This window comes from Argentina anserina, chromosome 2, assembly GCF_933775445.1.
Source record: "Argentina anserina chromosome 2, drPotAnse1.1, whole genome shotgun sequence".
Lineage (NCBI taxonomy): Eukaryota > Viridiplantae > Streptophyta > Magnoliopsida > Rosales > Rosaceae > Argentina > Argentina anserina.
The window spans coordinates 14,746,784-14,807,731 of record NC_065873.1 but is presented as its reverse complement, the minus strand read 5'-3'; the positions used below and the strand labels follow the sequence as shown (position 1 = coordinate 14,807,731).

General features: G+C 38.4%; 8 protein-coding genes across 14 annotated transcripts; 4 read left to right on the top strand and 4 right to left on the bottom strand.

Annotated features, from left to right (window-relative positions):
* Positions 1-10,325: 10,325 nt before the first annotated feature.
* On the top strand, positions 10,326-13,809 carry LOC126782379 (probable 26S proteasome non-ATPase regulatory subunit 3). The gene is made up of 8 exons (XM_050507611.1): positions 10,326-10,459; positions 10,594-10,784; positions 10,889-11,026; positions 11,125-11,261; positions 11,406-11,460; positions 11,542-11,652; positions 12,441-12,680; positions 13,076-13,809. Exons 1-8 carry the CDS (start codon positions 10,381-10,383, stop codon positions 13,586-13,588), a joined length of 1,464 nt encoding a protein of 487 aa, XP_050363568.1. The 5' UTR covers positions 10,326-10,380; the 3' UTR covers positions 13,589-13,809.
* Positions 13,810-14,138: 329 nt separating this feature from the next.
* On the bottom strand, positions 14,139-16,134 carry LOC126783718 (uncharacterized). Its single transcript, XM_050509234.1, has 4 exons — positions 15,965-16,134; positions 15,668-15,746; positions 15,500-15,581; positions 14,139-14,512 (listed from the first exon to the last, which is right to left on the bottom strand). Exons 1-4 carry the CDS (start codon positions 16,092-16,094, stop codon positions 14,372-14,374), a joined length of 432 nt encoding a protein of 143 aa, XP_050365191.1. The 5' UTR covers positions 16,095-16,134; the 3' UTR covers positions 14,139-14,371.
* A 1,642-nt stretch (positions 16,135-17,776) lies between these two features.
* Positions 17,777-24,070, top strand: LOC126782126 (probable ubiquitin-conjugating enzyme E2 23). The gene is made up of 8 exons (XM_050507298.1): positions 17,777-17,906; positions 18,492-20,450; positions 20,898-21,041; positions 21,239-21,709; positions 22,123-22,192; positions 22,276-22,415; positions 22,577-22,888; positions 23,422-24,070. The coding sequence occupies exons 2-8, from the start codon at positions 18,501-18,503 to the stop codon at positions 23,671-23,673; spliced, it is 3,339 nt and encodes a 1,112-aa protein (XP_050363255.1). The 5' UTR covers positions 17,777-17,906; positions 18,492-18,500; the 3' UTR covers positions 23,674-24,070.
* Positions 24,071-24,484: 414 nt separating this feature from the next.
* On the bottom strand, positions 24,485-25,655 carry LOC126782129 (uncharacterized). 2 transcript variants are annotated; one of them, XM_050507302.1, is made up of 2 exons: positions 25,221-25,655; positions 24,485-24,788 (listed from the first exon to the last, which is right to left on the bottom strand). In XM_050507302.1, exon 1 carries the CDS (start codon positions 25,607-25,609, stop codon positions 25,229-25,231), a length of 381 nt encoding a protein of 126 aa, XP_050363259.1. In that variant the 5' UTR covers positions 25,610-25,655; the 3' UTR covers positions 24,485-24,788; positions 25,221-25,228. The 2 variants fall into 2 exon arrangements, with proteins under 2 accessions (XP_050363259.1, XP_050363261.1); XM_050507304.1 differs by having other exon boundaries at positions 25,225-25,655.
* Positions 25,656-25,915: 260 nt separating this feature from the next.
* Positions 25,916-28,262, top strand: LOC126782128 (uncharacterized). 3 transcript variants are annotated; one of them, XM_050507299.1, is made up of 4 exons: positions 25,916-26,005; positions 26,902-27,110; positions 27,531-27,630; positions 27,890-28,262. In XM_050507299.1, exons 2-4 carry the CDS (start codon positions 26,952-26,954, stop codon positions 28,138-28,140), a joined length of 510 nt encoding a protein of 169 aa, XP_050363256.1. In that variant the 5' UTR covers positions 25,916-26,005; positions 26,902-26,951; the 3' UTR covers positions 28,141-28,262. The 3 variants fall into 3 exon arrangements, with proteins under 3 accessions (XP_050363256.1, XP_050363257.1, XP_050363258.1); XM_050507300.1 differs by having other exon boundaries at positions 25,934-25,997; XM_050507301.1 differs by having other exon boundaries at positions 25,940-26,001.
* A 644-nt stretch (positions 28,263-28,906) lies between these two features.
* Positions 28,907-32,021, bottom strand: LOC126784697 (transcription factor ABORTED MICROSPORES-like). Its single transcript, XM_050510181.1, is given in 9 exon segments — positions 28,907-29,122; positions 29,214-29,390; positions 29,512-29,841; positions 29,998-30,708; positions 30,927-31,026; positions 31,126-31,179; positions 31,413-31,601; positions 31,695-31,803; positions 31,883-32,021. Coding segments are annotated over 9 exon segments (2,025 nt in total).
* Positions 32,022-36,541: 4,520 nt separating this feature from the next.
* LOC126784739 (transcription factor ABORTED MICROSPORES-like) lies at positions 36,542-39,058 on the bottom strand. The gene is given in 9 exon segments (XM_050510232.1): positions 36,542-36,754; positions 36,843-37,019; positions 37,137-37,409; positions 37,635-38,024; positions 38,026-38,190; positions 38,298-38,369; positions 38,471-38,552; positions 38,689-38,868; positions 38,961-39,058. Coding segments are annotated over 9 exon segments (1,650 nt in total).
* A 14,243-nt stretch (positions 39,059-53,301) lies between these two features.
* On the top strand, positions 53,302-57,488 carry LOC126782375 (uncharacterized). 4 transcript variants are annotated; one of them, XM_050507604.1, is made up of 7 exons: positions 53,302-53,497; positions 53,955-54,109; positions 54,651-54,809; positions 55,411-55,563; positions 55,696-55,830; positions 55,909-56,061; positions 56,188-57,488. In XM_050507604.1, the coding sequence occupies exons 2-7, from the start codon at positions 53,986-53,988 to the stop codon at positions 57,105-57,107; spliced, it is 1,644 nt and encodes a 547-aa protein (XP_050363561.1). In that variant the 5' UTR covers positions 53,302-53,497; positions 53,955-53,985; the 3' UTR covers positions 57,108-57,488. The 4 variants fall into 4 exon arrangements, with proteins under 4 accessions (XP_050363561.1, XP_050363560.1, XP_050363563.1 ...); XM_050507603.1 differs by having other exon boundaries at positions 55,408-55,563; XM_050507606.1 differs by lacking the exon at positions 54,651-54,809.
* Positions 57,489-60,948: the final 3,460 nt, after the last annotated feature.

Below are 60,948 nucleotides of genomic sequence, written 5' to 3'. Positions count from 1 at the left end.
GACGACACTTATCTATCGTATGATGTACATTCAGACGACTTTTATTTGTCGTCTGATTTGTAATCAAACAACATATATATGTTTATATACTTTATCACTTAGATTAGGTTCTTTAAGGGTACTATCATATTATTTTGTAGAAATTCGTAATATTTCGTAGTGTTTCGTAACATTTCGTAGTATTTTGTATAATTTCGTAATATTTCGTAGTGGTTTGTAACATTTCGTAGTATTTTGTAGTGTTTCATAAGATTATGCAAGAATTGTTGTATTTTATAAACTAAGACTAACTTTACAATTTTGTACACTTTCTCATTTAGATTAGGTTCTTTATGGATACTATCATATTATTTTGTAGAAATTCGTAATATTTCGTTGTGTTTTTAACATTTCGTAGCATTTTGTAGAATTTCGTAATATTTTGCAGCGTTTCGTAAGATTATGCAAAAATTATTGTAGTTTGTAAATAAAGACTAAGTTTAGACTTTTATACACTTTCTCACTAAAATCATGTTATTTATGTGTACTATTGTATCATTTTTATAAATTCCTAGTATTTCATAACATTTTGTAGTATTTCGTAATATTCCGTTGTATTTCGTAACATCTCGTAGCATTTTGTAGTGTTTCGTAAGGTTACTAAAAAATTATTGTATTTTTGTAATATTTATAATAGGTTAAATATAAATGTGTCACATTATGAACTGATTATATGGAGGTGCCGTCTAGACATCAATCGCATCGTTCGATGTTTTTAGTATATTTATTTTAGAACCCTGTTAAAATTTCATTCAATTTGAACTTCATATGACCGTCAGCATGTCGAAAAAACAAAAACAAAAATAAAAACAACACTAATATGCCCCAAGACTGGGCATATTCCCATGATGAAATTTTGTAGAAATAATCTTGAATAACATACCTAAATATTGAATCGCTTATGGTGAAAACATTTGATCGAAAAGTGTGCCAAAATTTGAACTTCATTGTGTAATTTCAGAGTGAAGATTTACTCTGAATAGTGTTGGGACAGTAATGGAACAATTAGTGAAAATGGGAAATACTAGTCTACCTTGGCTTCATCCGATACCTTCCCGAGCTTGCTTAGCATATATTGCTCCAACTCAGATGAGTTGTTTACATTGAGGAATCAAGGTACTTTAAGCTGGTGCATCTTTTAGATGGAACTATCCATCCGAAAGATATCAGATGAAGTAAGGGCTGTTGTGAAAAACACCGATTTGGATGCATTTAGATCCTCTACAGTGACATATAGGTATCCTTGGGAAGTTCTTTGGGGAAATATTAGCAAAGGTAATGTATGTGTAGCTGGAGACGCGCTCCACCCCATGACCCCAGATATTGGTCAAGGTGGTTGTACGTGCTGCAATAGAAGACGGTGTTGTATTAGCAAGGTGTTATAACCTTAGAGCCTGATAGGCTGGGTGTCACGGGCCGACTTTGCAAAGCACAAGTAGGACCGTGCGGCACTTGTTAATCGTTGAATGAGAAGCAAGTTAGCCAAATGAGTACCTTGCAAGGGACAATGAAACCACACGATATTAATATAGTGCTAGCAACAAGCGAGAACACAATTTATATAGTTGTAAGGGACAATCTCATGAACAAGTGAATTATCGAGTAGGCAACAAGAAATGATCTCACGAGGCACATACGATTGAATAATTCCTCTCTTTATTGATGGTAAGACTGTAAGGGAGGTAAAAGTACATGTGCTTACCTATACTAGTTCCGTAGTCCAACTGTCGCCGACTAGGAACCACTCCCTATAATAGCATATTTTGAAAAACTATACTTGGCAGGGGGAAACATTGAACCTTCCCACCATGAACCTTCTAAAGAAAATAAATTACAGAAATTATAAATTACAATACTGCCACTAGCATGCAAGCAACCGGCCATAGGCATGACTCATGACCTTGGACAAGGTTGCTTGCCGCCTTACAAGAGTTTGCCCCTAACACTGGGCATGGCATGAGCCTTGGGTCGTGCCTCAACGAGGCTCACGCATGTAAGGAAATGCATGCAAAAGTAAGGTAGATCAGTAGCGGAGGTATTAGCCTCGCTAGCAGAGTGGTTGGTTGAGTATTAGCCTCACTAGTAGAAGCCTTACAAGCATCGAGTCAGGTGCCAAGGAATGCAAAGGATGCGGAGTTATTAGCCTCGACAGATGCAGACATATTAGCCTCGCTAGCATGCAAGGCAGATGCGGAGACAAGTGCAAGGGCTGGGCTGAAGATTAGCCTCGCTAGCAGATGCGGGCAGATTAGCTTTGCTAGCAGACCTGTAGGCTGGATATCAGCCTCGACAGTAAGGAAGTTGGCAGATCTGACACGGCAGGGAGATTAGCCTAGCCAGCAGACCTCGATAAGCACTAGGCTGGCAGCTGGCTGGATATTAGCCTCGCTAGCACGGAGCAAGCAGACGATAGGCTAGAGATTAGCCTCGCTAGTACTGATCACAAGCGTGGATGCAAGACAGAAGCACGCATGGGAGGGTACGGTGGCAGGCAAGCACAAGCAGCAAGCATGCGTGCGCGCATTGTGCATGCAGGGGCATGCATGACTCATACATGGCAGTTACTTGGTAGTTCACAAGTAGTGGACAATTACCAAACATGTAATGGGAGGTTATCAAGCATGCAAGGAAGTTACCAAGTAGTGGGCAGTTATCCGAGGCAGTTACCAAAGCAGTGGGAAGTTATCCAAGTTAGTGGGTGGTTACTCATGCAAGGTGGCTACTCATGTTTGAAGATAGGACCAACACTTACTCATGTATGGTAGGGAGGTTAGTGGGTTGTGTCATGGAAGTTATTATGCTTGGCACATCACCCTAGGGCGGTTGGGGGTGTCAACCGCCATGCAGAATTGTAGTGCAAGATAACCTAGGCCAATGGGGTTGTCATTGGTAATGAGAGGTGTCATCACAATCACAATCGAGACTGTGAGTACACAAGCAAGGAGAGAACAATTGTAAGGGTGAGGGAAACACAATAGAGAGCTAGGCAGATAGGGCATGTCGGAATTGCAAAGGTTGTAAGCCTCATTGTACCCTTTGGTTGAGTGATTAGTGTAGGTACACTAAGTGAGTGGCTAGGCAAATTGGGTTTGGGTAGATTAAGGCTAAAAGCACTTTTTGTACTCGTTGTAATCTTCTTGATCCTTTAAATGAGTTAAAGGTTGGGAGAAGACTCCCAAAACACTTGTGTTGTGTGTGCACTTGTGGTTTGTATGCTCATTGTCGCTTATTAGATAGTTTCCGCTGTGGAATAGACAATTGAGTGAGAGAAGTTGGTAGGTTAGCTAGGTAGTGTAGGCTTCTTAGCGTCATCACATAGGGAAAAACGTTTTGGTATCGACTGTGCCCGTGTGACAATTTGGTATCAGAGCCAAGTTGACAAAACTTATGCTCTATACTCTCCACAATGGTCAGAGGAAATACCTTGACGGAACGTGTGGTGAAACTCGAAGATCTCGTTGGTGACTCACAAGTAGAAGGTGCAGCGTCCTTGTGGGAGCGATGCACAAATATGGAACAGACCATGCAAAAGATGGATGCGGATTTCAAGCGGTTCATCATAGAGGTGGACGGTAAGCTATCTTCTCTTTTGGAAGACATAGCAAACCTTACGGATGGAGTGAAGGATGTGACAGAGTTACAAAATGAAATTGTAGTCCTTAAGAAGGCCCTCAGCAATGATAGCCTTAATGTCTCGAAGGTGAAGGTGTCGAAACCGAAAGCTTTCCATGGAGTTCGTAATGCTAGAGAGTTGGAGAACTTTCTATGGGACATGGAGCAGTACTTTGTCGCTGCCCATATCCCCATCCATGAGGAGTTTCCATTACTAGCATGTATCTTGTCGGAGATGCCAAACTATGGTGGAGGACTCGAACGCAAGATGATATGAATGTGGGCAGACCAATAATCGAAGAGTGGGATACCATGAAGAAGGAGTTGAAGGTTCAGTTCCTTCCTTGCAATGCCGGATTGAATGCAAGAGAATCTCTCAAGAAGCTAAGACACACAAACTCGGTTCGTGAGTATGTCAAGGAGTTCAGTTCCTTGATGTTGGACATCTCCAACATGTCGGAAGAAGACAAGCTATTCAATTTCACATCGGGATTGCAACCTTAGGTGCAAATGGAGTTGTGAAGACAAGGGGTAAGAGACTTACCAAGTGCAATGGCAGCGGCAGACAGCTTGGTGGATCTAGACTATCCTGCAACAAACAATGGCAAAGATGCCACTTTGAAAGGATCGAAGAAGTTTGAAGCGAAGGATAAGGGTAAAGCTAATAGTTCAAAGAATCAGTCCCAAGACAGAAACAAGTGGAGTTCGGGTTGCTTTATATGTGCCGGTCCTCATTTAGCATGACATTTTCCTAAGAAGGAGCAGTTGAATGCATTGGTTGCCGAAGAAACAAGCGGCGATGCAGTGGAGGAAGCTCTCCTTAGTCCTATACAATTGTTAAATGCTTTGACAATTATGGAGTTTGAGAAGGAATCAATGTACATGCCAATCAAGGTTGATGGTAAAGAGGTGCTAGGAAAGTTGGACAGCGGAGCGACAACTAACTTTGTCGATGTCGAAGTAGCTAGAGAGCTGGGATTAGAGATGATTCAGAACTCAAGCATGGTAAACGCTGTGAACTCGGAGGCCAAATCAATAGAAGGTACCACGAAGGTATGCATGAAGATTGCAGTTTGGGAGGGCAAGTACAGTTTGCTTGCAGCAGCTTTAGATGATTATGATTTGATCCTTGATATGGAGTTCTTTCGAATGGCAAAAGTAGGGATGGTTCCTAACTTGGGTGAGATTTTCTTTGTGAATGAGAAATTCCCATGCTTTGTAAAAGCAAAAGATGCGGATCAACTGCTGGACCGCATGGAAAATAAACTTGTTCATGATGCTCGTCAGTCAAAAGCAAGAGTGAAGAAATGGGAAACAAGGCCGGATGCAACCTTGATGGAGATCAAGCCGGAGAAGATTCTTAGAGTACCCGAGAATGTGGTGCTCCCTCTTAGCTATGTGAAAGAGCACAAGATGAAGTTGGGAGCTAGTGCAAGAAGACCTCATGCATAAGCACTTCATGGAGCGGTGCCATTGGAGAAAGCGAAGCAGCGGAGACACTACAGTGTGTTGCAAGAAGCAGGTCCGAGGAGACTTTTCAAAGTTCGCTATGGCGCTGAGTTGTTGCAAAGGAAGCAACAAATTTTGAGTGATCATGACAATTGGTCATCGTCGAAGATGATACTTAAGATGTTCTCGAAAGATAGAGAGCATAGGCTCCTTGAAGGAATCAAAGAGGATACCAACATTGAAGATCTCATCACTTATGACAAGCAGTTCGTTGGAGATGGCATAGTGAAAAGATATTGGCAAGATGACTGGTTGCATGGAGCAAAGGGCAGCAAGTTGTACATTCCTAAGGATATGGGATGTTTAGAAGGAAAAGATTATCCGTCATTGGCGGAGCATCGTATAGCAAAGCGAGTGTTAGCCAAGGATGCAAGTTCGAGCAAAGGACTTAGCATTGATTAAGAGCCGCAGTTCTTGAAGCTAGAGGCAGATTTGTTGCAATCTTTGCCTAGTATGGAGAAAGAATTTGGTGGCATAGAGTCATCGATTGAAAGCTATGTTGTGTGTAGAGGCTTGGTTCTACAAGATAAGAGTTTGGGGGAGGTCAAAACAGATTTCTTGAAGGAGCACAAGGGAAGCAACAAAGCAAAGGTCGGAAGGTTGATAGACAAGCACTTAGAGGTCCTACCGACGATGAGGACGTCGTCAAGCTTGGGTGGGGAGGTTTGTTACAACCTTAAAGCCTGATAGGCTGGGCATGGCATGAGCCTTGGGCCGTGCCTCAGCGAGGCTCAGACATGTAAAGAAATGCATGTAAAAACAAGACAGATCAGTAGCGGAGGTATTAGCCTCGCTAGCAAAGTGGTTGGCTGAGTATTAACCTCACTAGCAGGAGCATACCAAGCATGGAGTCAAGTGCCAAGCAATGCAAAGGATGCGGAGTTATTAGCCTCGACAGATGCAGGCATATTAGCCTCGCTAGCATGCAAGGCAGATGCGGATACAAGTGCAAGGGTTGGGCTGGAGATTAGCCTCGCTAGCATATGCGGGCAGATTAGCCTCGCTAGCAGACCTGTAGGCTGTATATTAGCCTCACCAGCAAGGAAGTGGGCAGATCTAACACGACAGGGAGATTAGCCTCGCCAGCAGATCTCGGCAAGCACTAGGCAAGCAGTTGGTTGGATATTAGCCTCGCTAGCACAGAGCAGGCAGACCGATAGGCTAGAGATTAGCCTCGCTAGCACTAATCACAAGTATGGATGCAAGATAGTAGCACGCATGGGAGGGTACGGTGGCATGCAAGCACAGGCAGCAAGCAAGCAAGCATGCGTGCGCGCAGCATGCATGCAGGTCGACGGCAGTGGCTGCGACACTTGGCGTGCAGGGGCATGCATGACTCATACACGACAGTTATTAGGCAGTTCACAAGTAGTGGACAGTTACCAAGCATGTAATGGGCGGTTATCAAGTATGCAAGGAAGTTACCAAGTAGTGGGCAGTTATCAAAGCAGTGAACAATTATCCAAGTTAGTGGGTGGTTACTCATGCAAGGTGGCTACTCATGCTTGAAGATATGACCAGCACTTACTCATGCAAGATAGGAAGGTTAGTGGGCTATGTCATGGAAGTTATTATGCTTGCTTGGCAAGTATGCAAGCTACCACATCACCCTAGGGTGATTGGGGGTGTCAACCGCCATGCAGAATTGTAGTGAAACATAACTTAGGCCAATGGGGTTGTCATTGGTAACGAGAGGTGTCATCAAAATCACAATCGAGACTGTGAGAACACAAGCAAGGAGAGAACAATTGTAAGGGTGAGGGAAACACAATAGAGAGCTAGGCAGATAGGGCATGTCAGAATTGCGAAGGCTGTAAGCCTCATTGTACCCTTAGGTTGAGTGATTAGTGTAGGCGCACTAAGTGAGTAGCTAGGCAGATTGGATTTGGGTAGATCAAGGTTGAAAGCACTTTTTATACTCGTTGTAATCTTCTTGATCCTTTAAATGAGTTAAAGGTTGGGAGCAGATTCTCGTAAACACTTGTGTTGTGTGTGTGCGTGTGGCTTGTATGCTCATTGTCGATTATTAGATAGTTTCCGCTGTGCAATAGACAATTGAGTAAGAGAAGTGGGTAGGCTGGCTAGGTAGTGTAGGCTGCTTAGTGCCATCACATAGGGAAAAAGTTTTGGTATCGGCTGTGCCCGTGTGACACAAGGTGTCTCGGTGAGGTGCTGTAATGACCCGATTTTTCGGGATCAAATAATACGAATTCTTAGAAATTATTAAATTTTCGTAAAATTATTAAATCGCATTTTCTTTCACTTCACTACTTTGTCGATTTGAAAATGAAACCGTGTTCGGAAATCGTTCTTTTCATTAAATGCCTATTTGGTTAAAGTTGTTTATGTGCCTCTATTGTAGTTATCTCAATGGGTCTACTTGAAACGATTAAGTATTCTGGTTCGTTATTATTTATGAATCACCAACCCTTGTCCGCTATTTCCAATCTACAACCGTTGATCTCTATCTTGCGATATTAGCAGACGGTCACTTCGATGAGACATACTTCCCGTCGTTAGGGGGAGATATGGAATGCTCCCATTCCGGTTTTAACGCCAGGAATTGACGTGGTGTGGCACTATGTCTCATTAAGATCCCGCACTACTCAAAGTGAGTAAATGTGCAACGCATTATCTACCTCCAGAAAGTCAAATATTTGATGCTCAATGACTTTACCGATATTGCGAAAGTGACGAGATCGCACATAAATACTGTGATGTGTCGGTAAGGTTGGAACTCTCAGAATATGAGAGAATTTCATATGACCTGGTCCTAGCACCGTTGGCACCATCCCTGACAGTGGGAAGGAAGCCGGCGATGACACCATCGTACGCTGTGGTGTTATCGGCGCCCGTGGTATTGCACCACAAAACAAGGGCGGCAAACGCAAAGATGAACTAGTAAGGGTCATAGCTTCGGTCTTGGCTCATGCCTAGATGAGGGGGAGACCATTATTCTCTGGAACCAAAACCATAAATAAGCGAGGTGCGTAGGCACAAGTATTTCGCCCATCATCAAGAGATATTCTCTAAACATGTGTATCAACTAAGTTTTTGTGGGACGCTACAAACTCCTTTTGTTGATGTTAGAGAAGAATAGAATTCTCACCAAATTGATCGTATACAGCGCGCGCGTGTGTTTAATGGATTGATCTCCCATGATTGATGATGTATTCGCTTATGTTCTTATTCCGTTGTAAAGCATCAACGATGAGCAACTTGACCGAAGTGGAAAGAATCAATACAGGCTGAACTAGACTTGTTATGTTGATCGTTGTTCGTAATTGTAATGAGAAAGATGAAGTCATGCGATATATGCAGGACTTATGGCGCAAACATTGTCTCATTATCCTAGTATTGACTACGATGAGTTATATTCTCTCGTTATGAACATAATTGCTTTCCGCTACTTGATCAGTAGTAGTGTCCATGAAAGCTGATTTGCAGCATATGATAGTGGTCATAGAATATCTGTAAAGGGATCTTGACGCATATATGAGAGTGCCCGAGGGACTTTAAATGCCTCCAGACCACGGAGAGCTTATGTAATCAGATTGTGACGTTCAAGAGAACGTAGTACAATCGGTTACAAGAACTCATACCCATATGTGTTCATATGAAAGCTAATTCTTGATTCTCTATTCCGTCTAAGTAAAGATGATGAAGAGATTCAATGAGCTATAGATTCATATATGTAAGTGTTGTTGGGATACTATTGCTTTCATTATGACGTGATTACCTATGCGCCTATGCATCGTCATTGGACTTGCATTCCTTCTTTGACATGGGTTTAGTTCTACACTTAGTGAACCAACATAAATCATATCCACACCAACGCCGCTAGCAGCTCCAGCAACATCAACGTACGCCTTGGTGTAGTAGTCGACACTGGTAGCGTAGAGGATGCGTACAGTTCCGTCTCGAACTAAAATCAGTCATTCATTGGTCCATTCCCCCATTCTTTTGGGAAAGACACATTGAATGTGACAAATCAAAATCTGTCCAATTTCGTAAGTCAACTTCAACGAGACCTACAAGACATCTCGCTCTATGAAATATGGTGAAATTTATACTGTTGGAAAGACCTATGTGTCTATTTTCCAGGGACACCAACCATTTGTTCATAGCTATCATATTGAGTGAGTTATGGCCGTTTTAGCAAAATAGGACAGTCTTGTCCGGAAATTTGCAAGTCAGTCAACTTCGACAGAGCACTGTGAACTGCTCCGATCGGATTAGGTTGTGAACCTTATGTCACTGGAAAGCCACGGGTGTCTACTTTTCAGAACTTTTTACGGTTCGCTGATACCTATTTTAACGAAGAGGTTATGGCCGTTTAAGTGAGTGAATGTCATTCTACCCGAGAATCTGATTTTCATTGCAAACTCTTGTTTTGAGTTGTTATGCAATCTTGTTTCCTAAGATCTAAGTTTGGCTAAGTATAGCATGAATGATCTAAGGATGTGTGGCTAGATTAATGATTAATCATTAGCCCAAGACTACGTTTGAGAAGCATGTAATAAACGTTGTGTACGTTGTTCTTTGTACTCCATGATTACGACACTAATCAGGGGGAGTTGTTTCGTAGACTTCAGGGGGAGTGTAGCTCACATGATGCTATCAAATGTAGACGGTGCGTTGTGCTCTTTTTCCCTTCGATCAAGCTTTTGTTTTTACCCAAGAGGTTTTTATTTTACTTGATAAGGTTTTTACCGAGGCAACGATGTGTGCACCATGCAACCTAGACATGCGACACAAGGGGGAGTGTTCCGGGAGAATTACTATTCTACTCTTGTGTGTGTCTTAGCCTAATAGGTTTCTTGTTAGGAGATAGATTACCATCTCCGTAATAGATTAGGACTTCGAATCCTACGAGATTGTGGTTTTGTAATGCCTATATATAAGTCCCCATATCATTCAATAATACACAATTATTTCATCCGGAAACATATCTCAAAATATCACGAGAATGATAAAATTTTAGAATTTTAAATTTAAATAATAATGATTATGATATGATAATTTCACCCGTTTGCAGTATATCACTGTAAAAGGTTACTGGGCAGTAAACCGTAACATCCCTACATTTTTTTTCTTCGTGTTAAGAAAGAAAAGGTGTGTGTATAATTAGGCATCACATTTCGTCTCAGTCACTCTCCCTCGTCTTCTTCTTCTTCTCTTCCTCTCCTCGACATACAGAGAAGGCTACAAACCAACAGGATGACTCAAGACGTCGAGATGAAGGAGGTCCCGGCCCCGTCGAATTCCGTCTCCTCCGCCACCCCCACGACTCTCCACCGTAAGTTCTCTCTCCCAATTACCAAAACCCTAATTTCTCCGCGTTGGGCTTTATGAATCGGGCGTTTCAATTTTTGGTCCAGATTCGGTGCATTTCAGTTTCGATTTTTGAATTCGTGGTGTCGATTTTGCTAGATTTGAAGGATATTGCTTCGCTCCTCGAAACCGCCGCATACACCAAGGAGGTCCGGCGAGTCGTCCGCGCCGTCAGGCTGACCATGGCAAAGAGGCGCAAGCTCAGTGTCTCTGTGCTCTCGGCGTTTCTGAGCTTTGCGTTTTCGCCGGGATCTGAGTCTCACACTCGGTTGTCCTCCTATCTTCCCAAGGTGAATTTTCTGTTAGTTGTCGATTTTCGGGTTCGAAAAGTTGGAAGTTTAGTGTTTGGTTTATGGTTTGGAGGTCTGTGATTGTGTGACATTTGGTTATGCAGGACGATGAGCACGATATGGATGTGGATACTGCAACTTCGGCAGCTCCAGTTGCGAAGAAGCACGCCTCGCCTGAGCTGGAGATTTACTGCTACTTGCTGGTGCTGATTTTTCTGATTGATCAGAAGAAGTACAGTGAGGTGAGCGAATGTTGTCGTTGTTGCATTCGGGGTTGTGTGTAGTTTGTAAAGAAATGGGGAACGTTTGTGGTAATAACCTGTGGGTTGTGGTATTGTAGGCCAAAGCTTGTGCAACAGCTGGCATTGCTCGGCTGAAGAATATGAATAGGAGAACTATTGATGTTCTGGCTTCAAGGCTCTACTTTTATTACTCTCTCAGCTATGAATTCACCGGTGATCTCGCAGAGATTAGAGGGTGAGTTGTATTTTAGGAATGTTTTGATGTACATATGTCTATGTACTAAAACAAGGGTTAATTCTCCTTAATTAAATGTTTGATTCAATGTTTTATTTTAGTTAACTTATGCATTTGATGACAATCTTCACTCTTACACTGCAGAAATCTTCTCAATCTTCACCGCATTGCTACTTTGCGCCGTGATGAGCTGGGTCAGGTATATCTGAGACCAGATTATTCTACAATTAGTGGTAAATATATGCGTTATGGTTTCTCATATGTACAATGTGTGTTGCAGGAGACACTTCTGAACCTTTTGCTTCGCAATTACCTGGCATATAACCTATATGATCAGGCAGAGAAACTGAGGTCTAAGGCTCCACGATTTGAGGCTCACTCAAACCAGCAGGTTCTACTTTCGACCTTTTTACTGTCATCCCAGTACATATAGCCATCACGGCATATGAATATGGATATATTTGGTGCCGTTTTTGTATGTTTCTATCTGTATATAACAAAGTCTAAACTCTGTTGTCTAACGAGTGAGATGATATAGCATAGGTATGTTAAGATGTTTTCTAGTGACATGCCCGTTACATGAATGTCTGCTCTGTTGATATTGGAACCTCGTATAGTTAATGTAATGTCTTCATGTTTTTACACACATGCACACATATTGATAGTTGTATTGTGATGACAGCATTCTAAAGTTTCAACACATACACAAATGCAGACTCACTCATATGCATATATGAAGACGTGTTGTTCTTTGTGTTTTGTTTTACTGTCAATCTCATGCTTACATTAATCAAAATTCATCTCTACTCAATTCTTAGCCATAAAATAGTTATTCTCTTTGTAATTTATCACACTGTAGGGTGTTTGAGTCTACACTTTACATTTTTTTTTCAAAGAAAGTATAAGCAAGTGAAATAGTACTGTTTTATGCTTGGTCCTTCTCTTTCTTATAAATTCTAAAACATACATCACTGGTTGAAACTGGATGATCTCTCTGTAAGTAATTGGAGTTACCACCAGGCTGTTCCTGACAAAATCATATGAGTTTGATTATAAAAACGTGCGGGTAGAAAATCTTAAGGATGACACAAAAAAATCCTTTTCTAAGTGGTTTTACTATGAAGATGCATGGGCCAACTTGTAAGATTGACGAGCTGATGCCTAGTCATGCTCTTGCAGTTTTGTCGTTATCTGTTTTATCTCGGAAAGATCAGAACCATTCAGTTGGAGTATACTGATGCAAAGGAGTCCCTCCTTCAGGCTGCTAGGAAAGCCCCTGTAGCAGCCCTTGGCTTTCGAATTCAATGTAACAAGTGGGCAGTCATTGTGCGCCTGTTGCTTGGAGAAATTCCTGAGAGGACTGTGTTTATGCAAAAAGGAATGGAGAGGGCGTTGAGGCCATACTTCGAACTTACAAATGTGAGTCTTCAGTTTTCAAACTGTGCATCTCTACTTACTGGCCTAGTATGAAGTAAGCCATGTTCAACAATTGATGATTTTTAATACCAGTTTCTGTTATGAAAGCAAAACGTCAGTCACTTAAGCATTTGGTTTTATTCTTGTCTCTCTGGGAATCATTCTGGTAGTTTTTTTACTGAAGGAGTCGATATAGTAATCTGGCATAGAATACATAGACATCAGTAGTTTTTTTACTGAAGGAGTCGATTCAGATCTAATCCTGTATGCCTGAAATTTGGCCTCTTAGGTTTCATCAAGTAGCCGTCCTGGTAAATCTATTTAGAGTATTTTTGTCCTCTTATGTATTATTGAGTATCCTTCCTACTGGTGAATTTATTTTGAAACTTGTCTTGCAGGCTGTGAGGATTGGTGACTTGGAACTATTCAAAACTATAGCTGACAAGTTCTCAACTGTGTTTAGCTCAGATGGAACCCACAATTTGATTGTGAGGCTGCGACACAATGTTATTAGAACAGGATTGCGCAACATTAGCATCTCATATTCTCGAATTTCTCTGGTTGATGTTGCCAAAAAGCTGAGATTGGACTCCCCCAACCCTGTTGCCGATGCTGAAAGCATTGTGGCCAAGGCCATCCGAGATGGTGCCATTGATGCAACTCTGGATCATGCAAATGGATACATGGTGTCAAAGGAAACTGGAGATATCTACTCTACGAATGAGCCCCAAGCTGCATTTGATACAAGGATTGCTTTCTGTCTGAATTTGCACAATGATGCAGTGCGAGCACTTAGGTTTCCACCAAATTCTCACAAGGAGAAAGAAAGTGCTGAGAAGAGGAGGGAGCGACAGCAGCAGGAGCAGGAGCTTGCAAAGCACATAGCCGAGGAGGATGATGATGAATTTTGAAATTAATTAAATTCAGAAAAGACGTCTGCATATCACATTGCAATGCCCGGCAAGAACAATTTCAGATTTAAGGGTTGTCATTGACCTATTTGCATTGCATGTTACGGCTAGAATATTTTCAGTTTTATTGTGTCTGGTTTACTCATGATAGTATGTGATTCCATTTTGCGTCGTAGGATTATTCTGATATAGCTGCCTGAGATGTCACTCTTTCAATCATATTCTGAGGCTGCTTATTACTTTCTTTTCTTTAAAATGACAGAAACCATTAAGCTTTTCAATGACTTGTTCCAAAATGAACCTGGTACAGTTTACCTTTTTGGCACTTTCGTTCCCTTCTGTAGTTGTGCAGATCGTTCAGCTTAAGGGCAAAGAGACTCTTATCTCCCATAATAGTACCCTTGCTTGTTGATTGCAAAACCTATCTGGTCATCGTAATTCATGTATATATAATATACAGTACTACAGAGCCAACTTATTTACAAAACTGACACGGTTGAGATCTAGTGTTAAGTCGAAAAGAAAAAAAGGTGCCTTGAATAATCAGAAATCACATCGATGGCTGGCAAAGCTCACTTACAAAATCAACATGGGAGAAATGCTATTATCTTTACAGTAATCGAGTAGCATGATATTTTTGATTGGGAGAGAACTGATTTAAAATCTGTTTATGGTGCGAGATAGAAAGGAGAAGGCAATTCCACCTAATAGGGGGAGACAACATATTGAGTTCCTTGATTTAAAACAACTCGTAAAGTTCTGTTTGTAGTCCAGAGACATCATTCACCCGGTTGAACTGAATCCAAACGACTTGACGATAGTGCTTACCTTTTCAGCAAAGGTTCTTGAGGTTATCTTTTTTCCTGGCTCATGGAATGGGTTCGAAATTGCATCCACATACCCAGCATGAAATCTCCTGAAAAACTACACAATGAATTAACAAGTCAGTAGGGCATTATTAGTTTATATAGAAAAGACTGAGCTTTGTTGCATTACAATTTATAGTTTCTAAAAATGAAATGAGCAACACTCAAGGGACATGTAAAGACCTATAATAGTATTAGCATTACGATGCTTATAGTTTCAAAGGATCAGGAAACCAAACATGCCATGTAACATTCGCAATTTTAGCAAAGCCACAATAGGACAGTTCCCAACTCATTCAAAAGTGACAAAGAAGTGAAAGATCTAAGGTGGATGAGAGAGGACTGTTGATCCGTAGAAACCAAATACAGTAGAGACAGTTTTCAATTTTGAATGTACGTGAACTTCGAGCCACAGTTACTGATGGCATCCTCTTACTTAAGTGAGCAACTCTGAAAATATAACAAACTTGACTAGGCTACTATGCTACTATGGCATCCTCCACCTTGACTAGGCTACTATACCTTGCAGGTTGCATCCTCAATTGGACTGGTTTATGATTTTTACTAAACATTAACTTTTCAAATAATCTAATATCCAACCCTTGCGTACCTACTTGAACGTAAAAGCTATGAACTTTAATGCTAAGCATGGTTGTATCAAATTCCTTCTCAAATCACTATATTAAAAAAGGGAAAACAAAATGTAAAATATATATACACCATTCAGTTAATAAAAGCACCCTCCGGTGCAAAATGTAACAGATCCTACTCAATTACACCCACCAAGGACTTGCAGGGGTCCCATTGTTTCTTATAAATCTTAGGTCATTCCCCAGGAAAGAGAAATCTTGTTTCAGAAAGATACCGAACAAATCAGATAAACTCGGAGCTACATATTCTTCCATCATCATTAAGCATGAGAAGAAATATCAATTCAGATTCAGATTGATGAAGAAAAAAACTGCCAAACTAGTACTCCACCAGTTTGCAATCTCACACACTGAATTTTTAAGCAACAATAACATTAACCAAAAGCCACACTCACATTTCTGACATCTGCATCTTTGACATCGAGATCAGTAGTCACCAAGATAAACTTCACCTTCGTATTCGTCAAATAGCCATACCTGCACACAATACCACAATGTAAGAACCAACACTAAGCAACCCCCTCACCATAACCAAACGCAAGAGAAGCCGCAAACGCACTCACACTTTGTAATTTTCAGTTGGGTAAAGCAGACCCAAGAATGTCTCATTCAATGTCGATCCCGACTTCTTCGGATTGTTCACTGCAAAACCAAACACACACCCACATAACTAAAACACACCAGATTCAAATATGATCCAACTGATTGGGCTGTGATGATTATGATCCAAGTGTTGTCCTGATTAAGATCAAATGAGTAGAACCCAGAATTGCATTTGTATGTATAGATATAAATTGTTCAAAGAAACATGTGCAAACAAAATAAAGGGGTTCAAGAGAGAGCCAGATCCGTAGAGTTACCTCGCTCGTCGACGACGTCAAGGGAGCAGTGGACGATGTGGTGGAGCTTGAGGGCGTCATCGGCATCGGTGAAGCTTTGTAAGTAAAGAGGGTTGTTCTGATGCCCGACCACGGCCACGCAGACGATCATCTTCTCCGGTTCTCTGCTGTCTCTGTTTTCAGTTTGGCTTGCTTAAGTGACGTCCTAGCTACGACGTCGTTTTAGGTCCTTTTTTTTCAAAACCAAAATAGGTTTTTCGTCCTTTAAAAAAAAAACGTTTTTCTTTGTTTAGTTCATTTTTCTATTTATACTTCAAAAAATAATATTTACACCTCTCAGTAATCAAATCTCCAATCTATTTTGATAAAGTATTTAGACATTCCTAATTTTTCCAAAATGCCCATAGTCCAACAAAATCAATAAAACTCTAGTTTTTACTTTAAAATTTATTCAATTGATTCAAAACTATTATAATTCATTTGATTCAAATTATATCAAATTTCTCAAGCTTAAGTAGAATCATAATACAATAAAATTTATATATAATTCATAACAATAAACGCATTCAAACGGAGGGATCACAATAAACTAAAAGAATAGAAAGTGAGAACAATATTTTTATTACGATCCATATATGAAATTATTGAACACGTAATATCACAGTATAGCTAGATCTTCCTATGTTTGAAATTTCTCTTATTATTTTGTAAAGAAAATTGAGAAATCATATGTATTGTATTGAAAATTTTATTTTTTTGTTTATTTTTATAATTATCTATATTGGTAATTTCACATTTGTTGACAAAGTCAACACCAACATGAAAAAAGATAGAGGTTTATGTGTTCTTTTAGGAGGTATGAATAAAACCTCTTTTTTTAAAAAATAAAATAAAAATTGAACTATGTTTTCGTGAGTATAATTCCATTCTACTTATCTAAGAGCTAGCTACTGCCTTTTTTGTGTTGCGATGCATTGTTATATGAACTACAATTTGAGAGGGATGGTTTCCTCTTTTGTTTATAACGGTGCATATTGTCATAGATAAACCTTGTTGAGAGGTTATCATAGCAAATTGATAACCAAATTCCATTTGTATGTGGTGGATATCGACAATGATATTAATGGAAGAGAAAATGATTTTTGATTGGGTGTTACATTGCGATAATCATGAAAGACTTGAATGTATTCACGAGAATGTATAAACGCTTTGTGTTTTTCTAACGGAAGATATTATATTCGAGCTAAATTTCATATAACAATATGTCTCTTGCAAAATGAGGCACTAGTGCAACTATCGCAACAATCGTACATAAACACATAGAAGCTCTACAAGTAAACCAATAACAAGTAATAATCCATATGCTCTTGCTACACTTCTCAATAGAAGTGTCACAAAAACATAAATCACAAACCAATACATAACTTGCCTCAACTCCAAGGCTACCTTGCCTCACCTTCAAAAAACCTAACACCTATCTCTTATGGTCCAAGACAACACACATTTATTCACTCATTTAATCAAAGAATCGTAAATTCATTTCACTAGTATCGCATCACATCACCTTGGCCAATTTGAGCTCAAACATTGCCTCAACACAAAGCCTACCTTGCCTTGCCCTTAGAAAACTCATACTCAAAGCACCAAGAAGGCACAATCTAGCTTTTGCTTCAACCCCTCCAACTGGAATTTCTCATATAATCATTTTTACCTGGAAAATGGAAAATATAAGCTGATAAATGAAGCATCTATTTCCTAAACAAAATACTGAAAATAGAGTGTGACGAATATACCCCCACGCCGCTTTGGTGTAGCTCCTCCTCCTCGTCCTCGTCCTCCTCGTCCTCCTCCTTCACCCTCTGCCATTTATATTCCAAACACAAACACGCGACAATCCACCTTTCTTCTTCTTCTTCTTCCTCCTCTTCCCTTCACCTACCTGAACCATCGCCGTATCCGTCAGGTAATCCTCTCTCGTCCTCTAATCCTTCGATTCTATATCTCTCTCCAAGCTCAAACCTTTTTCTCAATCATCGCTGTTAGATTCTCCGTTTCGATTGGGCTGGATTTATAAACTCGATTAACTACGTAATCTCATTGAGCTTCATCGCCGATTTGTGCTAATGTGTTATTTTTATTTAATAATAATCGTATTTAAATGTTTGAATGATTTGGCTGAGGTTGTGCTGAATGTGAGCTGCTCTAGGTTTTGTTGTGCTGAAATTATTGAATTACAATGGTTTGTGTAGCTTCACCGATTCGATAGCACCATTCCTTTGCTCAATGCCTTTAATATTTTTCTGTATGAGGATTTTGAGGTTGAGCTGGGTTGATGGAGTCTTGTTTAGGTTGCATGATATCATGTCATTTAGGTATATGATTTTTTTTATAGGAAATCAAATGCATTTGAATATATTTTTCGATTAAGAAGTGGATGTTGAATTCACAAACAGCAGACTTTGCTGGTTTAGTAATCGATAGAGCTGCTAAAGACTTGGTTTTAGTTGGATTTTGATTTGATAGTACCGTGTTTATTGTGTGTTGTTAGGTTTTGGTAATGGGAAGCAAGCAGCATGATAGTGTAGTTAAAGATGAGGAACCTATGACAATTATTTCTGATTCGAATGAGAATACTGGATTTAAAAAGTTGAGTGAGGTTGTCAGTGGGGCGAATAATACTCGAGACATATATAGGCAGGATGTTGTGAGGGGCAAGAATGGCATGATTGGGATTGTGACTGAAGTTGCTGGTGATTCAGATTCTGATAGCGGCATGACTGATGATGAGGATGAGGAGGATGATGATGATGAAGAAGAATATGATGACAATGCTGACGAAGATGACGATGGTGAGAATCATGAAAATGAGAAAGATCGTGCTGGCGACAGTAATTCTAATGAACATGGTTACAAGAACCAAAATGGTGGTAATAATAAGAGTGGTCCTCTTCCTGCTGACCAGGTTCGAGTACTTTGGATTGATGAAAACGAGTCAACTGAGAATATCAGTGATTTGAAAGTTGTTGATCGGGGATTCTTGCATGGGGATTTTGTTGCTGCTGCTTCTGAGCCAACTGGCCAAGTTGGTGTTGTGGTGGATGTCAGTATCTCAGTTGATCTGAAAGCTCCTGATGGCACCATCATAAAAGATGTGTCATCGAATGACTTAAAACGTGTGAGGGAGTTCACTGATGGAGATTATGTGGTCCTTGGTACCTGGCTGGGTAGAATTGAGGATGTTTTTGATAATGTGACAGTGATGATTGATGATGGTTCCCTATGTAGAGTTTCGAGGGCAGATCCAATGGATCTTAAACCACTTTCAAAAAATCTGCTTGAAGATGTTCATTTCCCTTATTACCCAGGTCAGCGTGTGAAGGCAAGGTCATCATCGATTTTCAAGAATTCTTTATGGTTATCTGGCTCATGGAAGCCTAATCGTCTGGAAGGTACTGTTACTAAAGTTGCAGTTGGATCAGTGTTTATTTATTGGATAGCTTCTGCTGGCTGTGGGCCAGACTCTTCTACTACCCCTGCTAAAGAGCAGGCCCCAAGGAAGTTGAAACTGCTGTCTTGTTTTACACATGCAAATTGGCAATTGGGTGACTGGTGTCTTCTTCCTTCATCAGCGTCATCATCTTCTATTGCAGTTGATAAGGGTTCAAAATTAGAACTTGTGTGTAATTCGGAGGAGAGGTCACTAGGAGAACCAAATGACGACAGTACTCCCATGGATACAGATCCAGTGTCTGTATTTGATGGAAACAATGGAAATGCTGGAAGTAATACTTCTATTGAATCTAGTTCCAGTGGTAGTTCATTGTCAGTGGCAAAGATGCCTGTTACTCTTCATCGCAAAAAGATTCGTAGACCTGTAGTGAAAAGAGACAAGAAGGCATGGAAGGAGGAAAATTTTGAAAGATCCTTTTTGATTGCCAATACGAGGACAACAGTTGATGTGGCATGGCAGGATGGTTCAACAGGACGGAAGCTGGCATCAACCGATTTAATTCCTCTGGATAGTCCTGGCGATCATGAATTTGTTGCTGAACAGTATGTGGTGGAGAAGGCATCTGATGACGATGATGATACTTTTGAAGCTAGGCGTGTTGGGCTTGTGAAAAGTGTCAATGCCAAGGAGCGAACAGCATGTGTCAAGTGGTTGAAGGCAGTTTCCAGAGCTGAAGATCCGAGAGAGTTCGACAAGGAAGAAGTTGTTAGCGTATATGAGCTAGAGGGTCACCCAGATTATGACTATTGTTATGGGGATGTTGTTGTTAGATTGTTGCCAGTGTCTGTTTCTCCACAGACTACTTCAGTATCAGACTTGATTGAGGAGCCAAAGCTGCAAAATCAACCAAGTGAGCTTACATCAGAAGCTGTCAATGAAGCTTCTTCTATTATAAAATCTTGTATGGACTTCTCAGATCTTTCATGGGTTGGTAATATAACTGGTCTTAAAAATGGCGACATTGAAGTTACATGGGCTGACGGGATGGTTTCCACGGTATGTTTGTTGCATTATCTAATTAGCATTATTGCTCTTCCTATGATATATTGTTAGTTTAAAATTTTTTTTTTGTATCTGTGACTTGGTCTTATCAAATTAATAATATTTGTACTACTTACTCTCACCTCTTCCTGTACAAAATAGCTCCTTAGAACTTAAAAGGCTCATGTGTTATATTACATTTTTTTAATCTCATGATATTGAAAGTGGTTATACAGACTCTGGATAGAAGGTGCTCTTGAAATTCTATTTGGCATGTGCTCTGTGATAAACATTCTGACTCGGAGGAATGCGAGAGAAAATCATAGGTTTTTGTTAACTAGAATGGCTTGATTAGCCGGTTGAGATATGGCAGGCCAGATAAAATGTGGGGGGGGGGGGGGGATAATTGAAGAGTACCGAGCCCTGGTGATGCAATTATTGATCCTTTAATATATTTAACAGGTTGGACCTCAAGCAATTTATGTTGTTGGTCGAGCTGATGATGATGACTCAATAGCTGGGAGTGAGATTAGTGATGCTGCTAGTTGGGAAACAGTTGATGATGAGGAGTTGCATGACCTACATCCCCTCGTAAGTATAACAGAGGTACGTTACTGCCTGAAAGAATAGTATGTTTCACCAAATTTACAATCAGTGTGGCCCAAGTTAAAAAAAAAAAAAGGGTTCCCATAGTGGAAGAGCCCTGTACATATATATGTATATTATATAATCTTTTTTGGAGTTCTAAAGACCTCAAATACTCTATTTTTTTTTGACATGATGAGAAACTGTTTGATATTCAGGAAGAGGAGATTCAGGGTCCCTTCAACATAGATTCTGAAACAGAGGAGGTTGGAGATGATAATTCTGGAAGGAACCCAGCATTATCTGTTCCCTTGGCTGCACTTCGCTATGTCACCAGACTGGCAAGTGGAATATTTGCACGGGGGCAAAAGAACTTGGATCCAACTTGTTTGGATACTAAAGGTGAAGGTGATTCTGAAACTCAGGAAGTTGAAATTTCTCAGGGAGATCATGGTGAAGATTCCACCTCTCAGAAATCTGTTGATGATAGTATGGATATCGATCATAAAAATGAAGAGCATATGTCGTCAGAGACAACAAAAGTATTGGATGCAGCAGAAATCTTGTGCAACTTAAGGACTGAAAAATCAGATATGACAAGATGTGTCAAGGATGATGTTAGCAGTTTCAAACGCTTTGATATAGCCAAAGATCCTTTGGACCATCATTTTCTTGGTGCAGCAGGGCAGGTATCTTATTCTACTTTATTTTCAATTTCAGTTTCATTCCATTCGCCTTGATATTATTGTCTTAATCAGGGAAAGACTGCGACTTTATTCTTGGAAGATTGCTCTCTTTGCATGGAAAAACTTACTTGAATTTAGCTATTAATGTAAAACATGTACAAGCAAAATATGCAGGGAATTTTGATCTAATGAAACTTTTCTCTCGATTTGCAACTTCTCTTTTCCTGTTACATTTATTATTCAACAACTTGATTGAAAAGCAATAAAGAAGTTGCTCGAATAATTTTTTTGCTTAGCTGGTTAACGGTGTTGGGATTTTTATCATGTCGAGTATAACTACTTCTCAAAATAAGTAAAATTTGTTGACTTATAAGACTGGCATGACTTCTCTAACTCCTTTCCTTTCATCATTACAGAATAGCAGTGGTAAAAAGTGGTTCAAGAAGATTCAGCAAGATTGGAATATCCTTCAAAATAACCTGCCTGGTAGATATTCGTTATATACTTTTGATGATCAATTTGTGTCCGATTGTTGCAACTGTTTGTTTCTAATAGAGTAACCTAAACAGTTGGCATCTATGTACGCGTTTATGAAGATCGAATGGATCTCTTGAGGGCAGTTATAGTTGGGGCCTATGGGACACCTTACCAAGACGGCCTCTTTGTTTTTGATTTTCACCTCCCTCCTGAGTATCCTGATGTCCCTCCGGTTAGAGCTCTATCTGAATTTTATGATCCAGTATTTTTTATGCTAGCTTCTTTTGTCAAACAAGAAGAAATAAAAACTAGCCAACAGTTGCTTTGGCATTGAAGAAAGGAAATTGTTTTTGTGTCTGTCTGACTGGATTTATGGATTTTGTGCCTTTGCAGTCGGCATATTATCATTCTGGTGGCTGGCGGATAAATCCAAATCTATATGAAGAAGGCAAGGTCTGTCTTAGTCTGTTAAATACTTGGACTGGCAGAGGAAATGAAGTATGGGATCCAAAGTCATCTAGCATCCTTCAAGTTCTAGTTTCACTCCAGGGATTGGTGCTAAATTCTAAGCCTTATTTCAACGAAGCTGGCTATGATAAGCAAGTTGGAACAGCTGAAGGGGAGAAGAATTCGTTGTCATACAATGAGAATACTTTCTTGCTGAACTGCAAGACGATAATGTCTCTTATGCGAAGACCTCCCAAGGTGATGTATTATGTTATAGCACTCAATTCTTGTTCTTTTTCACATTCGATTTTTTTAGGTGCTTCATATATGTATACCCATTTTCTCTCTGTTTCATTTTTTCTTTTGATACGATTCCTACCCTAGGTCCTTTATTAGTTGGATATTACTTGGTCAATTCAGTGGCTGAAGTCTATTCCAGATGGTCATAAATGTTCTATTCGGTTGGATTTTTATTTTCCACACTGGGCTCTGGGACCCAGTCACCTAATTCTACAACTACAATATTTTTTTTTCACAAATTGAGTGTCAGCCTGAAAAACGTGTCGTATAGTGAGGAGTGAGGACCCTTTCATTATTAGTTAGGGAGAGAAGTGAACTGTATTAGAACAGAGGATATTTTACCAACTAAACCATGTAAACAAAAAACTTTAGCATTGAAACTTCACAGTGTTTCTCTTGTCAAATGCATGGTATTAGTATGAAGTACTAGTTGCTTTAGTACAATTCTAATTAGCTTATTGAGTAATGTTCTCATGGTGTTGCATGTATAGGACTTTGAAGAGCTTGTCAGAGACCATTTCAGGAGGCGTGGCTATTACATCCTCAAGGCTTGCGATGTATATATGAAAGGCTACTTGATAGGTTCGCTCACTGAACATGCCTCTATTAGTGATGGCGTTGATGCAAATTCAACCTCTGTTGGTTTCAAGTTGATGTTAGCTAAGATTTTGCCAAAGCTGTACTTGGCTCTGAGTGAGGTTGGAGCTGATTGTCATGAGTTTAAGCATCTGCAACAGTCATAGTCTAAGAAGGATTGTTGGAACTTGGAAGATGCAGTTTCCTCGTGATCTCTGTATCTGTGGCTCAAGTTCAGTCGGAAATCTAATAAACTTAAGGGGTCTCATTCTATTTGATATCATTTTTGTAACTGGTAAACAGAAATGGAAGGCCTCCGTCGAATTTCAGAAGTGGGAGTGCCTGGAGCAAAGTTGCCGGCTCTCCCATTGTGTCCATGTACAATAGATTTTCTGTTAGCAGCAGATTGAGAATGAATTCGTCCTTTCACATTTGGCTGCAAGCTAATGTTGACATCTCTTGTGTTTAGGTTTGGGCAGGCTTTCTGGGATCTGGAAAGCAACAGTTTTGTTGTTACTGTTTGGTTGCTGATTATTAAATTGAATTGATTCAATTTATTTGGAATTCTTTAAGGGGTGCCATATCAAGGGATAACTCGTGAACCTTTTATATGGTCACAAAAGCTATTACCCACTCTCAATTAGGACAATCGATAAAATTTGTGGTTTACTTGTGTCAATAAAAGGAACCAACCATTATTTATATCTGAAATGAAACCTCAAGTTATAACTTTCTATTAAGAAATAAGAACTAGGCTTGGCAAGTAGAGCGCTGATTGTACTGATATAACCCAGTTCCAATGACCATGCCAAGGAGAAAATAGTTGACAAGCTTGCGCGATTTCCAGCACGGAATACAGAATATAACTAGCAACATCTTATATCTTGAAAATGGCCGGTTATATCATCACTGAAAGCAACACACAAAAGTTTCTTCTGGTAATCCAACAAGCATCAAATACAAACCTTTCGGCACATGTATGAGTAACGAGTACATTATTAAGATCCCAAATTCAGATCTGATAGAAGACTTGAGAGGCACATTCCATTGATAAAAATACTAACAGCATGCGTGACAGGATTTGCCACTGAGCTGATGAACGTGATTCAAAGTCAAACAAACTATCTATGCCCTAGAGGATCAAAACCTTGGAACAAATTATCTTGCATTGTTCTCTAGAAGACACTTAAAAAATCCAGCTTTCCTACTTTGTGCAAAGTTCAGGATTCAGCTTGACAATTTCACAACGTCCAATGCCAGACCGGTTTCATTTCACCTTCACCTGATGCACATGAAAAATTCCAAGTCATTAATTTGCTCTCTTGATATCAAACTAAACGTGATAGAAAAGGAAGCAAGCAAGACTGAAAAAATGGCTAAGACACGCAGAGGCGTATGGGAGGGATTAGCTTGTCTAACAAGAACTTCCAGGTCTTAAACAACGAAAAATGGTACTGAACCCCAACGGGTTCTCTAATCAAATAACCACATTTTACCCAACACTCGTGAACTCATTCACTTTCACTTCATCACAACAAACAGAAACAAAAACAAAACAAAAAGCTTTGGTTCTTGTTATCACCATGCGTCCAAACTCCAAAAAATGGAAATCTCATCGATGTATTCACTTGTAATAACAACCACACATAATAGAGAAAACGATAACGAAACTCGAAATATATTACAAAATGGAAAATGGTAATAGTAAGACTACCAACTCATTCATAGACCGGTCTTGATAAGCTTCCTCCGGGCCAGAAACTTAGCCAAGGGAGGCGTGACCGCCAGCGTAATCGGAACCCGGATCGGAAACAGAGCCTTGTTGCAGAGCACAGCCAATGCTATAGCGCCGCCGCTCGAGGCCGCCAGCTCCGCCGTCCGGTTCCTCTTCTTCTCCTCCCCAATCCCGGAGGAGGCCGGGTTCTCTTCGGACTTGAAAGGGTTTAGGTTGGGAAGCCTGTCGATCAGCGACTCCACATCGACGTTGCTCTTGACGGCGACGTAGAGTCCGGCGACGGAGGCGGCGGAGACGGAGCAGTGGACGCCCAGCGCTACCTTGCCGTACTTCTTCAGGAGCTCCCGGAAGCGACCACCGGTGGCCATTGATGCTGAGGAAGGAAGGAGGAGGGTTGGGTTTGGGGTTTGGGGTTTTAGAGTTGAGGGAGAGAGAGAGAGAGAGAAGAGGGGCTAGGGTTTTTGTCTTTGCACATAAATGATGGGGGTAGATTTGGTATTTATGATTGTTTCTGTGGAGTTACTTGGAGCCGGGGGTAGGCAATTGGAGGCCAAAGTCAACTAGGATGAGAGGATATCGCAAATGATTTTATGATATTACGTATCTGCCCTTGGACTATCGTTAAAATGTCTTCCCTGCTGTCTCTCCGGAGTTCTGAACCTGGAAGTCGACTATTATTTCAGGGGTTGTTGCAACAAACTTTCAGATACAAACAAACAAGCTTGGGCTAAACTCTATTTCCGAGTTTCAACATTTGTGCGTAGGTTGTCCTTCTTTTGTCTCTTTTTATTTTCAATCTTGGAAATGTCTGTCACTCATTTCTCATTCCTATCTCGCCAAATTCTCTGTAATTGTTGGGTTTTGTTCAATTAGTTTTATTGTGATGGGATTGTGCAACTGTTTTCTGAATTAAGATCATGAACTCTTTTTTGTTTGAATGTTCCTATTTTATATAAAATGGATGACAAAGAGTCACCTCAGTTTCAGAATGATATAGCTACTCATGTCGTCCCTCTCCAGTACAATTGTATAAATGTCAATGTGAACATATGGACCCTCAGGCAAGTAGGTTTTGAATTCGACTGTGTTAACTAGGCATGGAGAAGAGAAGCCTACTTGGATAATGGATAGTGCAAACAGAAACCTTCAAATGTTTACTGTTCGATTACTTTCATATAGTTTTGGATGTAGGTTCAATAATTGTATAATTGTGTTTCAATTTTACCGATTTGATTGTCTTTCTTGCTTTGGGGTCGTGGGGAAGAGTTGGTGAAATTAGATGGACTGTAGATTTCATGCTCTCTTGATTAATGTCATTGAATTTCAAACATGTCAAAACCCAAGATCCCTATGACTTTGGCGGGTTTATGATCTTAGAATGTGGATATTTGTTTGAGGGAGTCAAATGGGTTAATGGGTTGGTTGTGAATTTTACTTGCGATGAGTCTGTGTGAGTTCAGTCATTGAAGTGTGATGATCTTGGTTAAAGGTGGTGCCTTTATGATTCATAAGACCCAGATACAGCACTAATTTAGTAACGATGCAATGCATAGTTTTAACCTTTGATCTTTAGTTTTCACATTTTGCTTGTTCTTTGTTTTCAAAGGAATTGGTTACCTTACACTTGCAATGTGTTTCTTGTTGCTTGCCATTGCTGCAGGATTAGTTTGTGGAACTAGACGTATTGTAGGAGGAGATACTGAGGTTACAATGAAGTTTAAGAAGACAGTTTTTGTAACTGTTGGGACAACTAGTTTTGATGCTCTAGTGAAAGCGGTGGTTACACCAGAGGTTAAAGACGAGCTGTCAAGAAGAGGGTACACTGATATTCTCATTCAAATGGGCCGTGGCTCCTATATTCCCTCAAAGGTACTGAAGTTTCAGTCCCAGCTGTTTTTGTGGCAAAAAACTATGTGATCAATATGTGTTCATAATAATATCATCGGGAAGGGATTTTAATTCTTATGAGTTGAGAGGTTAGCTGAGAAAGAAAAGGTTTTTGTACGTGTAATGAATTCAGGGTTTCTTCACAATGAAAAAATAGACATGAACCTGAAGAATAGCCAGTTTTCATTCTTAATCTGTGCTTGGTTTTAGACCTATTTGCTTACGCAAGTTTTTGTTTATGGAGCAAGGCAATGGAGATCATTGTTACATATAATCACTTGTTTACTCTCTTGTCTCAACACACTTTGTCTTCCATCATATAAGCAAGATTGTTTGGGGTTACTTCTGTCTATTTTTGTTTCTACTTTCTTTATCATGCCCTGAACATTACTTTTAATGCAGTCTGAAGGAAGTGGTGATTCCATCGGAGTAGATTATTTCACTTTTTCATCAAGCATTGCAGACCATCTAAGAGCGGCATCTCTTGTCATTAGCCATGCAGGTATAGTTGTAGTAGTGTATTTTATTCTATGCTTTATGTTACTACCTCAAATTGGAGAAATACTACAAATATGTGTTTGACAATTACCTGAAGTCACATGATGCTTAAATGCTTCTATGAGGGCACTTTTCATATGCTCACCACTTCCATGTTGCAATCGCTCAAAAGTATAATAGGAAGGAAAATTGCATTCTGTTGAATCTGAGTGATTTCTACATTTTGAAGCTTGATATTTTATGCCTATATTACTGTGGTGCAGGGTCAGGGAGCATATTTGAGACATTGCGACTTGGGAAGCCCTTGATTGTTGTGGTTAATGAAGATTTGATGGACAACCATCAATGTGAGTTGGCAGAAGAACTAGCAGACAGGAAGCATCTGTACTATGCTCGTCCACAGACACTTCAACACATTATTGCAGATATGAAAGTGGAGTCCCTCATTCCATACCATCCAGGTGATGCCACACCCGTAGCCAAACTTATCAATAGGTTTCTTGGTTTTTTCTGAGGATTGATGGACGTGTAATGACCATATTACTTGATCCTAATATATCAGTTAGTTTACTGAATTTGCATGATCAAGATGGATCCTTTGGTGAAGTAAGAATTATTTCATGGTGAGCATGGATATATTTGGACTATAGATTGGTAATTAAAATTTTGCAAATATCATACTACATCCATAATTTAGGCAGGTTTCTAACTGGAGCTTAGTCTATACCAACGTTTGGTCTTGTTGTAGATGGCATCTGCAGACCTGGATACTACTGTCCAGTGGTATATATTGTATCAAGCAAATGGATAGTTACGAGATCCGTCTTATTTGTTGTGATTTGATGAGTGAATAATTTCTGATTTGATAAACTTTTTATAGCGATAAACTTAAAATGGTATGTCACGTTAAGCCACACGTGTGCATTTGCACCATTTTAGTTAAATTTGGGTTCTATTCTGAACTCAGCAGACAAAAATTATCGAATGTAGTCAGATTGTACAGCACTCGAATTGTTACACTGCAGATCAGAATTTAAATTAAACTGTTAATGTTTACATCTCTATGAAGGTAAAGCTACAAAACAACCCAGCAGTCAAGGACATGCTATGTGACATTGCGACTCATTTTGGAAGAGAGTTCAGTAACCTTTTATTTTGACATGTTAACTAGCTAGAATATGTCGATTGTGCACAACCTTGAATTTTAAATGAGTACATAAATTAAACTACCTAAAGTTCGAAGTGCTGTTTAGTGTTTCTTTCATGTGAGAGCTGATACTTTATGCTTCAGTAGGAAGATGATGTAATTAATAGGGACTGAAATGGTTGTTGTGGAGGTTTTGGTGATGGGATTGATGATGATGATTGTTGTCCGAGCCAATCTCAACCTCCGATGCTTTCGCCATTTCATCACTGCGCCATTTTAATGGATTCCTTGTTAGCTCTAGCAATGAGTCTCTCACTTCATCAGCTCCAACTAGTTCACTATCCTTTTTCTGTTACCAAGAAGAAAAATTAGCATAGGAAATTAGGAATCATGGTTACTCCTAAGCTGGAAAGAAGTTGCTTGAGGTTGAAGCAACTAACCTCTACAATGAAGACATTGGAGACAAGGCATCTGAAGCTAGTTACATTGGCATTAGTAACTTCAAGGCTCAGACAGCTCAAAGCCTCCATCAATCTCACAAATCCACCAGGTTTGTGCTCACAGAATACCTTCACAAAGAACTGATTCCCCTCTATCTGAGCTACTTCCACTTGGGGCTGCACAATTTGTTCCATTTCTTAAATTAGTTTTAATATAAACCTAAAAGATCTGAACAAAAAAAGAAAATGGGAATAAAAATATTTACTGAGAGAGAGAGAACGAACAGAAAATGCATACCTCCATCTGCTGTGTCTTGCGATCATGGATAACTTCTGATTCGGGGCTTTGTTTCGAGGCACTATTGTCTCCTGATGTTCTCAAATGAAACTCATTTGGACATTTATGATCAATTTGCTCAGTTTTAAGATCAATCCCACTTTGACTCTGATCAATCTCTGATTGTATACTGTTATGTTGGCCACACTTCCTATTTGCAGCACCTTCATGAATTTGATGATCATCTTCGTGATCGTGATCATCGCCAAGTTCATCTTGGAGTTTCTTAACTTGGTTCTGCAACTCCATCACATACTCTATTGCATCCCCAAGAATTGAAGCTCTGTCCAACTGAGTACAAATGAGTTTGGCATTAGGTACAATTCTAACGAAATTAAAGGGAATTAAAGACTCGTAGTTACGTACGTACTTGAGGTAGCACAATTGTAAAAAAAAAAATGTAACATTTATAACAAGAAAAAGACTAATATAGATGATGATGCTTACCTTAGAGATATTGGGAACTAAAGACCTAAGTTCATAAAGCCTGTCATTAAGCTTCTTCCTTCTCTTTCTCTCTGCAACAAGGTTTTTGGCCTGCCCTTTACCGTTCTTCCTCCGATATTTTAAATCATCCTCAACGTCAAGCTGATCATGATCACTGCAATCTGAGTTCAGGTCTGTAGCTTGCTCTCCATCTTCATTTACAAAATTTGAATCCATGTCATTATTGCCGGCTTCCTGCTCATGATCAATGTCTGGTTCTAATGACTGATCCATAAATTGCATATGCATGTGGTGTGTAGCTTGTGTCTCACTCATCGATATTGACTGCTGCATTGACTCCATTGCTTGATCAAACCCAAATTTTGCGGAACAATTATTAGAGGTGTGGTCCATTTGCTTATCAGACAGAAGTTCATGTGATGAATCCTCAAAAGAATTGACATTATAACTACTGCTCCTCATCCTGTTTCCCAAGTTGTGAGTAAACTGCTGCAAGAAGTTCATGGCAGAGTTATCACTGGAGCTGAAAATATGATTGCTGGGGTCCATTTGTTCGTGCTCTAAAAGTACTTGCTTTGATTGGATTTCAGCTCGAGTCATTGTGTCTGAGTTTACACCATAGTTTGTACCAATATTTAGATGTTGGTCATGTACCATTGAGATGTTGTATTGCTCTGTGATGAAATCAATAACATGCTGGTCTTCGAGTACCTGTCACAGATAAAAGAATGTTAAGTAGACAATGTTCCAAGTTCTCGATGCCATAGTTCATTAAAGCATTGTAATAAGATCATTTTGTCTTAAAACTTCAACAAAATGATGTCTTTACTTCTCATACTGTCATACATATGAAATGTGACAAAATGTCTCTATGCCTCTACACTTCAGATCAAACTAATACGAAAAGCAAAGAGCATTGAAACCATTACTTGTTTGGCAACAAGAAGCTCAATTAGTCCTCCTGGTATTGGCATCAAAACCCTGGTCCCAACAGCTTCCTGCAAGTGTCAAAAGAAATAAGAGCTTGAACATCAATATGAGCTCAAATGACTTACCTTGTTTTCCAATATAACAGAAAATGATCAGGGCCAAGTAGTACTTACTTCACTAGTACCCGAAAATGTGATATTACAGAAGTTTAACCAACTCGGTTGGTTGGACACTAAAGTCTCTGCATATATCCTGTTTATGATCATGACCTCAAGGTTAGTTAACTAAGTCGAGTTAGTAAAAAAACCGATGCATGACATGTTATGCTGTTAAATTATCAATCCAAAGAATACATGTGTACACAAGATTCAACTTCATCATTAGTCTAGATTGACACTGCTGATACCATAACATGCCACATTATCTCGAAAGACTAGGAAATGAATCTGCAGGTTGAAGCATACAAGAAAAGAAAATAGACATACCCGGAGTCTAGGGAAACCGTAGAAGACATTTTGGAAATAAGATCACAAGATCTGGTTCTTGGATGCTGCACCAAGGTATCCCTACAAGGAAGGACTGCAGAAACTACTGGAAGAAGAAGATGGTCTTCATATCCACCACCTTGAGTAATTTCAGTCCCGGAACAGCAACAATCCATCCACTCAACAAACCTAAAGTATTTCCCAAAATAAACTGATTGACACATAGATTAGAAGAAATTAACCAAGAAATTAATTCGTATATATCATCATCTGTTTCTTAACCTTTGATCTTCATTTAGTTTCCAGACAACACAAAAATCCCATCCTTTCAAACCCACAAGGGGTCTAAGCCTCTGAATGAGACTTGACATGATGACACTGTTCATGACACCTACAACAAAATGTGCATTAATTTAAAAATCCAACAGAATCTCAGAGCATCAGTTGGGGGTAGTACAATTGATAGAGACCTAGCTTGCAGCTGATGATATGAGCAGTTTGTCTTGCTTTCGAGAATTTGGGTAGTACTGAACAAATTACTAAGTAAAACAAGACGAGAATGAAAGAAGCAACAAAAGCACAGCAGAGAAAACAAAGGTAGAGATCCATACAAAACTTCAGACGAAAGCAATAGTTTACTACACCATTCTATTACAGCAAAACTGAGAAGACAACAAAGATGTTCAGATAATCACAACATGTTTCTGTTTATGTTTTGCTTATATAGCCTGGTAGGTGAGCTGCAGTTCATGCATGAGTATGAGATAATTATAGCTTAATTAATTATTTTCATCTTTCTTTTGGATTTAAGGATATAAATGTGAGTTTTGGTAATTATTAAAGGGCAGGAGCATATTGCATGACCTAATATCAAGCGTGCAAAATGCTAACTACCTTGCTAAAGCATTTCATTCGTTTTGGTTTGGTACATGTATTTGCTCATGTTTCAACTACTCTATAAACCAAAATCGTAAACCTTACATCACCAATTCATATGCAACCAGTGATCGAAAACTACAGGGCTCTGTTGTCTCCCATTTAGAAGAAAAATGTTTACATTGTGTACACTGTACACCGAAATAGATTCAAGTTGAGCATGAAGATGAGGATCCCCTTACGTCCTGAATCTTACACACTGATTCATTAGTAGTCACACTCTAGTTAGTTAGGGAACAAGAGGTCTCCTAAATACACCGGTTACACTCACATGACAATCAAAATTTGACAAATGGTGAAGTATATATAGGAAGATGGATCCCTAAACAATGAACATGGTTTTTGAATTGCATACGAGTAATTTGGAAAAGGAAAAGATCCTTACTTGCATCGTTAGCTAAGGTTTTACGGATGTTACAAATGTATGTAGAGTAGCGTTTTTGGATAAGGACGAATGAATTATCATTGCTATCACTCAACAATTGCGTGCTTGCAACTTCTTATTAGTTTTTGATGTTTTTTCTTATAAGGTGAGGAGTTGCATATTATTTGTAAATACTTGATATATCATTAAACTGAAGAGCATATTGACCGTGCAAGAACACTGCAGATTTCGTGTTTGGTGTCTGAATGTCTGATTGCTAATTATTTTGCATTTCTGAGAAGGAAACAATGCCAGGAGTCAAGTTTGTCGCTTGTCACACTTTTTGGGCTCTTGTTAGGTCGTTAGAGGCTTCAAAACAGCATTTTATGCTTTCTAGTTCGATTTGGATTTGTTTTGATCTGATCCATGACTTTAGGCTTGGTTCGGTCTGCACTTTGCGGATTTGGCGATTCCGGCCACCGGCGATGCGCAACGACGGCGCCGACCAGCACAGCCGCACTCCTCTCCTCCCGACGCTCCTGTATGTGTCGACCGGAGTTGCAGCGCCAGCCCACGGTGGCCGGAATCTCAAAAATTCAAGTTTCTAGGCACCGTCCGAGATTTTGAGATTCTGGCCGCCATGGGCCAGTGCTGCAACTCTGGGAGGAGAGGAGTGCTGCTGTGCTGGTTGGCGCCATCGTTGCGCGTCGTCGGTGACCGGAATCGCCGAATCCGCACGGTGCATACTGTCCAGACGTTTGTATCTGAGAATTTTGTGTGTGTGTATATATATATATATATATATATATATTCATATTATCAGTAAACTTTCAGAGTTTAACTTTCACAATTTATAAGTGAATTACAGCTACATTTGTTCTAAGGCCCCATTTGTCACGACCCCAAAATTTCGAGTATGAAACTCAAATTTCGAAGTCATGAAAACTCTAAAACAATCTCAATAAATCGAAATCATTTTAATGTCACAGCGGATTATTACTGAGTTTAAAGTACAACTCAGTCAAATCGATTATTACAAACTAAATTTATAATTCAACATTATATCAAATGGGAATGTAAAAATCCTCACAAATCCTCACCACACAATAGAATAAAACAACTTCAAGTCTTCAGAGTTGTCCGTCGATTTCCGATAATCCACACCTGCCGAATTATCCCCTACACCATCGAATAGGTGCACCGGGATTGTAAACACAAACCCGGTAAGCTTTACAGCTCGTATGAGTAAAACATCAAATACAACTCGCATAAAAATATATACGAAAATCCATAAAACATCAATCATAAATGCACTCATGAGTCATTAGATGACCCATCTGGTTGTCTAAAAATATGAAAATGTATATGCTCATGAGAAATTAGGCAACCCCTCTGTTTACCCAAATGCATTTATAATACGGGTACTCATGAGACCCAGGTACACCTCTGTTATCCCTCATGTTAGTACACCGCCGACATTGGGCAGCCACCTGCTACCCAATATCCAAAATATGGGTACTCATAAGCCGATAACCAATCTGTTACCTCTTATGCAGTACCCCGACAGACAGATTAGAGCTCTAACTGTATCGTAACTTTCGCTCGGCTAAGGTTAGGTTCCGACATGCCAACACGTCCGAAGACTGGTTCGAAGACAGAAAACAAGTCTGAAGACAAATCACACGTCCGAAGACAGAAACACGTCCAAAGACAAATCACACGTCCGAAGACAGAAACACGTCCAAAGACATAACACACGTCCAAAGACATAAAACGTTTTAACAAAACTCAATGTTAAAACCACGTACCAACAATCATCACATGATATGGTACAAATCAAATCAACATGCTCAATAAATAAATCTCAACACTAAAATGAACTTATTCGCAACATAAATTACAACAGTATATAATATAGCAAACCATATATATATACCTATTTTACCATTTATACATATACACAATCCACTATATCATATACATATCAAGTTCATTCTTTAAAATTTAGCATATTTCTGAATCTCCGCAAGGGTAGATTCGTCACTGTGAGATTTTACTCACCTTATAATCCTGAGCGAATATTCACGATTCCGAATGTAAATCATTTACTTGAAGTATCGATCACATTGAAAAGATAGGAAGTAAATTTAGAATCGTTATGTAAAACCTTAAATGCCGAAACAGTAAAAATGTTTTACTGTTTAGCAATTTCTGGTTTTTACGAAATTACTGTTCACATATTTTACTATTCACATATTACTGTACGAGTACATACTATTTACGTATTTTTGTATGTACGCATACTATTTAATCGTAAATACTGTCTCAGTAAATAATAATTACGATTTACCCTTCCGAAATTACTTTTACATTTAGGGTACGTAATCACTTTTACATCCACCGTACGTAAAAATAAATTGTTACAAAATTACTGTTTTGAAATCACTGTTCACGCGCCGCAGCAAGTGGCGGCGCGTGGGGTACACGAGCCACCTCCGGCGACCGCGCATGGGGCCCACGCGCCGACTCTAAAACCGGCACGTAGGACGCCACCGCCGCCCCCAAACCACTCCATTTCTCTCCTCTTCCCTCCTACGGCCTCAGGCCACCTCATAACCACCTCATCTCCCCTCACGCGCCGCCCTAGGTGGCGGTACCTCCCTCCTCCATTCCTCCTCCGATCTCCTCCCAAAACCACCCAAATCCATCACAAACAACCATAATCAACCTATAATGCTAACCCTCACCTCGATTGGATCTCGAAACCGTCGGATTTGTTGCCGGAGACGCTTGAGAGGCCGGTGGTGTCGATTTGAGCAGAGGCGAGGTCGCGCGGCGAATCGAGGTCCCAATCTTGTCGTAGATGGCTCCGGAGGTGAAGAGAGGTGGAGGCGAGCTTGCCTCGAGTACGGCGTCGCCGGAGGCGGAGTTTTGAACGACGGCAGGAGGCTCGGTAGGTCGTGTAGCTTCCCGGCGGCGAATGGGGACGCGTCGAGCTCGGGGTTAGTTGATGAGGGCCGTGCGAAGCTTCCTGGATCGGCGGTGAGGGACACGGACGGCCGGAGGTGGAAGTTCGTCTGCGAGTTTTTCTGAGGGGTCAGGGAGAGAGAGAGAAGAGAGAAGGGGAAGGAGGTGGGGGTAAGGGGTTTTCGAAAATGGAAACCCTAATCCCTCAATTTTTTCCTTTTATACCATTTTCCAAATCGGAAACTAACTTCCATCGTTAATAACTTTCATATACGACGTTCGATTAGATCGTGTGAAGTGTTCACGAACTCGTATCGACAAGCTCTACAACTTTCGTGAATGAAGTTTTCACAAACGAGCGACGGAGTAAAAGTCGATTCTCACGTCACGGAAACGTAACGTTTTTCTAAATAAGAGTTCCGATAACGTTTCCGTTTTTGATTCACAACGTCGCAAGGTACAAATATCGTTTAATAAATTTTACAAACTTAATAAATTCTAAAAACAATTCAAAAATTAGTTCCGAAAAAATCGGGTTATTATACCATTACTTCTGACTAGGTCAGTTGAAATGCTACAAAAGAGACTGAGATATGAGACGTTTGTTCCCTCGCTATTCGTGAGAACAAGATTAGATTAAAAAAGGACAAGATTAGACACTATATGATTAACTTTAAAAAAAAAACTTAAATTGAAGGTGTTGGTAATAACTGAAACAACATGAGCATGCATGTTTACTATTGGAAGGTAACACCATCATATAAGATGAAATAGAGTACTGCAGCAAATTGTATGAAACTGAAATGAAGAAACTGATCGAATGTCCCAGTTAATACATAATTAGTAGACTAATGCCATATGCTTAGTTATAAAGATGTTCAAGATGACATGAAGGATTATGGTAGTTGTGGAGCTGATGGGGGTACTGATGCTTGTGATCATGATCATAGTCCAAAGCACCGTCATTCCCTGATGTTTCCGCCATCTCAGGCCAGTACCCTTTCGATGGATTCCGCATTATCTCCATCAAAGAGTCCCTTACTTCATCAGCTTGCAGTACTTCACTGTCCCTTTTCTGAAGCCAACAATAACATAAAGATTAATCTGAATTCCCACTTAACTTAAAATTATCAATGTGGTTGTTCTCAGAAATGCTTACTTACCTCTACTTTAAACACATTAGAGACAAGACTTCTGAAGCTAGTCACATTTGCATTAGTCACTTCCAATCCTAAACTATCCAATGCCTCCATCAATCTCACAAACCGTTCTGGCTTCTGCTCACAGAACACTGTCACAAAGAACTCGTTCCCGTCTAACTGAGTTACTCCTACTTGTGGCTGCAATTAATTTACTATCCATTAATTCCTTGACTAATATATTCAGAAATAAGCCCTCCAATCAAACTATATATATACAAAATCATTTGAAACAAGATCAGATTATAAATTAAGTACCTCCATCTGTCGATGTCCCTTCTCATTAGTACTCTGCTCCGAGTCAGGAAACCCTTTTAGAGGCTTCTCATCTGGTATATTTGCCATGGAAATTCCATGTTGATTCAGCCTCTCTGATTGGTAATTGTTGTGATTTCCAGAGATACTATTGAAGGTTCTCTTAGGTCCTCCTCCATTTGAATTATCTTCAAGCACATCTTGGAGTTCTTTCACTTGCCTCTGCAAGTCCTTAACATAATCAATTGCATCCTTGAGAATCGAAGCCCTGTCCATCTGAGAATAATCAAGATTAGAAGGTCTGGATTAGATCGAGTTGGAAAGAGGTTGCTGGTTGCCACAATGGAAGTTGCCAAGTTAAGGTCACTTTTTTCTAACTACACGATATGCTGATTACTTTTATCAATGTATATTATTAGAATGTATGATAAAACCAAGTTATGGTAGCATGGGACTATGATTTGAAAAAATATATAATGAGAAGCAGCAGTATAGTAGTACCTAAGAAATGTTGGGAACCAAAGAGCGAAGTTTATAAAGTTTTTCGTTTAGCTTCTTCCTTCTCTTCCTCTCAGCAACAAGGTTTTTGGATTGAGGCTGTTTTCCATTTCTTCTTTTATTATTTGTGTTCTCATCAGTTTGATCACTGCAATCTGAAACTGAATGGTCTTCTGGTTTTATCGAATCCTGATCATCCAGAGTTCCTCCTTGTTGCTCCATGTTTTCTAATGGCGGTTCCAAAGAGTACTCATGTGAATTATTCTGATCATAGTTACATGCAATAGTACTATTCTTCATTCTCTTCTCAGAGTTGTAACCAGTGACATGTTGCAGGAAGTTCAATGGAGAAGATGACTCAGAAGAGCATAGGCAGATTCGATCAACTGTGATAATCGTATGGCAAATTTGCTTCGTGAGGATCAAATGGCATCATTGATGGGGAAAGTACAGGGGTGTTTGTACTACATGTGTTGCTTGCACTGATCAGTGTGTCTTGCTCGCGCCAAATGTTGCATTGTGCTGTGATGAAATCAATTACATGCTGGTCCTCAGTGACCTGAAAAGAAAAAGGTTACACAAGTACATTTAAGACATGAATTTGGAAAATTATTGTTTATGATGCAGAATGTTAAGAAAGTAAGAAACGAAGGAATAGAATAAAACATTTTTGGATACAAACAGCTCGATCATTAAGCCACCTGCTGTTGGAACCAAAACTCTGGTCCCATCTCTTTCCTGCATAGTGTAATTAGGAAACTTAGTGACACTAAACACTACTATAGTTATATCACTGAACCTAAAATAGCTAGAGGTTAATGAGAAGATGTTATACTCACTAGCATAGCACTTGAGTCTCTGTTACTAGAGGAGCAGTTCAACCAACAGGGCTGGTTTGACAGTATGGTTTTTGCGTAAATCCTGTTTTAGTAATCATGAGCAGTCTTGGTTAATGAGAATAAACCACAATTATTCTGGTAATTTTTAGTGCATGTATGTTAATGAGAAAATGATGGTAAACAAAAATGAATGGAAATAGTGCTGCATTAAAATGTACCCAGAGTCTAAGGACACTGAAGAAGGAAGTTGAGCAAGGATGTCACAAGAATTAGTTCTTGAGTGCTTCCTTGTATCCCTGCACTGAAAGACTTGATAAACTGGAAACAGAAGTTCTGGTCCTCCATTCTGGGTGTCCTTATCAATCCCAGGACAACAACAACCAATCCACTCAATGAACCTAAAACCAACCTAAAGTGTCAACAAAAAGAAGAGATTGAACATGTTAATGACTAGACTGAAATTTTACTAGCTTTACAGTTCCTATTTTACCTTTGGTCTTCACTCAACTTCCACACAACACAATAATCCCAGCCTTTCAAACCGACAAGAGGTCTAAGCCTCTCAATTATCAGATTATACATAGTCATGTACTCATGTTCATCACACCTGCAATGAACATAACCAACTGTAAAATGCCAGTGTAAGAAAGCAGATCTATCATATCTTTCTCATTTAGGTTTGTATTGGAAAGTGAATCAAAGTTGATTATGTACTGATATGGATTCGATTTGTATAGGATACAGATTTGATTGTAATAGGATTGTATAGCTATTTTCTTCCTTTCTTGTCTCCTGGGTATATGGAGCAAACGTGTTGTACAAGTAGTAGAGTCTGTATATATTTGCCATCTATCAATAAAATGAATTAATTCAGCCAAACATCTTCTCTTTTATGGTATCAGAGCAGGAGTAAGATCCTGACTCTATCATCTTCTTCTTGCTGTTTTTTATCTCTCGTGCACCACCCCCCCCCCCCTCTATCATATTTTTTTTCTCACTGCATTTTACCTCTCGTGCAGCCCTCTTACCTTGGTCAGTGATCCTTGAATGTTATATTATTTTTCAGCAAATATTTAATCAGTTCAGAAGGCCACAATGACCAACGCCTTTTCAAAAGGTCTTCATGCACCTTCACCAAAGACCAAGAATTAGCTTGGTTTATCCCCAATATCATCACAGCAATGGATCATTGACAGCAGTGCAACTAACCATATAGTTTCGTCATCAGAGAAGTTAACTTGCAATAAAAATGGTTCAATGACTTCTGTCTTGTTGCCGAATGGAGAAAAGACACTGGTATCTTCAACATGATCAATATCCTTGAGTTCTCATTTCATTCTTCATGATGTGCTATGTATTCCGAAGTTTAAAGTTGATTTGATGTCTATTAGTCGACTCACAAGGGGATTGAATTGTTCAGTAACCTTCTATCCTTATTAGTGTATTTTGCAGGATCTAGTTTCGAGGGAGGTGATTGGTTTGGGAAAACAATGCAATGGTCTTTACTATTGAATGACACTGGCGACAGATAAAAGTAAGTCAAAACCAAGTCACTCACCACCTATCCAATTTGCTTGTCATCTTACTGTGTCCTCTGCTAGTTTGTGGTATCGTCGTCTAGGCCATGTTGGATCTCAACCCCTAGAGTATAGCCAAACACTCTTTGAATACATCTCTCAGTTCTGATAATCATGTATGTGATGTTTTTCCATTAGCAAAACAACATCATCTTCCCTTTGGTTCCAATTCGATCTTGTCCGTTAGTCCTTTTGATCTTATCCATGGTGATATCTGGGGTCCTTACAAAGATTGTGTTATTTCTGGTGCTCGTTATTTCCTTACTCTTGTAGATGATTATTCTCGATTCACTTGGGTTTTCTTGATGCAATATAAGGATGGAACTCAATCTTTGGTGAAGCAATTCTTTGCATTTGCATCCACTCAATTCTCGTCCAAAATAAAAAGTTTTGGTAGTAATAATGGTTCTGAATTTCTTTCTCTCCGAACTTATTTCAAAGATAATGGGGTTATTTTTCAACATTCTTGTGTTTATACACCTCAACAAAATGGGGTAGTAGAGCGCAAACATCATCACATTCTCCAAACTACTCGTACACTCAACATTCAAGCTAATCTTCCTACAAAGTTTTGGGGAGATTGTGTACTTCATGCCGCTCATGTGATCAATTGTTTACCTACCCCACTTCTTTCTTTCCAAACCCCTTTCGAGCGTCTCTATTCCAAACCACCTCCTTATCACCACCTTCGTATTTTTGGTTGTTTGGCATACGCTACAAATGTCAAAATTACACATAAATTTGCTCCTAGGGCATCCAAATGCATTTTCATTGGGTATCCGGTTGGTCAAAAAGCCGATAAACTCTATGATCTTTCTACCCATAAAATCTTTACTAATCGCGATGTGGTTTTCATGAAGATATTTTTCCATATGTTTCTAGTATCGAACCAAATTCAAGTTAGTTTATCTCATCATCATCCACTCCAAGCCCAAATTCATCACAGCCCAATCCAATTTTCACTCCACATACCCAATCAGCTGGTTCACCAACGCACCCGTGTGCCTCCAACACAAAAAATGGTGACTCATTTTCCAGCGATGAAATTTGTGTACCCAATGCTTCTGATCGATCACTTTCAGCCTTTACACACTTGCCAACCTTTGATTCGATCCCTCAGGCATCTGAAACCTCTAATCCGACTTCATCCACAGAACCCGTCATCGCTGATCGGGAATTTCCAATCTTACCATCATCAAATCCTATTCCGGTTGGTTCCTCTGATCCAGATTCTATCACAATCTCTTCTTCTCCTCCTATCACACCCACTGCAGCCGAGTATGTCCCTGTTCTTCAGTTGCCTTTAAATCTTCTCTTTTAAGTCTCACATAGAATTAGTCCAAAACTGAAAAAAAAAATCCTAGAGGGATGGAGTTTGATCAAATACAATCTCTACCCTAAAGGCAAACGGGGATCCGCCGATCCAAATAGTATAAGAAAGAAGAAAAAAAAGAAGGGTAGATGTCTCTCTCATCATTATATATCAGTTTTATTCTAATAGCCATTTTCTTATTGTTGGTTAGGAAATAACCAAAGGAACACTAGCTTGCCCAGTTTCAGCAAACTAACAAGTATCTGACCCAAAAAATAAAAAAGAAATAAAAACCCACCAAAGAGAATTAGCAAACCTGAAAGATATTGGTGACAATTGTACTTGTGCTTCCTATACTTTTGTGGCACCTCGTTTTACTGAACAGAGTAACAAAAGTACCAAAAGAATGAAACAAGAAACGAAATAGAACCAGAAAACACAAGGGTGAAAGTCCCTGAAAATTTCACTTATTGATAGTAATAGTTTACTGGATTCTTATCATCCAAATTCTTAGAGATTAAACACCATCATCAGCATCATCCCTAAATGCCCGCCTCAGAGAATTGAGAACAATTTAGTACTCTAGTCAGTTTTTTGTGTGCAAAATTTTATAAGGAAACCAGTTGAACCGTGTATCTCATAACTGTCCCTTCTTATATAAATGTTTTAATAAGGCTTAGCTGCCTAGGTTGGTGAACTGCAACTCATGCATGAAGGTGAGGAAATGTTATTCTATTTTCTTAATTATTTGAAATGAATAAACTGGTTATTTTGTTATATATGCTTACAGAACGATAGAAAGAAGGTTTTTAATCGAGTTTCCAAGTTGGAAATGATGAGGAGAAGCATGTATTGCATGACCTACTGTGGTGTATAAAACCTTAACTACGTACCTTACCTAGTTTTGTTAAGTATATTCTTTCATGCAACTACTCTTTAAACTTTGAACAGCAACAGATACAATATATGAAACTTCAACAAATTCATATATAGGGGATTGAGTATTATACAGTGGAATGAAATTGATGATGAACACCCATTTGGCCCACCATGTAGATTTCATTATTGAAGCTGAAAAAGATGCACTCCTCATCATTTCATTTTCACAGCTCTAAAGTTGCATAAACTTGCCATATGATTCCCATGAGGGCAATCATGTTCTTTATAAATTCCCTTCAATTCCTCTTGCTGTCACCACAATTACTTTTTCAAAAACAGAAAGAAAAAAATTAATTATTCAGAACCAATTTTCCCAATATAAATGAATAACATCTTATTATTTGTGGACCAGTGGCACAATTACATAAACGAGTCATATTTTTAGTGCCTAAGCCCTAAATTGAGAATTGAGGTGCCTTGCAACACAATCATTACACTTGGAAGTCAAAATATATATATAGGTACTGCTATTTTTTTTAATAAAAAGAAAAAACTCCTAAGCAAAATGGATCTTATAAGTCTAACAAGTCTCTCTCGATATGTACTCATCAATACAGTTTGAGCTTTTTGAATAAGCAAACTTTACCAAATCATTAGCAATGAAGCTAATCTCTTTCATAAGGTGAGGAAATAAGGTTTCTTAAAAGAAAAACGAGTCACTGGAATTCTTTTATATATGTTGTTTTATTCCTCATGGATATAAATTGAGCAATAGTAATTAGAATACAGTTCATCAAGAAATCTAGAGGTACCGTAATCTACATTGAACTTATTTAATCACTTTCTTCTGAGACCTTTTAGAACCTCTTAGCTCCGGCCAGAAATCAATTGGAGCCCCTCATTAGTCATTGGTCGTTACTATAATAGACTCATACACTACTGTATCTCGAGGTCAACCTTGAGCATCAAGTATATTAAATTCTTAATCAAGTATTTTAATCCACAGAACCATCAAAATTGACATTGAACAGTGATGAGGAATCCCTCTTCCCCCACGATTGAGTTTGATCTCTATGGACCTTTCTAGCGAGTAGTGTTACCACTGTTATGTTATTCTATTTCTGGTGGTTAAAGGCTCTTAGCTTATAGCCAATAGCAGCATATTAAATAGAGGTTCTAAAGGGTGGGACTGGCTTTGCTTGAAGATCAAATTGTTTAGAGCCTCCTAAAGTTTTGCTGATGGGGGATAATGGTGAGCCATTGAACTTTTTGACAAATTCACAATATTGCGAGGACTGAGGGAAAAAATTCATGATTTTTTTTTTTTGATCTGAAGAAAAATTCATGATAGTGCTAGTTTTTCCAAACTTCTGTAGTAAATAAAAGGGCACATGCATGCATGATCGATATGGTTCTGCCGTTCTGGCCGTGCTTCAATATCAGTATCATTATCACTAAAGCATGCTATTGTAATTGCATGCATGATCAAACAGTTATCTATACTCTAGTTTCTTTGGGCAATAAAGGATAAAGGCCGGTGCTTGGATATGAAACATAGCCTTCATAGGTGGGTTCATACGTACTAGCTTTTGGGGCACGTTTATTTAGGGAAAATGAGATGAAAAAGTGAGAATGATTCTAAGTTTAAAAAATTTCAGCATTTTTTAATGAGAAACTAATAGGTTTTATAAATATTTTTGTGGCTTGAATAGCTAATACATATTCATCGGTTGTGTCAGAGCATCATACAAGAGGTTATGAGTTGAAACTCAAAACTAACATGTGGTAAAAAAACTATTATTTGGTAATAACCTCAAATCAAAATAAAAATTACATATTTTATGACTGATACAAACATAACAATAGACAACAGACTACTAAACGAAAATAATATCGGGTTTAAACCCAGGCTTTAAAGCCCAAGCCCAAAACCTATCTTGTGAAACCCTAGGCAAGGATTGTAGTTTGGCCACTGTCAACCCTAGTGATGGAGCATTAATTAAAACGTTTATAATAAACCCTATAAAACATTATCATTAGTATAGAATAAGTATGGATCGTTCTTTCTGGGAAATTGAAGAGAACTCTAAACTTTTAGTGTTAACAAATAATTGGGGGTTTGAGATTGATTATTAACTATTAAAATAAAACCTAAATTACTATTTACATGATCGACTTCTCTTTAACAAACTTAAACCAAATTTATCATTACACCACATAATTACAAGTTCAAACCTATCATGCATTCTAATTTGACCAATTATATACTTTTTAGACACCAATACAATTAGAGCCTTAGGGGATCATCTAATCATGCAAGATTTCAATTAACATTTAGATTGACTTATGGCCTAATCTAAATTTGCATGTAATCGAATTCAATAACACTTAGAGTATAAATCAAATATTTTTTAAAATTACATTTAAGCACCAAATCTTTGTTGGAGACATGTTTCATGTATGGCGTCACCCACCATGGTTTCACATGCAAATTTCCAGAATTTTACCACTTTTAATCAACACAAACCGAACCTACTTAGGGCATGATTCGATTTGTGTCAATATGGTTAATGAATCTAGCACTTAAACACAATCTTAGGGACTGCATCCAAGCACTAAATCCCTAAATTCATATGCACATATCTGAAAATTATCTAAAAGTATGAGAAAGATGATTAGAACACAACAATAGAAATACAAACTCATTAATTATAGGAAACCATCAATTCGACAAAGATCCAAAAATTCAATAAAACAATCTGAAAATTTCGATTCTTAATACAAAACAATAATCCCCCACAAACATCATACTACAATCTTCATAGACAAAGTATTGTAAAAAATCAAAAACGAACAAACCCGTGGAGATGAGTTGTGAGAATCACACGTTGTAGGAACCTTGGAGGTGTGTCTTCAATGGTGATTTCGGTGGAGATGGAATTTGTATATGGGGGAGAATGGCTTGCTGTTTTGGTGAAAGATGTTTGAGGTAGTATTTTGGTAGAGTTTTGGCTCTTGAGTGCAAAGGAGAAGTCATTGTTTTCTTTGTGAATGATGTGCTATTTATAGAAGAGTTTTGGCTATTTGAATATTATACCTTGGACTTTTTCTCCTCAATTCCTTTCACTTATTTTGGTCATTGGTGTGTGCAATTTCCTTTGATAAATTCATTCTTTTTTTTCTTTTTTGGTGTCTCCTTGTTTCTCTTTTGCATTATCTATTTTTATTTTCTTCCTTTTTATTTCTCCTCCAATTCTTTCACTTATTTTTATCATTGGTGGGTGCAATCTCTTTTGATAAATTTCTTCTTTTTCTCCTTTGTATGTGTCTCCTTCTTTCTCTTTTGCATTATCTCTTTTTATTCTCTTCCTTTTTTTTCTCTCTTTTTCTTTCACTTATTTTTGTCATTGGTGGGTTCAATCTCCTTTGATAAATTTCTTCTTTTTCTTCTTTGTAGGTGTATCATTCTTTCTTTATTTTCCTCATTTACTTGACTTTTCTTCTATTTTTTTTCTTCATTGTACAATCTGAAAATAATAAAAGACAAGATAATTCATATAAAAAGATAAAGTAAGTTACTAGAATAGGAGAGTAAGATTAGGAAAGTTACGCAATAAAATTTTAAGTTTAAGTAAGATTTTCCCAAATGGTACGTTTTCTAATTTTAAAAAAAAAATTCTAATGCAAGAAGGACTCTCAAGATATCGCCAATGCGACCAAAACGTAAAAAGATGAAGACTCCTAATCCAACTAGGTTTCCTAGTCCTACAAGGATTCTTACTCAAACTAGGACTCTAGACTAATTCTACGTTTTTAACTCATGTAAGCACAAAAATGTATCCAATACCAACCAAAACTCTTACTACGACTCAATGACTCAATAGTACAACAATATGGACTAAGCAAAGTATAAATTGAGGTAAAAACATGTTAAGAACGTCGCACAAAGTGCTCCTATCACCTAGTCGCAAACAAAAATTGCCCAAACTTGCATCGATTATGGCTTCTCTACTTCGTGTGAATCGATCTCCATCATGCTTGAGAAGATCTAGATGCAGCCTTAAACATATATTGTTGTGAAGAACTGTGGAGGTATTGTTCAATCTGATCTCATCACCACGACCCTCATGGAATAAATCAGGATCGTTCCTCATGGCAGCATCAAAAATCCACCTCGGGTAATATCGAGTAAGAGAAGAGTATGGATCAATAGAAGAGATGAGCAACTCACCCGAATTCTCACACTATTTCAAAGCACAGAAACTCAAAATAGTATCACTTGCAGACCAGCAACCATAGAGGTGAATGATCTGCTAATAGTAAATAGATGGAGAGAGAGGACGAAACCCTTCTGATAAACATGAATGGTGGCCATAAGATAGCCATACTAGGGTTAGCACGAAGAGTGCTGATAGTAGAGAGGTGGAGACTGGCATAGTTAGAGTTTTCTCTAACTCAGAGAAAGATGATTTCCCTCTTGGTAAAGTTTCGTTGAACTCAAGTGGTCTTATATATCAAGAAACACATTAGGTTGCCAGCTTGCCTTGATTTGTAGTAATTTTCAGCTGATAAACTAATTGATTTGTAGAGGACATCAATAAGCCCAGCCACCAAAACGCCCAGTCAATTTGATTAGGCGGAGAAAATTTCAGCATTTACTTACACATGATTGAGTTGTAATAGATATGAAGCCCACCTCCTCATTAGGAATTAAATCCTTAACATTCTAGATTTGAAAATCTAAGGGGGAGGTGGGCTTGAGATTGAAACATTAAGAATCAACTTTTTATGTATGAAATATCCTCATATAATTTTAATAACCTAAAATTACACAATCATATATTAAATTTTATACCCAAAATATCAGATAGATTAATTTAAATGGTATACATCACGGTGTATATCTTTAGTTATATTTTTCTCTATATAAATAGTATACCATAGACAGAAACATATTCTTAAATTCAAAGACATAATCCAATAGTTTACTTGAAATTATAGATCGTTATACTCAGGTTAAAATGATCAAGGATTTTTTAGTAATCAAAGTAGTTTTTATTCTAATTCTTTATGGTAAGTAAACAATATTAATCGTAACTAAAAATGTCTCAATGGAATTGAAATCTTCACACACAATTCCATTCGTCTCTCATTCCTCCGTATTCTATTCCGGGTAAATTCAATTCCAAATCAGTAAACGTGCCTTTTGTGTTTATAGTATTGTGTTGTATCCCATGTTGTATTTTGAGGGTAAGGCTTGCTACGACTCCTTATTCAAGTGTATATTATTTATAATCTAACAAAAGTTCTCGCATTACTCTAAAAACAAAAGTTCTAGCACTGTCAAATTTTGATGAATATTTTTCTTTGTTACAATTAGCCGTGTGACATTTTAATTTTGAATCCTTCACTGGATGCAATACCATGTGTTAGATACCATGTCTAAAGGGTTTGAAAGGAAGATTGTACTGCTTGTTAGTGCAATAAAGTGCGTGGAAGTACTTGGTCTTGTGTTTTGGACTTTTGGTATATAAAAAATGCATATATGGTAAGTGATGCTAGCAAACATTTATTTAAGTTTTATTTCGGGTCTCCCTTGGTGCGTTAACGCACCCATACATTAAAAAAATTGACCTGGTGTAGCAGGTCACCCCCTATTACCCCCATAAAACCTGGTTAAGTAGGTCACCATTTCCCAATTCAAACCTTCTTCTCTCCCTAAGTTAGGTTGTCTATTTATGTCTTCAACTTTTCCCTAGATATTGAAACTGGATTTCAAACCCACAATTTCAAACCTCTCACTCTCTAACGCCTATATTTTCCTCTGAATCTTCATCATTATGACTCTCGACAATGGCTTCGTTAAGGTATTGTCCACCCACAACGTCGCTTTGGTCACCCTCAATTGTCCCCAAGTTCTCAACATGAACATAGGTGAAAATTGTTACTTTATTCTCCAAAATTGCATCTTCCCTTAGAAAGAATGACAATCAACCACTTTGTTACTCTATATGCTCAAGAACATTTCTCCAAAAAATCTACATTATCGATGGAAAATATATCTATGTAAAAAGAGTAAACAAGTTTTGAAAACGATGTAGACATTTGCACATAAAACATTTCTCCAGAAAGTCTATACTGTTGACGGGAGAACCTATGTTAAAAAAGTAGATCGCCTTTAAAAACAATGTAGACGTCTGCACACATAACATTTTTCTAAAAAGTCTACACTGGAGAAAAAATGTAGACTCGCCTATTGCCCTAAAAGTAGACGGCAATGAGTAAAGCATGCACTCATAACATTTCTTCAAAAAGTCTACATTGCGCAAGGCACGCTCTATGTAAAAAAAGTAGACGTTGTTCGAAAACAAAGTAAACGTACTTTCGCTCTTATAGTAGACTGCATTCATCACAATTAATCAGATGGTTTACGCTTCTCACAAGACAATCTATGTAAGTGACGTAGAACGGTTGTTGTAACATATTTGATTGATTTTTTAATAAACCATATTGGTAAATCAGTTTAAAACTGGCATTTCTCTTAATATAATGGAATGAATTTACCATATGAAATGAAGTATATTGAATCAATATGTCGGTGATGCAAATCAATTACGCAGCTACGTGATTCCTTCTAGTAGATTTAGCGTTCAACGTGTCAATCGAGAACTCATCCATAGAACCTAAGGAGTATATGTATTACGATTGACGATGATCACATCGAACAAAGACTAGTGTAGTTGGGTTTAGGGTTAATTACTAGAGGTGTAGAGCAAATTAATGATCACATCTAATAAATGTGCGCATAATATATGGCCCGGTGGTTAGCACAAACCACGTCTAGAGATCATATGTACAATATATATTTGTGTGTGTGTGTATATATATATATATATATATATATGACAACTATAGTGACCGTGTGCAGTTATTATTAAACTCTAATTCGTATAAGTATCACGATGATCGAACACAAATCACACCTAGTCGGGTCTAGTGTTACTAGAGCTTCAATGAAAAAAATGACCATCTCTAGTAAACGTAAGCATAATATATGGTCAAGCATTAGCCACAAAGATCATGCTCTAACTAATACTAAAAGGTCATGATCGGGTACAATATCGCGTTAAGTTTGGAGTTCCACTTATCTTTTTAGAGTTTAGTGTTTAGAGTTTAGGGGTTTCTAGGTTTTAGATAGAGGACAAAGGAAAAGACAGGCACTAGTGTTTATATATCGTACATAGTCTTCATTTTTGTCATTTAGTAGCTGTACAAACTGCAAACCCCTGTCCTCTTATGGGTATGGGTAAACATGGTCCATGTTGGCTACATGGCAGTTTGGGGTGACTTCCAAAAGTGAAGAGCAGTGGGGTTAGTTGGGTCATTAATGACAAATCTAATTACATTATCACCTACTTTATTTTCCAAAACGTCTACGATTCACACGATTGTGAGTATGTAGCACACATAGGCTTAGCACATATGTGTACCCATACGAGGAAAGGGAGAATATGTATGTACGGCCATAAAATTATAGATATGAGGTATAAACCCTAGTACTTGTCTTTTTCCTTATCATGTAGCTCAAACCCTAAACCCTAAACCCTAAACTCTAAAACAATAGGTAGAAGTCCAAGTTGAACGCGATATTGTTATTGTACCACGGTCGTTACATACACATAGTAGTTAGAGAATGAAATATGTGGCTAATGCCCGGGCATGTATCATGCATACGTTCACTATAAAGAATCATTTATTCGTTGAAGCTATGATAACCCTATATTTGACCAAGAGTGATTGGTGCTCGATCACCGTGGTCTGTATCTGACTTAGAGTTTTACAAGTGATTGTCATTCCTAATGCATGTACACATTAGTAATGACAAATGTATTAGATCTCGGTTAGCATAGTTTGCCATGAACCGTAGCTACGTACTAGCTCATTACATCTACGAATATCAAGTTATACGCCAAATCCACTACAAGGCATCTACATGATGTAGATGCTTATTTCGTTCACATCACCGACATATTTATTCAGTATAAATCATTTCACATGGTGAATTCCTTCTATTATAATAAGAGAAATGCCGGTTTTAAACTATTTCATCAAGGAGTATCGAAATTTAAACAGTAAGTCAACTATGTTGCGACAATATGTCTACGAAACTCGCATAAATAGCCGTGTCGCAGTCGTAGACCTTCTAAAAAAATGTGATAAACGAGGTCTACTTCTAGCGCATTATGATACACGTCTACTTTCCTCATAAGAAATCTCCCGCTCTTAGTATAGGCTTTCTGGAAAATTGGTTCGGTCATAATGTAGGTAGCTTTGTCATTATCACCCAACCAACCCCACCGGTCCCTACTTTGGAAGTCACCCCAAACCGCCATGTGTACCCATACGAGGAAAGAGAGAGCATGTATGTATGGCCACAAAAGTACGGATATGAGGTCAAAACCCTAATACTTGTCATTTTCCTTGTCATGTAACTCAAACCCTAAATCTTAAACTCTAAACACTAAACACTAAACACTAAACTCTAAAATGATAGGTGAAAGTCCAAGTTGAACACAAAATTTTTATCGTACCACGATCGTTACCGAACCGTAGTAGTTAGAGCATGAAATTTGTAGCTAACGCTCGGGCATGTATCATGTGCACATTCACTATATGGGATCATTTGTATGTTGAAGCTATGATAACCTTGTATCTGACCAGGAGTAATCGGTGCTCGATCACCGTGATCCGTATCTGGCTTAATTAGAGTTTACAAGTGATCATCGTCCTTGTTCGATGTGATTGTCATTCCTAATGTGTGTATACATTAGTAGTGACGAATGTATTAGATCTGGGTCGACATAGTTTGCCACGAATCCTAGCTACGTACTAGCTCATTACCTCTACGAATATCAAGTTGGACGCTAAATCCACTAAAACGCATCATGTAGATGTCTAGTTCGTTCGCACTACCCACATATTTATTCAGTATAAATCATTTCACATGGTAAATTGCTTTCATTATATCTAAGGAAAATGCCGGTTTCAAACTATTTCACCAAGAAATATCATAATTTAAATATTAAGTCAACTATGTTACGACAACATGTTTACGAGACTCGTATAGACAGCCTTGTCACAATCGTAGACCTTCTGAAAAAATGTGATGAGCGAGGTATACTTTTAGCACGATGGGAGGGCTACAATGTTTACGACACACGTCTACTTTCCTCACAAGAGATCTCCCGTTTTTAGTGTAGACTTTTTGGAAAATAGATTCAGTCAGTTAGTCTAAAGGAGTTATTTTGCTAATTAAAAACCCAAGCAACTCCGTAAGTTAATCTTAAGGTCTACTACTTGTTATGTGATGTGTCTACACGGTTAACGAGTCATTTGCATTTCCTGAACAATACAATGAAAGTAATTGTTAACGCCACCCCCTAAATGAGGTGATCTCCGGCTTAATCTCCTCCTTCTCCGATCACTGGACCGGTGGTCGGAGACCTGGAAAGCCCAGCAGTCAGACATGCCGAACCGGTAACCCTTCTGGTTGCTCGGGTATCGCCACTAACGCCACCCACGGTGGTTCTCCTCCAGAGGTAAATACAACGTACTGGCACACATTCCCACATCGAGGGAAGGGCCAGACACATTCCCTAGTGCACCTATAAATAGGTTGCCCATGCCACCTAAAAGAGTATTCTTAAGTCCTTAACTCTCGAACTTATTCCGCTCCGGATATTAATTTAAGATTCGGAGGGTCGAAGTCCGGCGCACCGAGCTGACACAAGACTATGAGAAGCTCGGTCCCCCGGATTCAGCTCCCGTAACAGTAATGTAGACATATATGCACGTTGTCCTTACTGTGTTTAATTTGCTTTTTTATTCGAAAGTGCACATCAACAATAATGAAAATCTGAGGGAATATCAATTGAAAGCTCATGCATAATTTCCTCTCCCAACTCATTTGAGGTCCATATTCTAGTCATTCATAGTTAGCTAGGGCTTCATAGAGTAGCATGCAAGTCGGGATGCAGACTATTCATAACCACAAGACCGTTCATAATTTCCAAAAGAGTTTTTAGGAAGATATTACGGTAAATATTGGGATTTCCTTATCTTTGAACTGAAATGAGTTCCTCAAAAGTCAGTCATGACCTATATGAATCAGTGTACTGGGAAAATTTTACTTCTTCTTCACATCAATTCGTAAGAAAGTTGCATCAAAAACAAAATATTATTGGCAAAGTTTGACTTTCGCTTTTTTGCTTACTTCTCTTTTTATCATTCAAAGCTCATCCAAATTGAACGTAGCAAAATCTATACCAGTAATTTAATAGAATTTTCGTTAAAAATTTTCCTTCCTCAGATTTGAGTGTGTAGTGTTCATGTTAACAATTTCAGTTAGTAGCAGATGTTCACTGATAGTTGCAAATGAACCAAGGAAAGAATCTAAAAACTCTTATTTATAATCAAGTTCTTTCATATGCGTAATTATATAAAAAAATATTATTAAAAGTTTAAGACGATCGACAATTCTCGACACTCTAGAAGTCTCCCGAATTCTTCTTCTATTTTATTTTTCCAGTCAAAGGAACAGTTGCAACTATGTTGAAAAATTGACCCTAGAGGTCTTTCATCAAAATTTGGGGTACAAACACATTCCAAAATAGTTGACACATATTCATATCTTACCTATAACAATACATCACAGTTTCATAGAAGTGATAGAACACGTCGGTGAACGGTGAACATTTTCTGTTTGAATTTGTATGTAAGGTGAGAGCACCTAATTGTGGACGCATACGCCTTCAACATGATGAACACCTCCCCTCACCTTATTAATAATTTCATTTGATTTTCAGAAACCAACTAATCTAATCTAATCTAATGCAAATGATGCAAATGGTCCGTCTAATGTCCACAAAGAATTGTAGAGCAGGCGGGGCGTCAGCGAGAACGTCAGCAACAGCCAAAAGGGCACCAGCAATGGTGGCGCTGGCACACCTATAATGCCTCCTTGTCTTTGTGTAGGCTCACGTCCACGTAATAACCAACCCAAACTCCCCCACAGAGCTGAGAAAAAGCAGCGGCACATTTCACATTGGAATTGCTGAAGTCTATTATTAATTCACACAACACAAACTCACAAACTCATCACCACCAATCCACCATAGTCAAAACTAGACTGCTCTCTATCTCCACCAACTCATATCTGCTTCTCAGTTTGCATTTTTGGGTTCCATAATCGCCTACCAGGTAAGAAACCCATTTCGTTTTGTTTGCTCCGACTCTTTGTGTTGCGCTGGTATGTTGTTGGTTTTCTTTGTGAAACTTGTTGGGTTTTGTTGAATTCTTGAAACTCATGATTGAGTTTGTCGTGGGTGAGGAGAAAGTTTCAGACATTAGGCTGAATCAGTACCTGCATGTATTGGGTTTATTGTGCTCTGTTTGTTTGATGATGAAAGGTGGAGACTTGTATTTCTGTCATGGCTTTTGGTATAAGTTTTATCATATGAAAAGCCCACAGCAGCTAACTCGTTGAATTGGTTTTGCTTTGATTGATTGCCTGATGATGAAAGTTGTTGTCTTTAATCAATTTTGAGTGCAAAGTTTTGTTCTTGAAATCTTGATTATAACTTGGAGGCTAATTTTTATTTATGTGTTGGTTCTTTGAAATTGGTTATATAAACTTGATTGGAATTCTTATTTTCAGGGTTGTTGGTGAATTCAACTGAGAGAAAGAGATGGCTTTGATAGGAAGAGTGCACCCTGATTGCGTAAACGTTGCGAATCCATACCATGAATGCACTGAAAATTGCCTGAGAAAGATTGCAGAAGGGAAAGGCAAGAAGAATAAGAAGAAAACAGGTTACTGTTTGATTCCTTGTCCGATTTTAACTTGTTCTTTTTGTCTTCTCCCACCCACTTTCTTTTCTTCTCTTTTATTAAGTGCCTACCTAAAACTCATTACCAGACTGCCCCATGTTCTTATTTGGTTCAGAAACTATGTCAGCAACTTTTTCTTACTGAAGTTTTTATATGCAAGCATTATTTTATTTCTGTTAGAAATGCTTCGGCACTTTAAACAAAGATGAATTTTTAATCTGGATTGGGACCGGGTTGTCTACAACGTGCATACCTGTTCCTCAGTGGAATGCACTTCATATGTTTTTGATTTTTGATATTCAGTCAGTAACTGTGTTTTGTTGTAGACTCTATTTAGCATGTGTGCTTTACTATCTTGATTGATAAGAAATAGTAGGTATTTGAGATGTAGTTAATTATTGGTGTAAAGAGTGTTCATCATAGTGAATTATGGATTCGGAGATTCTTGCTTCGAAGGGTTCTTACATTTAACAATTTTCGATCATAGGTTTGAAAGTTTAGGTCTTTTTGTTTTCTTTTAAAGATAATGGTGGGGATATAAAAGGCGGTGAGTTCAACAAAAAGATGGCTGGAGAGAGAAGAGTGGATGCAACTAGAGCATCTAATCCTTACCATCAATCTGGTCAGTCTTTTCCGAAAATAACTGGTGGTGCTGAAGCTCGTGCAGATATAAAAGAATCAGGTTTTTCTCCAATTTTTATGTGTGGTAACTTCTTAGTAGACTGGGCTAAGTAATCTTATACATATTCCCATTAACTTCAGTAACAAATTAACGACATAGAAAAACAAGCAGTTCGTAGAGAGATATAGATTGTAAAGAATGAACAAATTTCATTTACCTCTAATCGAATTAATTTGAAAAATAAAATGTCTGGAAGCTGTGCCAACTTTCAAATTTTCTCCTCCTTGAGTACAGTTATAATGTCTCTCCAGAAAAGATATTGTAAAGTAGCCATGGCTTTCCTTCGTCTTTCTGGGGATGCTGCTGTGTATTGTACCAAAAACCTAGAGTACTTCCAACCAAGACGAAGGGCACTATGAATTCGTAGTCAGTGTGGTATCAAAATTTTTAGCTTCTTTGATGGCATAGAAATGGCTGATGTTCTAGATGGAAAAGTTCTTTCATTGAAACATATTGCACCAGAGTTCCTGTCAGGAGAAGCCACTAAAGAGATAGTGGACTTATTTATTCATTCGTCTGATATACTGGCCTTGCACATAATATGTATGGAATTTTATCATTTCTAGTTTCTAATCTCCAATGGCTATTTTAATGGCAGCAGGCTCCATTCTTGATGTTCCTATATTGGGTGGACGGAAAGAGAAATCCCGACCAAACACTCCTCAAGATCTTCAGAATGTATCTGACCGTAGTGTGGTTTATCCATATGACAGTCGGTCATCCCCAGCTAAGGACAAGGTGAAAATGGAGACTGGTAAGCATAAATCCTGTTCCACCTGGCTACTGGAGATCTGTTTTCTTTTATTATCCACTTTGGATGCTTGTATACACAGAGACGCATAGATAACAATGCTTCCTTTTCTAATTTATCGTCTTTTTTACTCAGGGTCTGTCCTTGATGATCCTGTATTTGGAAAAAGAAAGCCAGTCTCCCAACCAAGGCCTGTTGAAGAGCATGAGAATGGAAAACCTGTTGCTATTGGTCCTTTGTCATTTCCTGAAAAACTGAAAATAGAAAATGGTGGGCATGAAATTTCTGCCCACTTGCGGACGTATTTATTTACTCATTTACTCATTTATTTACTCATTTTAATTGCAGGCTCTCCCCTTGATGATCCTATATTTGGCAGAAGAAAGCCAGTAGCTGAGCCAAAGCCCCGTGAAGAGCTTGACAATGGATCAGGTCAAGGTGCTGTCAATCCATCTGGTTCTCCCTTGTCACCATCTAATGAAATTGTGAATGTAGGGAATGGTGAGTATACGTCTTCTTGCATTTGACAGATTGTGGATTGTCTATTCAACCATCCTCCACCTCCATGCACATATAGCTGAACGTACATGTTTCATTTGTCTAATTTATTATCAATTTTAATTGCAGGCTCCACCCTTGATGATCTTATATTCGGCCGCAGAAAGCAGGGATCTGAACCAAAGCCTCAAGAAGAGCTTGAGAATGTACCTGCTGTAAAATTAGAGAATGGTGACTATAATTCTTATTCTGGACCACTTGCTACAGTAAAAGATGCATCTTTGAACAAGCAACAAAACCAGTCCTCTGGTGTAATGCCTACATCTGGAATTAACAAAATGACCCCATCTATTTCTCTCCCAATGCACAAGGCTGGGGAAGGTGCCACTGACCCACCTTCAGAAAAAAGAAGCTTCAGTGTCTCAGGTACTCCCCATATTTTTGAAGAGAGTGATGATGAAGATGCACAATCTGTTAATTCTGATTCCAGTGTATCCGTGGGAAAGTACCGTGTGAAAGGAAGCTTATCTTCCATTCTACAGTCTATCTTTGATAAGTACGGTGACATAGCAGCAAGCTGTCAACTGGAATCAATTGTCATTCGTTCTTATTACCTTGAGTGCGTGTGCTATGTGGTTCAAGAGTTGAAACGCACTTCAGTGAACCAGCTGACAAGGTCAAAACTCAAAGAAATGTCGGCTATGCTTAAGGATGTAGAATCATCAGGAATGGATGTTGCTTGGCTTCGTCTCATGCTCAATGAATGCGCGGAATCCATTGATCTCATGAGTCAGCATCGAGCATTCGAAGTAGCAAAGGCTAACTGTGATCGAGACATTGAATCCATAAGGAAAGAACTAGAATCTCAAATGGAGGCTTTGGCTCTGAAAGAAAAGGAGGTTGCTGATGCCAAGAAGCAAGTTTCTGAAACCAGAGCCAATCTGAGAGAGCTTGAGCTCAAATCATCTAGTTTGGGTGAGGCTGTTAGTAAAATGAAGTCCAAAGTTGAAATTCTTCAAAGCAAACCATTGTTGGACAAGGTCTTGTGAGGTTACTGCACAAGCTGGAAAGCCTGTAATCAGTTATAGATAGAAGTTCTATATGAATGTTTTAAAGGGTGAAAAGTGAAACTAGCCCATAACATCCTCTTATACTCTGTAGCTTTTAAATTGGGGTGTCTGCCCTTCTCAGTGTGGTACTTAGTACTTACTAGTCATGCCAAGTTCTTCTGTAAGTTATTTTTTGCTTCCATTGTGTTGAACATGAAGGAGCTAGAAGAAAGCTTCTACTAATTCCCAGTCTTGTACTATTGTTAAGAGCAAACTTGGGGGAGACTGGGAGAGTGTTGACATAGTAAGCCACAACTCATTTGCTTCATTTTCTAGGTTTCTTCACATGTTTTTATGACACTGGTGTGGCTGTCTTGTGCATTTATATTATGGTTATATGGTATGTCAATTCTTTCCGTGCTTCACTAGGAAAAGTTGAACCGCTTCTTGTACTTGTACTTTTGACTGTACTAGCATAATGTATCATTCTCCTGCAATAGTTTCTATCGCTTTCATGTCAAGTCCAGCCTCTGTGTATTGATGTTAATAATCTCTTCATCAATCCACTTTGTTGCCGGTTTCTGGCTAAAATTCGTCAGATCTATCTATTTAACTCCATTTGTTGTGCAAGGTTGATCTTCTAGGTTACAAGTCCTTATTCTTGTTAATTTATGTACAGAATCCGTAAGCAACAAAAATAGTCTTGATAAAGAACCTCGAGGTTGAAGTTAAAACTAGTTTATTGTGTCATTTTGTACTTGAAACTTAAGATCTATCCACTGTGCCATGCAGCTCATGTTACAAGAGTACAAGTCATGTGTTCAGCTTGGATACTTGGGAGTGAAAGGCTCCACAACTGAGAATGAGTTATGCTATTTTTCTGTCTAGCTTTTGAAAGCTTGGAACACAAGAGCTTCCTATCGACACATCCAGCTTGGCTGTTTTATCATCTGTCATTCAATGTTCAAACATAAACATGTATAAATGAGAATTATTGAAGGAAACGACGAAGGTCTACATCTTATATTAATAAAGCAAGAAAGAGATTTCAATGGTTAAATTTTTGAACTACCAAAAAAACTTTTAGTTTATCAACTTTTCAGAAAATTGAATCTAATGTATAAAGGATATTATTGTAATTTAAATACAAAACTGAAAGTAAAACCACCTATGATATTATTGTTATTGCGTGGGCGCAAAACTATACAACAAATGAAATATCAAGTCTTGCATATTGTGTTAAGTGCAATAATACATCTTTGCACTTGTATAAGGAATCTCATTTCCCAACACTTATTTGTCATCCTTTTTTTAGACGAAAACGGATATATCTTTAAAGACTTCGACTTATAATATGAGTTATAGAAACCTCACTTTTAACCTTTAGAGTGTCTAAAGCCGATTGATGATTAATCATCAATATTATAGTCCTCAAGATCTATTTTTGAGATTGGCCCAAGAATCTTTTTCATTCTCAACTTAGGATTTGTAATGGCGACATCTTTTTAGTTCATCGAAAGACTGTGCGGTGTAGAATCATTTCTTGGGTGGATAAAGTTTGTTCTATGACTTTCATGTATATCTCTTAATTTTGATCCCCATAGAGATATCTTAGTACAACATTTATAAGTTGCGTGTGTCAGTTTTTTGAAAACTAATAAACTGATAAAGTAGCGGAATGCAATGACATCCATTACGAGAATATCTCATTGTGGTCCATTACAAATGAAACTCTTCTTGTAGTCGATTCTAATGCGTTAATGAGAGACCTTGTGCTATAAGGTGAGTTTATACTCTTAATTCTCACACACATCCTAACAAAGATATATGATAGGGTTTACACTTGCGGTGTCGGCTTCACCTGCCCAAATATCTATCTCTTTGTTAGTGAACCTTAGTTCATGCTAGACCGCTTCTTTCCTTTAGGCCAAAGTTACTACGTTGGTATTTCTCAACGAAGTGTGGTTCGATATCAAGACTCAATATTCTACATACTCATATGGTTTGTATTTGTAGATATCTCTGTATTTGCAAAGAGTTTGTTCTAACATCTGAGCCGTCCCCCCAGTGATAACCAAAATCTAGGAATTCTTATGAGGCGGATTTGAGATTATGGATCAATGGATCCAATTCTGTCAAACTTGTTTTCTTCCTTTAATCGAGTATAAATCGAACATAAGGTGGTCTCCCCCTCTTCTTTGGAAAGCCACAGCCTGTGACACCATTTATGCCACTTAATGGTGACACCATGCCACCATTTATGGTGGTGACACAATGCCAAATTCCTCTTAGGTGGTGTCATGTCCTCTTCTTAGGACACTGAACTTTGCAAGCATATTTGCAGCTAATATCTGTGATCTCATCACTTGTGGAATAGTGGGGATCAAGATGAGACATAGTGGGGACAAACCACGACAAATCATGTCGGTCCAAATTGAACATTCTTTGTTCTTATCTCCCTTTAACGACGGGAGGATTGTCTCATCAAAGTGATATTCATCATATCTAGCGGAAAAATAGATCACTTGTCAAGGTTGCAATATGGCAGACTATTAGGATTCTCGTTTCCAATAAGAACACTTATTCACATTAATGAGCTTTACCATTATGCGATGTGGCGTCGCAATTTGGCACGTAGGTTAATCTAGTTGAGCTCAAGGATTGTAGATCCGTGTCAATCTGGCAAGCTCAAGGATTTCGATCCTTCGATATCATGGATTATAATTCCTTTTACAATGATGATGGTGATGGTCGGGCAGTTAATAAGAGGATGTGTATGTAAAAATTATATTACCCTAAACATAAATTTTAGTGTGCATTACCACTATTAAGAATATTAATGTAGTCATTTTTCGTGAGACCAAATGGGTTTGTAATTAGCATAATCAGCATTAGTTTGAGTAGTGCATAGTATGATGACACGTGACCAGCGTGTCGACACATCAACCAACACCATAAAATATTTAAGGTGTCTGCAAGTCGGTTGAATTAATCCACATAATTTTCGTTGGATTCAATGTTTGAACATAATGAGAATACATGTGTCCCTTGCATATGATGGTCTCAATCCTAATTTCTTGAAGTGATAGGCTTTGAATCATTAGCTTTACACATGTAATCACAATGGACATAAAAAAACATAATATAGATTTAGTGTATATACTTGTGCATTAAACATTTCACGGTTTAGCCTGAGGGGGGGTGACGAAATATGGGAATGAAATCACATCTTCAATTCCTCCATAAAATTATATTTTAAGAATTTTTACAGTTCTTTGTTTATTTTGTTCTTGCTTCTATTTATCCAAAACACGAGTTTCTGTATGTAATTATTTAAATATACAGACGTACATATCACGACCTGAGTATCCCAGTGAATCGTGTCAAAGCCCAAATATGTCAAAATTCTGAAGGTCAATTTCTTTTGACATTGTTAGATTCATTAAGCAGTTACATATAACAGCTAGATAGACAAAAAAACTTCTTTATTACTCGGTTACATCCGTAGTCATTAGAGATAAGGCAAAGGAAGTCAATTGTAATCTCACTAATTCTTTTCACATGGAATAGTCGTTGACATAATATTTAAAACTTATGAGTGTTCAATTGTCTCTTGTATGCTCTTGTTACATAAAGTGCCAATGAAGTATATAGTTAAGACATGAAAATGAAATGTAAACCCAAATACTTTAAGAGTAATTTGATAGAATCGCAAAACGATATCTCCTTTCCATGAGGTATGTACATTATGAATCCCGAAGGAGTAGAAATGACTAATCTTTATTTATATTATTAGTTATATCCACATATAGAGTACTATTGTTCTTCATTACTACTACTG

Coding starts and splice junctions, on each gene's coding strand:
- LOC126782379 (XM_050507611.1), top strand. CDS start 10,381: ATGACTCAAGACGTCGAGATGAAGGAGGTCCCGGCCCCGTCGAATTCC. Junction 11,461..11,541: donor GCCGTGATGAGCTGGGTCAG/GTATATCTGAGA, acceptor TGTGTGTTGCAG/GAGACACTTCTGAACCTTTT. Junction 12,681..13,075: donor CATACTTCGAACTTACAAAT/GTGAGTCTTCAG, acceptor CTTGTCTTGCAG/GCTGTGAGGATTGGTGACTT.
- LOC126783718 (XM_050509234.1), bottom strand. CDS start 16,094: ATGATCGTCTGCGTGGCCGTGGTCGGGCATCAGAACAACCCTCTTTAC. Junction 15,747..15,964: donor TGACGTCGTCGACGAGCGAG/GTAACTCTACGG, acceptor TTGGTTTTGCAG/TGAACAATCCGAAGAAGTCG. Junction 15,582..15,667: donor CCAACTGAAAATTACAAAGT/GTGAGTGCGTTT, acceptor TATTGTGTGCAG/GTATGGCTATTTGACGAATA.
- LOC126782126 (XM_050507298.1), top strand. CDS start 18,501: ATGGGAAGCAAGCAGCATGATAGTGTAGTTAAAGATGAGGAACCTATG. Junction 21,710..22,122: donor TTCTTGGTGCAGCAGGGCAG/GTATCTTATTCT, acceptor TCATCATTACAG/AATAGCAGTGGTAAAAAGTG. Junction 22,193..22,275: donor CCTTCAAAATAACCTGCCTG/GTAGATATTCGT, acceptor TAACCTAAACAG/TTGGCATCTATGTACGCGTT.
- LOC126782129 (XM_050507302.1), bottom strand. CDS start 25,609: ATGGCCACCGGTGGTCGCTTCCGGGAGCTCCTGAAGAAGTACGGCAAG.
- LOC126782128 (XM_050507299.1), top strand. CDS start 26,952: ATGAAGTTTAAGAAGACAGTTTTTGTAACTGTTGGGACAACTAGTTTT. Junction 27,111..27,530: donor GCTCCTATATTCCCTCAAAG/GTACTGAAGTTT, acceptor CTTTTAATGCAG/TCTGAAGGAAGTGGTGATTC. Junction 27,631..27,889: donor TCTTGTCATTAGCCATGCAG/GTATAGTTGTAG, acceptor ACTGTGGTGCAG/GGTCAGGGAGCATATTTGAG.
- LOC126782375 (XM_050507603.1), top strand. CDS start 53,986: ATGGCTTTGATAGGAAGAGTGCACCCTGATTGCGTAAACGTTGCGAAT. Junction 54,110..54,650: donor GAAGAATAAGAAGAAAACAG/GTTACTGTTTGA, acceptor TTTCTTTTAAAG/ATAATGGTGGGGATATAAAA. Junction 55,564..55,695: donor CAAGGTGAAAATGGAGACTG/GTAAGCATAAAT, acceptor TTTTTTACTCAG/GGTCTGTCCTTGATGATCCT.